General features: G+C 34.2%; 1 protein-coding gene across 10 annotated transcripts; it reads right to left on the bottom strand.

Moving 5' to 3' along the window:
* Positions 1-25,122: 25,122 nt before the first annotated feature.
* On the bottom strand, positions 25,123-64,856 carry Odf2l (outer dense fiber of sperm tails 2 like). Of its 10 annotated transcripts, XM_076863622.1 has the most exons (18): positions 64,726-64,856; positions 62,438-62,489; positions 60,755-60,990; positions 58,760-58,895; positions 57,827-57,952; positions 55,314-55,376; positions 55,131-55,202; positions 54,440-54,556; positions 51,053-51,238; positions 47,798-47,907; positions 46,650-46,785; positions 36,346-36,456; positions 34,487-34,591; positions 32,205-32,363; positions 30,710-30,792; positions 30,462-30,624; positions 28,059-28,184; positions 25,123-25,550 (listed from the first exon to the last, which is right to left on the bottom strand). In XM_076863622.1, the coding sequence occupies exons 3-18, from the start codon at positions 60,931-60,933 to the stop codon at positions 25,422-25,424; spliced, it is 2,001 nt and encodes a 666-aa protein (XP_076719737.1). In that variant the 5' UTR covers positions 60,934-60,990; positions 62,438-62,489; positions 64,726-64,856; the 3' UTR covers positions 25,123-25,421. The 10 variants fall into 10 exon arrangements, with proteins under 10 accessions (XP_076719737.1, XP_076719740.1, XP_076719739.1 ...); XM_076863625.1 differs by having other exon boundaries at positions 60,821-62,489; XM_076863624.1 differs by lacking the exon at positions 62,438-62,489.
* Between the last annotated feature and the right edge of the window lie 7,233 nt (positions 64,857-72,089).

Here is a 72,089-nt window from a genome sequence, read left to right as displayed (position 1 = left end):
ACTTTGGAACTATCACACTTATTAGACTTGTCATTAACTTGCACTTGATTACAGTCTTTCAGTGTTAGGTGCCTGTGCAGGGTAGCTGGCCAGCCATCCTCTAACCCTGCATATGTCAGTGATTAACCACCAGTCACTGAAATTACTTCTCAATTAGCAACTAACACATCTACACTGGCTTCCAGTAAGCAAATTGCTTTCACTGCTAGAATTTTGCAAAACTGGGTTACTTTCAAATGTGGATTCTTAAGTCTAAGTAAGAGCAAGCAACCTCATGTAACTCGGGTAAGCATAGGACCTGTGTGTAAACATGACAAGTTCAAGTTCATCTGATGTTCAGATCATTGCTAAAGTGCAAAGTAGCTCCTCATTGCTAACAGATACCGATCACAGTGCTCAAAGATCTGAGTAGCAGAATCCTTTGTTTTCCTCTCATCCCCCTTTTTTACACTGGTTATATTAAGCAGTAAAGGTATGCATACACCATTGTACAAGTGGTATCCCTATATCATTCTTCCATGAAATAACACATATTTTAAAAATAACTACAAGAAAACCAGCTGTAATTTCAGAAATGAGAACTGTTATTTCTAAGGAGATAAAGTCACATGACTCAAGCGCTGAGCCAAGGTGAATTTCTTTGGGGAAAAAAAACCACACACCTGAAATTTATTCAGAACTTTTCTAAAGTAACCTCTATTTTGATGGCATCCAAGTTAAAGAAAGCATCATTAAGAATATTGGCATTGAGTTGGGGTTGGGGTTCAGAGGTAGGACACTCATCTAACACATTTGAGGCCCTGGGTTTGATCCTCAGGACCACATAAAAATAAATAAAATAAAGGTATTGTGTCCAACTACAATTAAAAAATAAATATTAAAAAAATTGGCATGTGGAGCCCCATTAGCCTTCTTTCTTCAAGATCCAGCCTTCATTCAGTGCCATGATATAAAAAACATCTACACATTTTCATCTCAGTTATGATGGTCCCCCTCAGCTTGACAAGTCTTCCTGGACTATTATGTTGGGTTTTGAGAGTCTATAATAAACTATTCTGCACTATGAATCTGAGAAATTATTGATGGCTCCTGCATTTCTCCTGACCTAACTAACCCCTTATAAGCAAAGTAGTCAAATGTCCAGTTGAGTTCTCTGATTACAATCTTTATGTGAAAATATCATAGATATACCAAAACCAAAGGAGCTTTTGCCTCCCACGTATACTCCCCCCAACCCTTGCCCCCAGCTTATAAATGCATGTTCATCCACCGTTTCTTAAAACACAATGGTCAGAGCGGTTCTTTCTGGTTTTTTTTTTTTTGTTGTTGTTGTTTTTTTTAAAGAAAGAGAGAGAGAGAATTTTTTTTTAATATTTATTTTTTAGTATTTGGTGGACACAACATCTTTGTCTGTATGTGGTGCTGAGGATTAAACCCGGGCCGCACGCGTGCCAGGCGAGTGCGCTACCGCTTGAGCCACATCCCCAGCCCCAGAGCGGTTCTTTCTGGAGTCCTCTCTGTCCCTCACTGCCTTCTTAGATGTACGTGTCCAATCCCATGTCAAATTGTTTCTATTTCCAAAATATAGTGTGAGTCTGTCCATATGATATTTCCACTGCCAATGCACTACCCAAATGACAATCATTTTGACTGGCTCTGACACACTCACTCATGCACTTACCACGCACTCATATGGTTCCTACTGTGTGCCAAGCACAACTGCTCCCTGTTGTAGTCATCTGCTTATTGCCCTATTATCCCCCATGGCCCCAGGGATTGCTGTAAACACACAAATCATGATGCTGTGTTGCTGAAAACTTTCCAGTGGCTTCCAGTTGTACTTCTTAACCACACCCAAAAAGGCCTGCTCCCACCTGCTTTGTTTCTTCCAACAGGAAGCCACCTTCAAAGAACCAAGCCCTTCTTATTCTCACTATGTGTCAGACATGAAGGCCTGCCTCTATTGCTTAATCAAGCTAAGAGTTCCCACCTTGTGGCTCTTGTATTCCTCCTTCCTCTGCTTGGAAGGATCTTCACATGTCTGGCTTCTTTCAACTATTCAGATTTCAGTAAAGTGTCCCCTCCTTGGATAAGCCACTCTTAAAAATACAGCCACCCTCATCTCGAGTCTGACACTTAATGGTTTTATTTCCTTCATAATGATTAGAACTATCTGAAACTGTCTTGTTTGCTTGTGCAATTATTGGCCTTCCATATGGGAGTCACAGTTTCATGAAAGATGTTTGTTTTTTCCTGACTTGTATAATGAACTCCATTGAGTGAAAGTATTCAATGATCTGTAAGTTACACTTAAACATTAAGAAGGTCAAGAATTTCAATAGCAAACATATCAAGCTATGTATTTTATTATGAACAAAAGTATTTACTAGAATATACAGGCTATACTCATTTCCTGTGCTAAAAAACCACAGAATCAAAAAGCTTTAAAACAAATATTTATTAATTCAATATTTTTAAAGTACATCCTTTAAAACACTGTAATGAATCCATTTATTAGTTCTCTATTGCTACCTAATTAACCATTCCAAAATTCAGCAGCTTAAAATAATAAGACATTTATTATCCCACAGTAAGAGTCAGGAATCTGAGATATGACCCTGCTGGGTGCTTTGGCTAAGGGTCTCTCTTGAGGGGACCATAGAATAAGCTTCCAAGCTCATTCATGCTGCTGTTGGCTAGAGGATCCAGTTTCTCACCACGTGGGCCTCTCCATAACAGGATGTTCATATAACATGGCAGCTAGCTTCCCCAGAATAAACAATGGTGGGGGGAAGACCCAGTCAGAAACTATAGACTTTTATAACCTAATGTTGGAAGTGGCATACCTGCTGAGAGCCATTAGCCAAGTAGGTATGACAATTTCCTTGCCAGCGTACCCCATGTTGCTTAGAGGAAGGACTCGTGGTAAAATGGACTTGTCTTGGACATTTTGCAGTGACATTGCATGTAAGGTGACCTTGCTCAAGGACCAGGGCGGATCTGGGTTTAGGGCGGATCAGGGTTTAGGGCTCTCCTTGGGTTTAGGGCGGTTCCAGGTTTAAGGTGTACCCTGCTGGGAATAGGGCGTATCCTGCTGCCTCAGGCGTGCCCGCTCTAGTAGTTCCCGTTGAGTTCTCCCGGGATTCAGAGAGTATTTGGGCAGAGAACGTGAATTCCCCCAGAACGTGATTGTAGAGTGTCGGTGTGAGTTCGGGAATAAAGAATTGCTGTTTGAATCTACAAAGCTGTGAGTGGCTCGTGATTTTGTGCCCAGCCAGACTGCGGCACATACCCTCATTTCTGTCATATTCCACCGGTCACATAAACTGACCCTGGTAGAGGACTAGAGAGAAACAACATAGGGTGTGAAGGAAGTGGGGGTCATTTTGGGCCATTTTGAGACTGGTCATCACAATTTGGAATATAAAAGACCACTGTAATAACTGTTGACAAATTATTTTTTTTCTTCACTCAGTAATATGTGTGGCTAAAGGTAATAAAAACCCTAGGAAATGGTGGTTTAAAGAAGGAAGAGATTTATGTACTTCCTTCCATAAGCAGCCCCAGAGTGGGCAGTGCTCAGCTGGTCAAGGACCTTCATGGTCCCAAGCTTCTGCTGCTCACTCCAGGCGATGAGAACATCACTTCCAGACCATGGTGGAAAAAGACCATGAGGCACCAGCTGACTTCTTTTTACATCTCATTCATGCAACTTTAGTTTGTAAAGCAAACTGGGGAGTTGAATTCTTAGACAATCCAGCTTCTATAACAGATAAAGGCAAGGAAAAACAAGAGAATCAGGTATTGATTACACTCACAGAATCTGTTACATGTCCTAAGTTCAGATCTTGGATATTACATCTTCCTAGAATGGGATCATGATGCAATCATTTAATGGAGATATGTTACAAAATAAGAGAAGTCCAGGGTCTTGCACATAGCAGGTTCTTAGTCACTGTTTTCTGAATGAATATGTTATCTAGTATTAGGTGATTAGTACCTCGGAAGCATTATTCTTATACAAACATGTCCTAAAATGACTTTGAATTCTACATGTTTTTATTAATTGAGAAAAATAGATTTTTTTCTCCATTACTAAGAAGTGAAAAGACAAAGACAACATGATAATTCTATGTGGTTTGCTTTTCTCTTAATTTCTGGATTTGGATTCCAGGTTTTGATTTGTGCATCAAACACTGAGCTTACTTACTCTTCAACACTCTGCTTCCCCTATCAACCCCTGCACCCCCAAACCCTTTTCCTCTGCCCAACAGCCCTGCCTGACACACAATTTCTCATTGTACTTCTTGGTTCAGATTTGCTTTGTAAAAATAATATAAAAATAAAAATATATTTCCTTTCGGGGGAAAAAAAGGATGTTTTAAGAAGTGTAAAAGAGACAACCTCAAAAACAAACTGCATTCTGAAAATACCATGAAATGCCAACATAGCATTTTTGTACTTTGAAAAAAGTCTTCAACTTTTATGCCAAAATTGACTTCAAAATTGAAGCTGTTAAAAATACACGCTTTATTTAGTAGCTTTTAATTCACAGGGCTTTTTCATGGGTGGGGCTGCTAAGTGGTGAGTTGATTTTTGCCACAGAGGAGTGTACTGCCTCTGTAAAAGTCAGACTTTTTTCTAAGAATAGCCTTGTGGGCTACAGGATAATTAAAAAGTGCTTGGCATAATTGAAGTTCTGGTGAGGAAATGATTAAAGTCATGGCCTTGGATGCTGGGTGTATACAAGCTACTTTAAAACTTGCATTTTGGAATGTATGGCCTTAAAAGGATTTCATGAAGATGAAAAACACTTAAAATACCACTGATAAACCATACTTTTCATTTTTAAATAGAACTAGAATTGCTAAAATTATATATTGATTTGATATGAATAACAAAACTTGCTATACCCATTAGAAATAAAGAAAGTCTTTATTTTTATCTTTTAAAAAGTACAATTGATGGTTTTCCTCAAAAGAGACAATGGAAAATAAATTACAGGAAAGTGTGTACTTGGTCATTTTAGCATCAGACATTCTGTTTCTAGAGTTAATAGTTTCAAACATTTTAGTATTATTCAGTATCTCATGATTTGTGAGTTACTAAAAATATAAAGGTACTAAAACTGAGTTCCTGTCACTTGTGAGAAAACTAGATTCTGCCTCTTCTCTTGACTAAATGTTTTAAAGTTAAGGAACTAGGCTTTCTCTTGAAGGTTGGCAACCATGAACAGCGGTTAATTTGGGGAATAGAATCTGGGATGAGAAGAAGCTGAAGAAATAACTTTCCACATAGAATTCTTTGGTATTGCTTGAATTTATTTTTAATTAAAATATTATTACTTTTATAATTAAATTGTTAGTGACAAAATGAAGTTGAAAGCCTTGTGAGATCTAAAATCACTGAAAAAATAAAAACTAGTCACAAAAATACGAATTGCCTGTATTGAAACTTGAAAAGTAGCTTCACATATGCTATGAATAAACACATTTCAAAACAATAAAATTCAACCCTAGGATCTTATTAAGTGAAAACAGGAAAACTTTTTAAAATTGCATATTATTTTATGTTGTAGTTATTTTAAAAAATCCTTAAAATCAAGAACCCCAAAACTACTTCTCATTAAATACCAGTTGACTTGGCAATAACAAGAAAAACATCATTAACTCTCATAATAAATTCTCATTAATGTGCTTTCATTATCAGAATCAGAGTTTCAAGGACAGCATAGGCCCTTTTACAGTTTACAGGGAATGTGTTCAGTTTGTCAGAGCAATTTATGACAAAGAACATAAATTTCAAATTTGACTAATACCTTTTACAACTTCTTAGGTGATTTACATTATTTTGGAATTTTTTGTGTGATTAACTTAGAGCCTCACAGGCTCTTAATTTCAGGGCTTTGACTATCCTTTAATTAGATATTAGGTGGTGCAGTTGTTTAGAACTGTAAAAGCTGCTAATCTTCTCAGTCTGTCCTAAATATAGAACTCAAAAGAGTTCAAAATTAAATTGGTCTCAAAAGAGTTCAAAATTAAATTGGTCTCTTTCTCTCAATCCCAATTCTTCCTCTGTACTTTTCTTGATGGCACTGACAGGTACCTTATCAGCAATCATCCTCCCCCCCCCCCTTTTTTTTTAAAGATAGAGAGAGAGAGAGGAGAGAGAGAGACAGAATGAGAGAGAATTTTTTAATGTTTATTTTTTAGTTTTCGGAGGACACAACATCTTTGTTTGTATGTGGTGCTGAGGATCCAACCGGGCCGCACGCAGGCCAGGCGAGCATGCTACCGCTTGAGCCACATCCCCAGCCCTCATCCTTCCCCTTGACAAAAGCCAGTGAGTCACCAAATCATTGAATTTTACATTATAGTATTTCAGAGCTTCATCCCCTTTCCCTGTTCCTACCCTGTGCTCTAGCATCTACGAGGCTATGACAGAGTTTTTTTACCAGGTGTCCCGGCACCCAACATCCCTTCTTCCTCCTCACACTTTCTTACCTTTCCCCTCATTGTGGTCACCAGAATGACCTATAAAAACATAAAAATTGGACCACATTATACACCTACTTGAACAGAATCCTGGACAAAATAGTGCCAGGAGTGCAGGCATGACATTTCTTCCTTCTAAAATTCCACTCTAACAAGGAAAAAAAAAACATTTACAGTGAAACATTAGGATCTTCATTCAAAGGTGGGCACCATCTAGTCAGATGATTTAATGCTAGTGATCTGGAGATGACACTGAGTTAAAGGGACCCCCTCCCTGCAGTGGAGTCAGGGGAATCCATCAAAGATGCTTAGGTTACCCACAAAGACAGACATCTCCTCTATAAGCTAAATGTGAGAAGACAGAAAGCAGAATCTATAGAACTTTGGAGAAAATAGTTGTGACCCTGAGATTTTAACCCCCACTCAAGTTTCTGCTAGGGTTTCCATTTATGGATGATGTCTGGATATCAGAATGCTAAATACGTATCAAATAGATATAATTACCGAATAAAATGCTTAAAGCATGGCCTAGAAAAATTAATGATTAACCAAAAATGACAATTGGGTATTAATAATAGAAGAACAGGCGTTAAGCATAACATTAACTACCAATAAAAATATAAATTTAGTTATTTTACATATAGCCACAAAACTAACTTTTACAAAAACAAATGATAATTTACAATATCAGGTTGGGAAGAGAGGATAAGGAAAGCAACAAATTTCTCATCTCTGGAAAAGACAATGCAACAAAAAATGAAACAGGCAGAATTTACCGGGAAAATGAGAAAAATGTGGAAATGGAAAAATTTATACTATCAAATTATAACTCAAGGTAGAAAAGCATAAAATAAGGTAATAAAGGCTATTTTGAATAAGGTATCTTATTATTTGTAATAATGACATATATTGTTAAATTTGTGGTTACTCACTGTTAGGATGTAGATGTGAGGTGTCCCCTAAAAGCTCACGTGTGAGACAATGCAAGAGGGTTTAAAAGTGAAAGGACTGGGTTATGAGAGCCTTAACCAAATCAGCATGTTAATTCACTGATCCAGATTAACTTGGTGGTAACTGTAGACAGGTAAGGTGTGGCTAGAGGAGATGCGACCCTGAGGTATGTTTTGTCCTTGCTGAACAGAGCTCTCTTTCTGTTTCCTGGTGCCATGTTCCCAGCTGCTTTCCTCTGCCACACACTTCCACCATGATGTTCTCTCTCATTTCAGGTTCTGAGGAATGGAGTAATCTCGTTTTCATGTGGCATGAGACCTCTGAAACTGTGTGCCCCAAAATGAAATTTTTCTCCTCTTAATTGTTCTTGTCAGGTCTTTTTGGTCACAGCACACACACACACACACACACACACACACACACACACACAATCCACTAAAATACCCACAAAGGATTAAAAATTGAATGGCCCCAGACATCTCTTTGTCAAAGGTAGATAGTAACCAAATAAAAGTACCAAGTTATGTGAAATAAAAATATTAACTATAGACAGAAAAGTAGACAGAAATACTTTCAGTAGAAGGCACCAATGCACATCAGAATTAATTTTAATTATAAAATAATTATAAAAAAGTAGACAAAATAAGAAAGATGTAAATATAATAGATAATTAAAAATTCCCCAAAACAAAAATTAAGACCATATTTTTAGTACAGTAGAAAAAGAAAAGTCCTTAAATATAAAAAGTCCTTAAACATATAAAGTAAGAAAACTACAAGCCAAAACCTCAAAAAATATGCAAACCACACATACACATATAGCATTACGCATATACTCACTTAAGAGAACTAGCTAAAGCTGTATTTCAGATATAAATGAATTTATAGATATGAATTTTCAGATACAAAATAAATTTTAAAATTGCCATATTGAATTAAAATAGGTGAATAAGTGTGTGTATACACTTGTATATTTCCATGTTTTATAAAAATTCACAACAAAATGAAAACAAAATTCATGTCACATTAGAGGTTGCTAGACGTTCATTCATTATTCTGCAAATTAAGTCAAGCATGTATCCTACCTTTCCTTTACAGTTTGTATGTCAAAATAACTAATTGATAAGGAACATTCTAATAGAATAATCAAAATAAATAAGTGTATAACAAGATAATTGGAAAAATCACCATTTTAAAGTACCTTAAGGAAATAATGAATCTTGGCAATGATCATCAATGGCTGCTTAAAAATATTAGGTAAGAAAGTTTATCTTTTAACAAATTAATCAGTCTGACATCACCTGAATCCACAGATTTATTTTATCTTTAGTGCAAATGTGACAACCAGACATTACATTGCTCCTTATGTGATATGATTGAAAGTGTATAGTTCCACTGAAGTATTTTTTGCCAAGGGGAAAAAATATTAAACCTGAATTCATTCAAGAGTTTGAATCTAACTACTGGTTTACAAGAAACAGAGATGAAGAAACATGTTAAATAATACCATGAGGATACAATCAACAAAATTCAGAGTGTGGGAAATTCTATAGGGCAAATGATCCAACAGATGACTTGAAAGTAAACTAGGGGAACTATTATAGAATACAAGGAACATGTCCACCAATGCCATATGTGGATTTTGTTTGCAACCTTTTATGAACAAATCATTTGTAAAGACATTTTATCCATGACTGATACTTAATTACAGTACAATATTAACAATATTGCCAGTTATAACATTAAATCATTTATTTAGAAAAGGCAAGTGAATCAAATTGAAAATTGACAAAAATAAATTAGTAATGTACCTAAATTCAAGATAAAATAGCTTTCATATATAATAATAACTACTAGTTAGAAGATACAAATTTGTGTACAGTGGCACATGCCTTACACAAAACTCCAAAATAATTAGAAATAATTTTACAAAAAAACCCCAAAACTGTGTAAGCATTTGGAGGAAAATTGTAGAAAGTGTATTGACAGGTACAAATACTTAACACTGTTTTCATATTCTTTCCCCAATTGCCCTAAAAATTATTAAACATCATGATTTTACTCATTTCACAACACACCTAGTTCAATTACTTTCTTACCAATCTATTAATCAATAACATGTTATAGGAAACTTCATTATTTGTTTGTTTGGGTAAAAATCTCTTTTTACTTAGGAGGCTCAAACATACTATTTTGAAGTATGTGGTCATAGGATCACTGCATTATAAGAAGTTAGATAATCACAACTGGGTTCTTTTGTCTCTAATGATTTGGAGATTTGCTAATTCATTTCTGCCTATTTAGGTGAGGAAGTTGTTGGAGCCTCATAAAGTTTTATCATAGCCTCTACCATATCCTGTGGGCTTGCCCCATTAAATGCCATTCTGCTCAGCCGAACTCTGCTACTAACATGCTTACAGTGGCCCATCATCCAGAAGGCCCCTACCACCAGCAGCAATCTGATGACTGTAAACCAGACTAGGTAATCTTATTATCTTGGCCATTCCAATTACCCCAACTTGGGTATTTACATGATTATATTGGCCAGTGATATTTTAATCCTAGAAAGAATAAATTCTATGACCATAATCATACTTATTTATCTTACCATAAAAGGATGTCATGTCAAAGCAAGTTCTCATTATCATACTGATAATAATATCATACTGATAATCTTCCTTAGCTAGGTAACACAGTAATCCTCCCAACTTATTATTGGTTGAATATTTTACAAATTAAACAAATCATTTGTAAGTTAATAAAATTTACATTTTTAGAATCCTAGATTTTTTTCTGAGAACTGGACAGAGAATTTACATTCATCAACTATAAAGAACTAAAATGTAGCCTGGTACAGTGGCACATGCCTTATAAACCTGGCTACTTGGGAGGTCTAGGCAGGAGGAATGAAAGCATGAGGCAGGTGTGGTCAACTTAGCAAGATGCTGTGTCAAAACAAAATAAAATGTTTTGGTAGGGCACTTTTCTAGTATGTGTGAAGCCCTGGGTTCAAACTCTAGTACCACAAAGGAAAAAAACAAGCAAAACCTAAAAAGTTACCCAGACATAGATAAAAAATTTTAATAGTTTTCAATTAGCATAAATTTGACTATCACATAGGACTTTATGAAATGCTTACATAACATTTTGTTACAGTCATTTTCCCATTGTAAATAACTGTGTCTTACCTATTTCAAAGCCAAACTATTTTGCACTCCACATAATGGAAATCATGTGTTCCTCTGGATAAAGAAAATATGTAATGTGTAAAGAAACAACAGAGAGAGAGAGAGAGAGAGAGAGAGAGAGAGAGAGAGAACAGAAAAAGCCTAACAAGACACTAATTTCTGCTTGTTATGCACATGTTGTAGTCTAGAAGCACCATGGAATAGGAACTCTTAATGAAAAAGGATTTAGGAAATCTGGCTCATGTATATACCTGATGTATTGCAAAGCACCTGGACTGGTATCAGTTTTCCTCTAGGGACATGAAAAGACATTCACAGAGTCTTTTGCAAACGAAAGCCTGGAGCATAAGAGGAAAGCAATGGGTTTCTTAATGCACAAATGGATTACAAATCTGGGGAGATCCTGATCTCAACACACGCAGTGAAATGCCCTGGAGAATACCTATGTTGGCTAGAGTCTGAGCCAGAAATTTCTGGGCATAAGCAACCACCCCCGCCTTTTTTTTAAACCATAATTTTACCTAAACATGTTATTTTTTAAAATTTGTGTCATGGTTTTTGGAAGGCTAGGAAGCACGATTGTAAGAGATGAAAAAAGGTCTTTATGTGTTCGGTATCAAGCACAATATTTGGTACATAATGCATCCTTATAAATGCACTGAATGAGTTTTCTTAAGTCCTTATTCACATTCAAATTAATGGTACAGAAAAGAAAGAAGTCACAAGTTATAACTGTGGTCTATAGTCCACAGCTATAATTTAAAAATGTAATTTAAATAGCAACTCTTCCACATTACCTGCATTTGCCCTGTTTTTAAACCCAATCTACCATGTTGATTTCAATAGAATGTATGAATATAGACACAAAATATTTTATTTTGATTCATTATTCATTCTCACTAGAATGACTAAGATCTGAAGATTTTAACTAATATTTAAAACTAGGCACAAATTGATAAGAATTAAAAATTGTCATTCCTTCCTATTGCCTGAGACTATATACAGTAGGAACAATTCTTCACAATTTTGGAAAGATATTTATTTCATGCTAACTAAACTCTCAATTCTGAGTAGGAATAAGAAGCTTTGCAGTAGTCCAGCTTTACTGCAAATTTTTAGGCTTACTAATCATTCCTTATACTCCCATCCCCAAATTGTCTGTTTCAGCACTGGAAGCCCCATATCCCAGGAAGAAAGCCCCCTCAGTCGCAGGCAAACTTGATGGCTGGTTACTCCAAGAGCACAAAAAACCCAGATAAAATCTATCTATCTATCTATCTATCTATCTATCTATCTCTCTCTCTCTCTCTCTCTCTCTCTCTCTATATATATATATATATATAAATAACTTTTAAAAAAGCATCCGAAACTATGGAAGCAACAACGACTAAAGGCACTGAATTTCAGAGGTGAGCTGAGGATTTTTAGCTACACTTTCCCAGAAGAGGTTAGAGGCTAAGAATCTTGGCTTGGCCCAAGCATAGGGATGCAGCTGGGGCTCAATATATGGACAGAGGCCTTGGAGATCTCTTGTGGCTGGAGTGACAAATTTGGAGGCAGAGGAAAATCAAATGCATGATTGGTTTATCCCTCAACATATTTGACAAATTCTCATGCTAATGCTAAGCTGGAAACCTCTGAAAGCAAAGAATAATTTCATGCAGATTTAAACAGCAATGAAAGACAAAGACCCAGAAGTCCTTAAGCAAACAGGAGGCAAGAGCTGAAGCTCAGGAGGGAGTGGTGATGACCTGCAGCCACTGCTTTGCTTTTTCGGAGGAAAAAATTCTGGACACAACTAGAAGCTGAGAATTCAGGCTTGGCCCATGTCAGGAGGCCACTCCTCGGGGAGTCAAGAAAAGCTGGCAGAGGTTTTTGTGGTTGGTGGGTGATAGGAGTATTAGTAAAAATATATAAAATATATTGATTATAAGGTGATGTCATAATTATTGTGCAGTAGCTAGCTAGGAGAGACATATGCTGTTAGGTAGAGATAAGAAAGTGTGCTTGCAAAGAACCGATATGTTCACCCATTGGAATGATGTAATGTACTTGCAAAGAACTGATATGAATGATGCAATGTGCCTATGGATTAGTATAAATATCGGCACGGAGGGCTGGCATTTTCACCTTCAGACCTGCCTCGAGAGAGGACACCACCGGACGGTCTGTTGGTCCAACCAGTCTCTGCTCCGGAGCCGCTGTGTGAGGCGTGACCTGAATAAACGGAGCATTCGAGAAAGGCATCTGGTGTTCGCGTCTTGCAGTACGTCGTGGGGTTGCTGGACCGGAACGGATACCCGTGAGGGTGAGCGGACTCCTTGCCCATTGCGGGACCCCCGGGAGGTGATCCGGAGCTGAGTTCCAGACATCGGGACAGTGGGAAGTAGAGAAAAAATGAGGGTCTCAAACAGAGTATGTTTCCTCATCAAGTCATTTCCTGCACTCTGAACAATGTCTGGGACAATTAGCTAAAACTTTAACCTGAAGACCCCAGAATTACTTGTGGTTTGTCAGTGATAAAGAGGAAAAGATCCATCCGGCTTTCATCTTAAGTCCAAAGTAATAAACCATTGGAATAGAGCTGACCAGAGGTAGGCTGAGCTTTACTAAGACAATAATAACATGGCTTCAAATCAGCTGATTGAATATATTAGTTTGCTAGAGTAGTTTTAACAAAATATCACAGACTGGATGATTTAAATAACAGAAATTTATTTTCTCACAGTTCTGGAGGTCGAAGTCCAAAATCAATATTATAGCAAGTTTGGTTTCTCCTGAGGCCTCCCTCCTTACTTAAAGTCAGCCATTTTACTGATGGCTGCTTTTTCTGTGACTTTACATGACTGTTTTCTTTGCTATTTCCCAGTCTCTCTCCTTTTTCTTATTCAGACACTGTTCTCTTTCTTTTCCCCCTCTTTTTATTTTTTTTAAATTTATATATAACAGCGAATGTATTAAAATTCATATTACACATATCTCTGGTTGTATACAAAGTATATTCACACCAATTCGTGTTTTCATACTTGTACTTTGGATAATAACATCCATCAGACACTGTTTTCTTTCTCTGTTTCCCCTTTCCTTGTTTAGATACTAGATTAGATTAGGGTCCATACCCTGATAGCTCTAAGAGGCTCATTTAAACTTAACTACCTCTTTAAATGCCCTATTTCCAAATACAGTCATATTCTGAGATTCCAGGCTTCAGGGCTTCAGCATATACATTTTGGGGGTGACACAATTTAGTCCATAACATTGAATTAAGGTGATGAGCCCACCTTCACACAATTGCTTAAATAGTACAAGGTATTTTCTTCTCCAAAGACACATAATATCATCAGAAGTGTCTACAGCCTTTTTAAAGAAAAAAATGAAATAGAAAACATTTGACTGATTTGAAAGTGGAATCAAAAGAGAAAAAAAGGAGTATAAAAAGATGGGTTAAATGGGAAAAATAGTAAGATAATAGATAAAAACCCAACGATATTAAAAGTTACATTAGATGTAAATAGACTAACTATTCTAATTAAAAAGTAAGGATTGTCAAACTAAAAAAAAATAAACAAAGAAAAACAAAAAAGCCCAGACCAACCAACCAACCAACAAAACAAAACCAATTATATGAGGCATATAAGAGATATGCCTAAAACATACAGCCAACGGAAGGCTAAAATTAAAAGGTTGGAAAAAACTACACCATGCAAATACCAAACCAATAAAAGATGATGTAAGTATATTAATATCAGATAACAGATTTTTGCAGCAAGAAGCATTATTAGAGATTCTTAAACCTTTAATAATGATAAGGAACCAACAGAAAGACATCACAATTCTAGATCTATATGCACAAAATAACAGATCAAAACAGATATAGAACAACTGACAATTAAAATAAGGAAGAAAACAATACAACCATAGGAGGTTTTATACTTTTTATTATTCAGAAATTTGCTATTACTTGAGGGAGGTGCTAGAAATTGCTCTCCTACCATTGCTTAGCCAATGCCTGTCACCTAGTAAGAAGAATCCAATCTTTTCATTAAACAATCAAATGAATTAAGAATTTGCCCCTCTTTACAGATACACACAGAGACATGGCTGAATATGGTTGCTACAGGTATGGAGAAGGTAAACAGTGAGAAATCCCTAACTATATAAGGCATAAGCCAAAGGACTGCTGAAGACAGGCTGGACCAGCAAAACTGAGATAGCCCTTTGCCCCCATCAAAAACCTAGCACTACCAGCAAATAGTAGTCTACTGCTTGGGGAAGAATAAGAGTGAAGGAAGAGCCAGGCATGGTGGTATATTTCCTTAATCCTAGCTGTGAGGGAGGCTGAGGTAGGAGCATCACAAGTTCCAGGCAAACATGAGCAATTTAGCGAGACCCTGTTTCAAAACAAAATTTTTCAAAAGTAGCTGAGAATGTAGCTCTTTGGTAGCGTGTTTGCTTATGGTGCAGGTTTTCAGAGACCACTGAAAGCTGAGAGTAGAGTAGGAGTATTGAGAAAAACTGGTTGACATCCACAAACCTCACAATAAACCAAGGTAACTACTGGAGAGATCTGAAATTTGTAGGTACTGAAGGTAACTATAGTGATAATAAACCTTAAGCAAGCTCAGCTCTTGTTTAGATTGACTCTACCATGCCAGTGGCTTGACAGAAAATATGTGTATCTAATTTGGGGCACAAATATTGTATTGTGTATATATCCACAGTGTCCATCAAATAACCAAAAGCCATAAGATGCACAACAAAGGAAGATTCTAAATGCCCCATCATAAGAGAAAGCAACAGAACCAGACTTACATATATCACTCAGATGTTACATTACCACATATGGACAAAAAAATCTATGATTAATATGTTAACATAGTAAAAATGTACACAATGTGCATAAACATATTGTGGGAATATAAGCAATCAAGACAACTACAAAAAAGTTATCCGAAAGTGCTAAAATTAAAAGGCATCATTTCAGAGATAAAACCATCAGTGGGATTATCGATACAGATACAGATGAGGAAAGAATCACTGAACTTGAACATAAGTCAATAGAAATTATCAAGACTGAAACTTAAGTGAGGGAGAGGAAGAAAGGGAGGTAGGACAGGGAAGGGAGGGAGAGAGGGAGAATAGAGAGAAAACAGATCATCCCCCAAAATGCAGGGCAATATGAAAAGGTCTTTCATACATCAAATCAGAATCCCAGAAAGAGGGGAAAAAAGAGGGGACAGTAGAAATATCTGAAGAAATAATGGTTGACAATTTTCTGAAATTAGTGAAAAATTAGATTAAAAGATCTAGAAATCTAAACTCAGAAAAAGTGTACATATTTTTTCTAGGAAAGATAAAACCTAGACATATTCAAACTGCTGAAAACCAAAACTAATGGGAAAATATTTAAAGTAGTGAAGAGGTGTGTGTGGGGAAAAAGAAACTACACATACAGAGGACAAAGGATTCACATCTTACATCCTGACAGAAGCTGTGCAATCCTGAAGAAAGAGGAAAAAAAATCTATCAATCCAGAATTCAGTGCTTGATAAAAACATTCAAAAAAGAAATATCAAGTAGTTTTTCAGAAAAAGAAAAGATGAATTACATATATCACTCAGATGTTACATTATCACATATGGACAAAAAATCTATGATTAATATGTTAAAATAGTAAAAATGTATACAATGTCCATAAACATGTTGTGGGAATATAAGCCATCAAATGACAACTACAAAAAAGTTATCTGAAAGTGCTAAAATTAAAAGGCATCATGGTACAAAAGACTTGTACCATGAAAATATTAAAGGAAATTTTTTAAGGTAAAAGGAGTATGAGACAAAATGGAAATATGGGTCTCCAATAAAAAATAGAGTGCTGAAAATGGTAAAAATGAGGTAAATGTGACTTTTTAAATTTGTAATCACTGAAAAGTAAATTATTGAAGAAATAATAATAATGTTTTTGGAGGCTTATGGCATATATAGAAGTTAAATGTTATGACAACCGTAGGAAAAAAGGATAAGAAGGCAATAAAATTATAGCATTCTAACGTTTTTACACTATGTAAAATGGTATGAATCTTTCTGCAGTGAATGGCTTCATGAACAAATATACTTGTCTGCATCTAATTATTACTTAGGATAAGCGCCTAGATGTAAAATACTAGGTCAAATACCACAAAATATGTTGAGGCTCATGAAACACAAAGTATTCATGTCATTTGCTACAATAATTTCCAACTTAGGTATTTTATCTTAAAGGAATAATTAGATTCTGGTGGAACCACTTCCGTCAGGCCACTCCATTTCTTAGCCAATGCCTGTCACCTAGAAAGAAGAATCCAATCTTTTCATTAAACAATCAAATGAATTTTGATTTGGTCAAGTCATATCTCTCACTTTGAATTTTAACTGAAAAGTGGGAATGTGAACGTACTTCGAATGCTATAGAGTTCTGACCATGAACCTTTCATACTTGTTCCGATCAATATTTTTTATGACTTTAGAAGCAGAAGGGTGGATTTTCTTTATTTCACATTTAATTGAGAACATTTCAAGTAACACCTGAAAATAATGTTAATTCCTCTATACATCTACTTATTTGATCTACTTGTTACATCTACATACACACACATAAGGAGATACATAAATGTACATATACACACAAATATTTATATATATATATACACACACACAAGCATTTATATATTTCTACCCCTGTGGTTGTCACCTTCTTAATTATAATTTTCACTTATCAATTATCAGAACTTATAAATTTGCATATAATTCCTTCATAGATCACATCTTCTGTATCTTCTTTAAGTCTTTATCTACTCCACGCCATTGAAAATCGCCTCCTATGTTTTTTTCTAAAAGATTTAGTTTTACTTTTCATATTATACTCTGCAATCCATTTGGATAATTTTGTGTCTGATTTGAACTAGGAGTTAAGATTTTTTTCATATGGATATCTGACTAATGTAGTCCCATTTATTGAAAATACAATTCATTCTCAACCTACTAGTTTCATCTTTGCCATGACTGAGATAAATCAGATGTCATAAAGCAGAAGGGTAGATTTTCTTTTGAACTCTCTATTCTGTCCCACTATTCCATTTGTCTACCTTTGCACCAATACTACTGTCTTCATTGCAGCTTTATGACAAATCTTGATGTCTAAGTTTAAGTTCTTTGATTTTGTTCTTCAAGACTGCTTCAACCAGTAGTAGCATGCACAGGCCCTGGGTTCTACAGCACAGCGGGTGGAAAGGAGAGTAGTTTTTATTGTCACTATAATAATAAAATTTTTACTTTTTTCTTAAGATCATTTATATATGTCTTACTGGCTTGGATTTAGATGCCCTTTCTGTTTAGGTCTTTTTTAAAAAAATGTGCTTTTAAAATTTTTAATTACAGAAAATTTAACTTCATTACAAAGAACTTGCAAAGAGTAAATTTTAAGGCTATATAAAGTGGTCACCAGTGTATAATTACAATGTTTCTAATGAAATACAGTCATATGCCACATGACAAATCCATCAACAAGAAACCACATATGTGATGGTGATCTCATAAATTGTCACCCAGTGATGTCATAGTTGCCTTAATCTGTGTTAAGAATGCTATAATGTCTACAGAAAAACAAACTTCCCAATGATACAATTCTCAGAACAGATCCCTAATCATTAAGCAATGCATAACTATACTCATAGGCTTTAGTGTTAACAGTAATCTAACTGCTGTCATTATTACCTTCATCTAATAACAACAACTAGAAATAGAGAACTTCTTACAGTTCTGCATAACCTCAGCCCACACCCAAGGAATGCGAAAGTAAGGAGAAAACCAGCAAAATGCTTAAGGTTATTTTAAAAAATAAGTCTAAACTTTATAATTTTAAGCAAATCTTAAGTTATATTTTAAGGAAAAGTGTTAATTTTTTACTATTTATTTTTTCTTCTGTAGCAGTGTTACCTGAAGGTACCACATTAGTTATAATGTCAAATAAACCAAAACAGTCAGTTATACGTGTGATTTAAGTATCTTTCCAAAGTCAGTCATATAAGAAAATAAGGGAATTTTTATTCTTAGACAAAGAGCAAGAGGGGGAGGAAGTGTGTTCTGTTAGCCTATCTGAAGCAAGCAGCTATAAGGGATCTCTACCTCTGCCTGAAAGGAAATCCTACTCCTCTTGAAGAAAACTTACAGCTTTGGGAGGAAAAGCTAATCATTCCCCCAGATTCCACATAGTTCCCCATCTTTCTTTAGCAAACCCTCTGTAACTGTGCTAGGCAGCCAGGCACAGTGTTAGATAAAGGTCAAGAACAGTAAATCCTCCTAGAGGTCAAAGTCTAATGAGATAAATATGAAACAAATCACCACAAAATAAATCTCTTCCAAAAGAATAGAAAGTTTATGAGGGAATGAGCAGGATCTAGTAAAGCCATGAGTGGGGGAAAGGGCAGGTCACGAGGAGACCAGAAGAACAAACCTGGTTTTTGAAGAAACTAAGCACAACTGGACATTGTGTGTGGGAAGCATATGATATGGGGATGGAGGCCAGGCCTTGGTGACCATGCTGAAGACTTCAAAGTTTACTCTGAATGCAATTAGAAACCTGGGAAGGATTTTAAAGATTTCTTCCTTATCAGTCATCTACTCATCTGCTCACATTTAACCATGATACTTATTCTTCTGCTTCACCCTAGAGGACATGGTTCATGCTAGACGACTTCACCATCCAAAGCTTCTCAGCTAATCAACATCCTCAGTTGATGTTGATGGGTGAATGGTTCTGTTTTAGATATGAAAAGTATAAGCATAGAAGGTTTAACTACCATGGCTTCAGTATAAATCTTCAAACTTTTAAAGTTGGTATTTGAACTCAAAGTCTTCTTACCCCCAAATTGAGGTTCTGAATACAGTGTTCTCTTCCTGTTGTAGGAACAGCAGCAGCCCAGCAACAGCATTGCTGTTCTTTTTAAGCACTTGCTATGTTCTGAAGTTCTAAGTGTAATATACATATATCTATACATGTATATTATGTACAAATATATGTATACTAATATACATATATTTTATATATACATATATTTTATATATACATATATTTTATATATAATATATATTAACTCATTTATTTTTCAGGAAACAAAGACACTTAGAAGTAACTTGCCCCTGGCCACACAGATTGAATGTGGTAGGCATTCAATTCCACATCCAGAGTCTCTGCTCTTAACTATAACCATATTACCTTTGCATCCATTTTATAAATAAAGGTAGTGGTTTCTTTTAACAGTAATGCATTTGACATATTTATGAATGTTCTTTTTATATTTTTAATATCCTTAAAAATAATTTGTGTCTGTATGTCAACATCTGGTAATCCACTTAGTAGGCTTTTTTCTTGTTCAAAACTATTCTACCTCTGAAAATCAGATTCCAATATTGCACTATTGGAACATTATGTCTTACCAATCACACACTGACACTTATCGAAGATGCCCTGACCTTAATTTTTTAAATTTATCTGATGAGAAAAAAAATGACTACAAAAGTAATCAAATCTCACTACAATAAGTGAAACAAAATAAAAGCACACACAGGAAGTTATTACTGTTTTCCCCACCCCTACCAAGGCAAGTAGGATTCTATGCCTTCCTCCGTGCACATAACAACATATGTGAGCGTATATACACAGAGATGCTTTTTTAATTATGAAAATGAATGATACTCAACAATTTCATGACTTTTTTTAACCTAAATATAAAAACCACGAAGAAATCACGAGCCAGCAGAGAGATCAGGCTCATTCTTTAAAGTACTGTGCACTTTTTCCAACTGCAGACCATCATTGTTTTTCACCCCCAAAGAAAGACTCGCTGTTTGGTGCACCAGACCTGCTGACCTGAGAAAACCTTGCAGTGGTCTGATTCTCCAGTGAAGTGTTTCCCACCTTTGTAGTTGGGAAAAGAACTGCTGCTTGTTACTGAAGAAGTTTGGGAACAAAACAGTTCCTTAATGAAACTCAGTAGATGGAATAGGTCCAGGGGCCCATGAGAACAGAGGTCATCACGTCTTTCACCACTTGGTTTGCTACTGCCCAACAGATGTGCATGACAGGCTACTGGCAGGTGTTGAGGAAACCCAGGGCCATGACTAGACAAGGAAAACTGAAGCTCACTTATGGTGCTTGGAAGGAAAGATGGCAAGCAGAACATAAAAAAAAGGGGGCCTACTGAAGTAGAACCAATGGAAGAGACAGGAAGTCTTTTAATGAAAATATACTGGAATTATAGAACTTAAAAAAAAGAAAACTTTCAGGAACTAAAAACAAAAACCAACAGTTTTTAATTAAAAATTTAACATTTCAACAGAAAAAGAATGCTTGTCCTTAAAAACCACATTAGTGGTCAGAAAAAATCAAGTGGAAGAAATACCTCATAAGAAACCCAGTGACAGATCCCAAGTTGAGAAAGGCCAAGTTAAATGGAGATCAGATCCAAGAAATCAAGCGAGGAGGAAGAATGGATCACGGGAAGAAGTAATAACACAATGGAAGCAACTGTTACATAACAAAGTCCTGAGGCCCTGGATACCACAGGAAAACCATGCAAAACTGTTAGAACTATTGGGAAACAGGATTCCTGGGATGGTAGAAAGCTGAAAGCAGGGGCTGGGGATGTGGCTCAAGTGGTAGCGCACTCACCTAGCATGCATGAGGCATTGGGTTCGATTCTCAGCATCACATAAAAATAAAATAAAGATATTGTGTCCACCTAGAACTAAAAAATAAATATTAAAAAAAAAAGCTGGAAGCAGAATACTCCTCATGGACACTTGGGCACTAACTGGGGCACTGCTGATGCTGAAGCCTAAGGCTTCACAGAGGAGCATTAAGCACAGAGATTGCCAAAGTTCTTCCAGGATCTAGCAAACTTCTTTTGTTGTACCGCGTCAACAGTAGCTAAGTACCAACCTTAGGGACTCTACGATAATCTCTTCCTCCTCAGTCTACTTAAAACACTGCAGATACTGATATTTAAATACCACAGACACAGATTATTTTTAAGAATATTAAAAATATAAAAAAGAACATTCATAAATATGTCAAATGCATTACTGTTAAAAAAAACACTACCTTTATTTATGAAATGGATGCAAAGGTAATATGGTTATAGTTAAGAGCAGAGACTCTGGATGTGGAATTGAATGCCTACCACATTCAATCTGTGTGGCCAGGGGCAAGTTACTTAACTTTTAAGAGTCTTTGTTTCCTGAAAAATAAATGAGTTAATATGTATATTACACTTAGAACTTCAGAACATAGCAAGTGCTTAAAAAGAACAGCAATGCTGTTGCTAGGCTGCTGCTGCTGCTGTTCCTGCTGTTCCACTAATGTGGTCAGAAAAAGAGAGAACACTGTATTCAGAACCTAATTTGGGGGTAAGAAGACTTTGAGTTGAAATACCAACTTTAAAAGTTTTAAGTTTTATATTGTAGCCATGGTAGTTAAACCTCCTATGCTTACACTTTTCATATCTAAAACAGAAGTATGAATACTCTCTCTTTCAACATCCATCCATTCATCCATCAACATCAACTGAGGACCTAATATATATCCAAGTATTACATCGGGCCTGAGATACAAATATAAGATGCAGTTCTCCCTTGAACTGCAGATCACAGTCTAGTGAGCAATACTTAAGAGCCTTCCTTTTCTTTCATGTGGGCATTTCTTAAGGCTCCGTCTGCCTTAAGGAACCTTGAAGAATAAAGAGCCTCAAGGGTCAAGTATGTGTTTTAGTATCACAGGTTCTATGATTAAAGGGGTCCAGGAGCAATATTTAATCTTGGTAGAAATTGTTAGGCAAAAAAAATATATGACCAGCTTCTGACATTCTATATTTTGCTATTTTGAGAAAAATACTATGAAGCAGTGGAATCCCTAGGAAGTTGCCCCTGTGTATGAAATGACAGTCGTAGGAGTGAGGTGAGGATTGGAAAACACATCTCTGTTTCTGATCAGAGAAGAAATACCAGGACTTGGAGAGATGGCTCTGCTCATAGACTAGTACTCCCTTTTTACCCCTCACACCCCTTTTTGGGTGATCTTCAAGCACTGCTTTGAACAAATAGCTCTGAAGTCATTGTCCAAGAGGAGTTTCTATCATTTGATCCCTTATGAGCCACATCCATCAACTTTTAGAAGATCCCGCCTTGGCACAAAGGGTGTGAAATTACCAGGAGCAAGTTCTTGATTGCTATACTTCATCCCAATAATAAAGAGCTTCTCATAAAGCTATTTGGTATTAAAAATGCTTATTCTGATCATCCCATGTGGCTTGGCCACTGCAAGGGTGGGACTAGTGGTTCCCCTTTAATCTGACACTTAAAAATCAACTTTAGGATGGCTATAATAATATCTGATAATCACTAGCACAAAATGAATGAAGAAATTATGTAATCACAGGACAGACTGAACACCTATTCTTTATAAAGAAACAATGCATGCCAATTTGCTTTCATCTGTCATCATCAACTGGCATTTAACAACTATGACTTAAAATTTTATATTTAAAATCTAACAAATTATAATGGCAACTCAGCATATACTTAAAGCGATATTAAATTTATTGAAAATTTGGTATTTTAGGAAGTATATAATTATATAATCATTTTGAATTCTTTATATATTCTAGAGATTAGTGCTCTATCTGATGTGTGAGAGGTAAAAATTTGCTCCCAGGATGTGGGCTCTCTGTTCACCTCACAGATTGTTTCTTTTGCTGAGAAGAAACTTTTTAGTTTCATTCCATCCCATTTATTGATTCTTGTTTTTAATTCTTGTGCTGTAGGAGTTTATTAAGGAAGTTGGGGCCAAATCCCACATGATGAAGATTAGGGCCTACTTTTTCTTCTATTAGACGCAGAGTCTCTGGTTTAATTCCTTAATTCCTTGATCCACCTTGAATTAAGTTTTGTGCATGGTGAGAGATAGAGGTTTAATTTAATTTTGTTGCATATGGATTTCCAGTTTTCCCAGCACCATTTGTTCAAGATGCTATCCTTTCTCCAGTGCATGTTTTTGGCACCTTTGTCTAAGATAAGATAGTTGTAATTTTGTGGGTTAGTCTCTGTGTCCTCTATTCTGTACCATTGGTCTACCAGTCTGTTTTGGTGCCAATACCATGCTGTTTTTGTTACTACTGCTCTATAGTATAGTTTAAGGTCTGGTACAGCAATGCCACCTGCTTTACTCTTCCTGCTAAGGATTGCTTTAGCTATTCTGGGTCTCTTATGTTTCCAGACAAATTTCATGATTGTTTTTTCTATTTCTATGAGGAATGCCATTAGGATTTTTGATCAGAATTGCATTAAATCTGTATAGTGCTTTTGGTAGTACGGTCATTTTGACAATATTAATTCTACCTATCCAAGAGCAAGGTAGATCTTTCCATCTTCTAAGGTCTTCTTTGATTTCTCTCTTTAGGATTCTGTAGTTTTCATTGTCTAGATCTTTCATAACCCAATCAACAAATGGTCCAACAACCTGAACAGACACTTCTCAGATGAGGATATACAATCAATTAACAAATATATGAAAAAATGCTCATCATCTCTAGCAATCAGAGAAATGCAAATCAAAACTACTCTAAGATATCATCTCACTCCAGTCAGAATGGCAGTTATTAAGAACACAACAATAAGTGTTGGCGAGGATGTGGGGAAAAAGGTACACTCATACATTGCTGATGGGAATGCAAATTGGTGCAGTCAATATGGAAAGCAGTATTGAGATTCCTTGGAAATCTAGGAATGGAACCACCATTTGACCCAGCTGTCCTCTCCTCGGACTATACCCAAAGGACTTAAAAACAGCATACTATAGGGACACAGCCATGTCAATGTTTATAGCAGCACAATTCACAATAGCTAAACTGTGGAGCCAATCTAGATGCCTTCAGTGGATGAATGGATAAAAAAAATGTGGCATATATACACAATGGAATTTTACTCAGCAATAAAAGAGAATAAAATCATGGCATTTGAGGGTAAACGGATGGTGTTGAAGAAGATAAGGCTAAGTGAAGTTAGCCAATCCCCAAAAAACAAATGCCAATGTTTTCTCTGATATAAGGAGGCTGACTCATAGTGGGGTAGGGAGGGGGAACATGGGAGGAATAGATGAATTCTAGATAGGGAAGAGGGGTGAGAGGGAAAGGGAAGGGACAGGGGATTAGCAAGGATGGTGGAATGTGATGGACATCATTATCCAAAGTACATGTATGAAGACATGAACTGGGTATCAACATACTTTATATACAAACAGAGATATGAAAAATTGTGGTATATATGTGTAATACGAATTGTAATGCAAAAAAAGATTACATAAAAATAATTATATCATCCTCAAAAATTAAAATTCAGAATATTTTATTATATTTATATAACATTACAATATAAAACAACTATATACATTATTTGAAATCATGTATTTGGCTCATAATTGGCCAAGATTTATTACAAATTGTAGCTACAGACATCACAAAAAATGATTCTCGTATCTGTGTGTGTCAGGAAAATGTTCTAAAAACTAATATATTAGTTAAGTGAGAATTATCTATAAAAAAGGAAAACTAGTAGCTATCATGTCTTCAAGTTTCAATTAGATAATAAATTATATTTCAAATATCTATTTACAAATCATAACCATTAATATTTTTTTACCTAATCACATTTTAGATTCATAGTGAAAACCTAATGCTGAAAAGAAATTCAATGATTTATCCAAACATTGTTACATAAGAAGTTTTAAGAAACTGTAAATAATTCTTAATACTCTCATTCTGATTCTCTGACTTCTCAAGACTATGTTGCATTTCTTTCAAAGATACTTCTTGATGTTGTGCTTTCTAAATAAAAACAAGAGAGAAATACAAGTCAATAAAAATACCTATATACAATAACTGAATATTCTATTTTTAATTTTTTTAAAAAATTCGCATACCTGATGTATCCATTATTAAATTATCTTAAAAATTAATGATATGGGTTTGTTGTAATGTTCCCAGTATTTGACTAAAGTTACTAATAAGTAGGTTTACGATCTGCTAATTTTTATACCAATAAAAAAGTATAAAATTCTAAGCACAGATTTAGAAATAGCTGAGTTTTTTTCTGTGATTTTCAGGGACATTTGAGTGATCAGTCAAGTATTTATCTTACTTACATACTTTAGCCCCAGCTGGACTATCAACACCTCTCTCATTGGTAACTGTGTCCCAGAGTCTTCTGCAGTGCCCTGTTTACCCTACAGGCCTTTCTTATTTTCTACCCAAGTACTCTGGTGGGGGTGGTGGTGAACGCACAAGTTCCAGGATGGGCTCAGTTGCTTAACCCACTGTAACCCTCCTGAAGCCAGAAATGCCTCTCAAGTCTTATGTATGTCCTAAATCCATTGATAATTTTACATTCTACCCTACAATACAAGTGTGTTGTGTTGCTGTTTTTCTCTCCAAATTGTTGAGTCAAGTTGATGCTTCAAAAGGATTTGTTGCATTTTTTTGTGCAGCTCAGTCTATCAGGTTGCACTGTTGTGAAGGACACAGAAGGTCTCTTTAGAGAAATCTTGGAAACTAGATAGTATCTGTAACCTGTTTTATCTAGAGCATTTTTGGTAAACTGATCTAATTAAAGAATTTTTTTTAAACAACAAAGTTCATTCTGATGGGATAAAATATGAATGTTTAGGCAGAAAAATGGCAAAAATTAGTATGAAAATATGTTCAATGTAATGGAAATGTGTTATGATAGTTTTAAATAAAACTCATTTATTTTGGGGGGGGTTGGGGGGTGGATACTGGGTATTGAACTCAGGGACACTTGACTACCGAGCCACATTCCCAGCACTATTTTGTATTTTATTTAGAGACAGAATCTCACTGAGTTGTTTGGTGACTAGCTATTGCTGAGGCTAGATCTGAACTTTCCATCCTCCTGCCTCAGCCTCCTGATCTGCTGGGATTATAGGTGTGTACCACCATACCAGTCAAAACCTATTTATTAATCTGTTAAACATGCGGTTAAGTGAATGTGTATTACAACAACTAAATCACAGTAGAAATCAACCATATGTGCTTTAATTATTTTAATTTTTCATTTTATACCCTGCCACCCACCAGAGTACTTGGGTAGAAAATAAGAAAAGGCACTGCAGAAGACTTTGGGGACACAGTTACCAATGAGAGAGGTTTTCTGGGTGTCTATAGTCCAGCGGGGGCTAAAGTATGTATATAAGATAAATACTTGACTGATCACTCAACTGTTTCTGAAAATCATGGAACAAAACTCATTTTTCAGCTATTTCTAAATCTGTGCTTAGAATTTTATATTTTTTTACTGGTATAAAATTATCAGATAGTAAACCTACTTATTGGTAGCTTTAGTTAAATACTGGAACATTACAACAAAACCCATCTACCTTAGCTTTATTTTGTCAGAGGCTTTAATTACATAAAGAACATAAACATATTTTACAATATCAGAAACTTCTATGGTGAGTTTAAAAAAAATTTGGAAATAAAGGGAAGGACTGTGCTAAATTAAAAGTGATAAACATTTTATTCTGATTAAATTGTCTTAAAACTTGTGAAAGCAATGAAATTAAACAGGGTATGCCATAATCATTTAATTTTTTAACTTTTTAGGTTTTCTACTTTTTAGACACTTTTTAGACACTTGGAATAAAAAAAACAGTTTTCGTGAAGTCTCTTGCTTCTGGAAAAATAAAGTTGCATTATTCTCTACGTCATTATCAAGTAGTCGGTTAAGTAATTTAAACATGACTAATGCTGGCTTCAAGAGTACCTTATGCCAATTGAGTATTTCATAAATATTCAAGGAAAAACATAAGAAGACTAATTAAACACAGCAGATTGGTATTCTCATTTCATGGGTAAGTGGATCAAAGCATTCATTCATATGCAGATTTAACAATACTGAATATTTACTTAACACCAAATTATACATTTCTAAAATATAATATTCATAGACATAATTATTCAAGACAGATATAAAAATCTAACTTACACTCTAAATTGTGTTTATCTTTAAAAAATGAAAAATTCATATCATGAAGAAAATAAGTAAATGATAACTCTAAGTTTCATTAAGAGCACATGCAGGGGGAGGGCCTGATGAGACCTGGAGCAATGTAATACCTGCTGCCAGGAAGGCAGGACAAATTCTTTGGCATAATGCTGACATTTACATTTTATGTTTTATATTATTTATTTTTAATACTATCAGTAAGATAACAGCCTTGATACCCCTCAATTTGTACTTTAACAATTTAACTAAACTGCATGGTATGAATGTGCTAATTTAGTTTTTACAATATATTAAGTCATAATAATACTTACAGTGTTTATTTTGCAAACAAGTTGGTTTTGTTCTTCATTTTTCTTTCTAAGCTCAGTTTCCAGATCTAATATTTTAGTTTGTAAAGCCCTCTCTCTAGAAGACATTTTCTCTACTTCTTCAGAAACCTATAATTTTTATTAAGAAAGTAAAACAACTAAATGTGCTTTCTTTAAAATGAGATTTAAAGCTGTGACAAGGTTATACTGTACTTTTTTATTCCCAAATAGGTATTGGACAATTAGAAAGTGCTTAAAAACAGTCTATCTTGAAGAAGCACATATAAGTATCTATACTTTTTTCATAAGTATTTGAAAAGTTAGCTTGAGATACAAAAGATTTTTTTGTGTACATTTCTACTGCTTTGTAACTAAGGTAGGTGTTTTCTCCAACCACATATTTTTAATAATATAAGAGCAATTTCTATTTTTAATAGAATTTATATGCACCATGGTGTCTACAGCAGCAGTGGAATACATAAAGTTCTCATGAAATGCTGATTATATTTTTGGATGGATAGAATGGAGGGGAATGTCACACACACACACAGAAATATGCACGTTACACGACTGGCTTTTCATTCATTCACTTAAGTGGCCTGAATTTGAGTTTTCATATTTCTCTCATTGCTTATTTTATCAGAAGGTCTAGCTTAGCTCATCAAAAATTCAGATATATGAAAGGCTTTCTGTAGGAATGTTGAGTCGGAGCCACAAAAATGAGAATGAAAGTCAGGTCCAGTCCAGGAACAAGAAGCTAGTAGGAAGAAGTATCCTCTAACCTAAGGCTGTAGACATGGTTCTAAGTTTTGATGAAAGAAATTACAAACATTTCTTCTGTACAAATGCTAAGGAAGATTTTGACTGAGGGATGCTAGCAGGATCTGAAGCTATGGAGGTAAAGGCCCTACTCCTTGGAGTGGGCTATGGAGATAGGGCAGTGATGGCACTTCACAAGTGTACCGAAACTACAAACAGCCCCACATCCACTGCAGTGGGAGAGAAAGGAGAGGGCAGATACATCTCTAAGGACTTTAAACACTTTTGGGAAGGAATTTGAGAGTACCTATAATTTTCAAGGTTCACTAAGGCTGAATCCAAAATAAAGCTACCTCTTATTTTCATAACAAAGGTTGGTGGGGCTGAGAGATTTGTATTACACTTCTGCCATTGGCAGTACATTTTGATATCTAGCTTTTATTCAACAATGTGCTCCCAAAATCAATTTAAATTGGTTTCTCAGAGTTTAAAAAAATAGACTATATATGTGATACTTGGAAGAGTCACATTTCAAGAATATTAGATTTTATCTGACTTTTATGAAATGAACATTAATGGAATTGAGGAAGACCATGGGTAGAAGTAAGTTTAGAGGAAATGATTCAGAATTTGGGTTTAGACCTCTAAGCCTGAGATGTCCACATTCAACGGAGATGCCAAGTAAGTAGTAGAATATGTGAGTCTAGATTTCAGTGGGTGGACAAGTGCTAGCTGGAGATACACATCTAAGAATCATCAGGATACAGATAATCACTTTTTAGCCTTACTTATGAAGAAATGCATAACCCCATTTTACTGGTTAAGAAAACTAAAGTTCAGAGAAGTGAACATTGTCAGTGTACAATGTGTCAGAACCAGCATTTAAACCTAGTTCCTCTTGGAATCCAAAAATTACCATTGTTCTTTCAAGATTCAAACTATTGTTTAAGTGTGAAAAACTCACTTCTCCTTTTGAGACTTTCTGAATCATTCCCTCTCCTTCCAAACTGAGGTAAGCACACCTTCCAGTGTTCCCTGAACCTGCCTGTTATAGTACCTACACATAAAATGGCATTTGAGAGTCAAGTGTTAGTCTCTATAAGTCCTGAGGCTGAAGTGTGCTGAAGCAGAGTGTTCTGAGAACTGAGGTGGGGTTTTCCCACCTTTATCTCTCAAGGACCAGCAGACTGCCTGACACACAGGAAAGCATTAGTTTAGGCAGAATGCTAATCTAAATATAATTTAATTCTTGAATGTATTTATTTATTTATACAACAAATATTTGTCAAAAAGGACTTGAGCTTTACAGATCACCAGATCCTGATTGGAACAAAATTTTTAATTATTTGCCCATTTAACTTGATTTTATATTATTAAAAGAAAATGGGGGGCAGAGTTACACCTTCGAAGTACTTCCTATCTCAGCCTGTTACCCCGCCACACAGCCATTTAAGCTGGTGGAGTAACCCTGGACCAATGATATATGTTTTTCTTCAAAGGAAAAATGGGTAAAGAACAAAAATACAATTGTTCCCTTTACCCTGTCATCAGGATAAAGACAAGTCTGGCAACAGGAAATACTAACTATTTAAAAAGAGGACTCTTTGGAAAACTAATTAAAATGATTATAAATAAGGACATCTGTACCTTATGTCTTCCTTCTTCTAAAACAGCTTCCAGTTGCCTGGCCAGTGCTGTGTATTCTGCAGATTTCTCTTTCAACATCAGATTGCTGTGCTTAAGGCACTCTTCTTGGTTTGCCAGCTTCTTCTCAAGCTCTTTATTCTCTGCATCCATCTGTTCTAATTTTCTTTTTACAGAAAATATATATTTTTAAATTATAGAGTTCAGGAAAAAAAAATGCAACACCAATTTTAAGTCAATTTAATACCTACTGTTTAAGGTTTTCACACTTCAACTGAATTAGATAATTTTCCTCCTCCAGAGAAAGCTTTAGAAGACTGTGATTTTCATCAATCTAGAAGAAAAAAAAAAATGCTTTCTTGGTTATTTTCTTTATAATCAACTACCAAAGAAATCTAAATATTTTATTGTTAAAACAAAAAGCAAGATATATAAAATTATTATTACTTCTATACAGAAAGACACTAAGAAATGTTACATTACGAAAATACAAATTCTTAAATTCCTGAATAGGTTTAAAACAAACAAACAAACAAAAACAATATGTACATAATAGGGAAAAAAAATCAACTGAAAATTTTCTGGTTGATAGCAATTAAAATATGGGAAAATTACACAGTATTAATTTACTTAATTAATTGTTACTTAGTTTCTCTTATGTTTTATATTTCATTTAACGATGCTGATAATTTATTACCTGTAAATTTGTAACTGTAAGTAAAAACCATACTCTTCTGAGAAGCAAAATAAATCAAATATACACATGCCCATGCCGAGATAGAATATCTTCCAAGCTGTGGCTCAGTAGTATACAAGCTTGCCTAGCCACGGGTGAGGCCCTGAGTTCCATGCCCAATACCATAAAAATAAATAAATATTAAAAAATTTAAAAAAATTCTTCCCATTGTTTCAAAGGCGGATTTAAGTAGCTTAAAAAGCTTTGAAAATTAAAAAAAAAAATCTTTTCTCATAATTTCAACTAGTAATTTAGGTTAAATAAATATAATTTAACATTTTCCTAGAAAAATCTCTTCTCAGGAATTTAAGTTCACAAAATATTGTCTGCATGTTTTAATAAACAGGATGCATTTCATTTCAAAATGAAAATATACAGTTGGAAGACAGAATGAATTCTTCCTATAACTATATTGCAAGGGGAAAAAAAGACTTGCTACCATCCTTGGATGTGCTTCTTTGAAAAAAAAAAATAATCCATTCAAAAATACTTGAGAGCTTTTATGTGTGAGGCACTGAGCTAGGAAATGGCTGTGTGATTATAAAAAGGACACACTTGATCCCTGTTCTGATTGGTTAAAAAGTATGGAAAAAATAAAAGAATGAAAACAATGCCAATAAATGTAATGCACAATTCTACTCAAAAGCATGATAATTTAAAGGTAAATTACAATCATTTAAAGGTAAATTACAATAATTCACCTTATCCTGATACCAAGAAACATTTACATTAGCACAGCTTTGCTCTTGCCCTCATGTAATTACTATATCCGCCAATATCTAAATATAGATTTGCACTAATAGCCTAAGTTACTGATTTTTAATTACGAATTTGTTACCATAAAGCACTAAAAGTACAGCATATAACATAATATTATGGTATTTCATGAAAACATTTTATCATCAGAGGCAGATGGAAATGAAAAATCAGCCCCTGACATGAGTGCCCTCAACTGGTGAATTCACTCCAAGTGTTCCTTTAACACATCTTGCAAAACAAACGCTGGACACCTGGCCCTGAAGCTCCCTAAGGATGTGTGCCTGGTCTGCACATTTCGCCTTGCAGTGCTGCAGGCTCTCCTGAGACTCCTGAAGCCTCCGTTCAGCTGCCGTCAAGGAATCACGGATATGCTCTACCTCCTTCAGATGAGACTCCATCTGGCCTCTCATCTGAGTGCGGCATTAGGAGAAATAAGTGCAAGATCATACATTTAGCATTAATATTCTTATTATTTTAAATGCTAGATAAATGTTATATAATAAGTATTTTAGGTATAATGGTTTTAAACAACAATATTTAAACAAAATAAGTATGAACAAATATTAATTTAGATTCTGCTACATAAGAACATAAAATTAAAAAGTGGATTGGCCCTTTATTAATTTCCAAAAGGTTTGTTAAGAAAATAAATATGATATTAGCTTGAGAAGAGGGTGTTTAAACTACTTAGGAAAGCAAACTTTTTGACATCTGTCATTTTGTGCATAGATGTTAATATTAGTAAAATTGGTATACTACTTTTCTATTTTCTACCATCAGCCTATCAAGTAATTGTCATTTTCAGTCATTCAATCTTATAACTCAGATATTTAACTAAAAGAGAGCAACCCTGGTTCACTCATCATGGCTCAAATTGGTGGGTTTACTGTATGTTACTTCAAGACAATATGAGCTTCCACTTGACTTATTTGATCATGGTTACAATGAACATATTTCTCTGATTTCATCTGTGTTATATTAACCCCAATCTATATTAAAACCTGCATCCTATAGTTCTTCTCTGAAGCACTTTTGTGGACAGGTGACTCAAAACAATCTTTAAAATGCTCATACTGGGCTGGGGATGTGGCTCAAGCGGTAGCGTGCTCGCCTTGCATGCGTGCAGCCCAGGTTCGATCCTCAGCACCACATACAAACAAAGACGTTGTGTCCACCAAAAAATAAAAAATAAATATTAAAATTCTCTCTCCCTCTCTCTCTCTCTCTCTCGGAGGGAGAGGCTTTTAAAAATAAATAAATAAAATGCTCATATTGTTAATTATTTAAAAAAATAGCCAGATTTGCTATTTAGTGTGCTCATAAGGAGGAAAACCACGAGTACGACTCTTTCCCTGAGAAAGGGAACATCTATATCCTTTATGCAGCATCTGGCAGCCTTGATTACAAAAGATGAAAACATAAAAAAAAGCACACTCTATATCCCCAAAACACCTAAGATCCAAGAGGAAACTTAGTTGAAAAGGAAAAAGAATATTTAATTTAAAAACAAAATTACTTTTGTGGTTGCAGATCAGTAACTAAAAAAAAAAGAAAAAAGCAGTAGCTGAAAAAACACAAGCTTCTGCCCTCTGTGCCCTTGAACACAGATTTTTAAAATAGACTTCTTACAATGCTGCCTAGCTGAAGAGGAAACATTTTCATTGGAAATATCTCCTGAGAAGGAGACCAAAAGACATAAATGCTGTCTGCTAAAAATAGATGAAAAATAATTTTAAGAAACTGGTAAGTTGAGCATTGGATGGGTTACTATCCATTACCTCTGTTTAACACAGTTTGCCAGATCTGGCTTATTTCTTCTTTCCAGTCGTGTCTCATTTGATTGAGAAACCCAAATTTGGGAGCAACCCAGAGAGAAAAACCTTATTACACCCAGCTGGAAATGACCACTAACTCCACAACCTCTCCAACCAGGAGTTACCATCCGACAACTTTCACAGCTTCCTTACCAAAACAACATGAAACTCCAAAAAGGGATGCAGTTTCATTTAAAACTTAGAAATATTCACAAAAACATGTTCACTTGCCAACACTGGCCTTCCCCTATTCTGTTGCAATAGGGCAAATAAAAGGAAATGACGATTTTTTAAAAAAGGTATCATTTTTCTTCAAAAAATGCATTTAGCAGAGAGTATTTACTTTGTAATTTTTTAGACACCAAAAAAAATTATAACCAGAAAAAAAAGTGAGATTAGTTTGCATTTTGTGGGCTGATAAATCTCAATGGTAATCAGATTTTTAAGTTTAAGTCTGATTCTGTATCAGAAAATAATAAACATCTATGCTATTTCTTAAATCTCAAGGAAAAAAGTGAAAAAACATTCACATAAACAAACAACATTTCAAGTCTGGAAGAAACATTACTTCCTCAGGAAAAAAAAACTCCTACAGAGACTGAGAACAGACCATTCCTAGGTAAAAACCACAGAAAACGACCAAAATGAAAGAATTTATATAACATTCACAGAGAAAAAAATATATAAATATTATTTTATAATTCAAATTTTCAAAGTACCTCATCTAATTTTTTATTTTTGTTTTTTGTCATTAGATTATTTTCTTGTAGCAAACTTTCACACCTGCTTTTCACCATTTCAGCCGATTCTTGCAACTTTTGTACCTAAAAATAAAATGCATTATTAGAGTACCATCTGTTATTTAATTATTAGGACTATGGCATGAATAAAAACTAAAAATCTGGATTTTCATATTAAATAAATCATAATTTTCTTACCAATACCCTCAGTATGTTTATCTATCTAATGTTATACCTTCTTTAAATATGAAATTGCCCAATGCTCTACTCTAATCCACAATTCTTTTATGGATTTACCTGTCTTCTTCCCTCAATACTTCTAGTCTCTTCATTTGAACTCTGAAAACTACAGAGATTTTCAGGTAAAAGTTACTTTAAGGTATTAGTCTCCAGTCCAAACCAGCTTTCAATCCAATAATCTCTCCTACCAAATGAAAATCTGCTGAAAAAATAGGTGAGCACTTCAGTAATTAAATTCTATGGTAACTCAGTTATAGTATTCTTGCTGAGGGATTAAATCTGAACAATCAAGTGGAAGACCCAGATGACATTCTCAATAACAGATCCACTGTCTTCATAGACTCCATTCTTTCCTCCTGCCTACAACATTCCAACTGGATGTCTCAACTCCGTTTTACCATCTAATCCATCCAGATGCATGGAACTCCTTTCCACTTACATATACTTTGTCCTACCTTAATCTTTTTTCCCTTTGATTCATTATCTTCTTTCTGTTCTTTTTATTATTATTTTTTAAGGAGGTACCGAGGACCAAACCTAGGACCTTGTATATGCTAGGCAAGTGTTCTACCAGTGACCTACACCCTCAGCCTGTCATTATTCTTTAACTCAAACTCTTTTTTCCAATAAATTCAAGATCTTTATTGAGTCATGAACAGTGGTACAAACCTGTAATCCCAGCAGCTCAGGAGGCTGAGGCAGGAGTATTGCAATTTCAAAGCTCTACTTGGGAACTTAGTGAGGCCCTACGTAATTTAGCAAGACTCTTGTCTCAAAATAAAAAATTAAAAGGATAGGGATGTGGCTCAGTGCGTAAGTGCCCCTGGATTTAATCTCTAATACCAAAAGAAAAAAAAAAAAAAAAAAAGAGAGAGAGAGAACGATCTTTATTGGACCAGTTTGTTATTCATCTTGGAAAAATCTACAAAAGTTTCATTTTTTCCATGAAGCAGAATACTATATTTCCAAAACATAAAGCTTTTCTACAAATTACTATTAAATATGTGCTTTATTTCACATACATTGTCATAAGCTCTTTTCAAGGTCTTTCACATGAATAAATCTGAATTATACTTTTATTAGGAAAGATGAAATGTTGGACATTAATGACCCTAGAAGGGCATCATTATTGTAAGTTGATAACATTAAATATATGAGAAACCAAATATAATCAAGATTAATAAGATTATACATTAAAATTCACATTATTGGGCTGGGTTGTGGCTCAGAGGTAGACGCTTGCCTAGCATGCATGAGGTACTGGGTTCAATCCTCAGTACTACATAAAGTAAAATAAAGACATTGTGTTCACTCATAACTAAAAAATAAAAAAAAAAAATTCACATTCTGCCTATGAATTAATTTTATATTTACTTTTAGGAATATCCAATATACCCACAGGCAGTGTTTGAATTAGGTATTAGCAAATCATCCATCTATAAAAGTATTTGGGACCTTAAGAAACATTTGGGGTATATAATATATCACAAAATAATAGCCCCACCTCTTCATTTCTGTTTATTTAGATCACAAATAAAATATAGTGTTCTAAATTGTCTACTAATTTTAACAAATTTGAAACTAGATGCAGTGGTCACCTGAGTTTTATACACTTCAATAAGGGTTTTCTGTTGGTTTTCTAGTTCTTGTAATTCTAAGAGCTCCTCTTCAACAGAAACAACCTTGTCCTCCAAAGCAGCAAGTGTACCCTAGAAGGAATATATAATAGACTTTATAAGCTATTAGAATACATTTATACTCCAGTGTTACAGAAAATTAAAAGTTATTAAAAAATACTTCATTTATCAACAAAATTAATAAAATAATTATTTTTATTATATAGATTGCCATCCAAAATTTAGGAATTTTGAAAAGTTAGTGACTAATATTTATGAAAAAATTTAATAAGACTTGCATGGGTCACATATTTTTTAAAACTTCTTAAAAATTTATTGACAAAAAGACAGGAATAATTTTGACAAGATAGTTCTTTTTAAATTAATGTAACACTTTATAATTTCAAAAGTATAACAGTTGGGGGGGATATGACAAAATTAATTAAAATTTACATGGAAGATAAATGGGAAATAACAGTACAATTTTTTAAAAGTTGTTCATAGACCTTTATTTCATTTATTTACTTATATGTGGTGCTGAGAATTGAACCCAGTGCCTCACACATGCTAAGCAAGTGCTGTATCACTGAGCCACAATTCCAGCCCACCAGTACAATTTCGACGGGAATACTAAGTGGATAATGTCAATGCTTATTAAATATTAAAATGTGTAAAGAACTAAAATTATTGATATATTATTAATATAAGAATACAGAGGACAGTGAAAAAGAAAAATATACAAAAATTACACTAATTTTGATATGATAAATAAAGTTGAATTTTTAAATCAATATGATAACATAGGTCCGTAAATAAATGAGATGATTATTAGGAACAAAACATGTTAACTACCTGCCTCAGCCCAACACTAAAGAAGCATCAAGTGAGTTGAAGATTAAGCATATTTTTAAAAACCCCAATTTAAACATTTTCCTCAAGATTCAGGCAAAAATGTATTTGATTTTTAGAATGGTAACAACCCTACTGAGCATAAAATCAAAATAAGTTATGAAGAATTGTAAAGATCTGAGATTTTATTCTCCATGAAAGATTACCTACCATTAGCCTATCACAGTTTCATGGATGCTAGCAGAAGACACAAGACTCCTAATCACAGAGAGAGGACTTTATTATTCATAGCAATAAAAGTGGCAAGACTGTCAGCATTTTTATCAGTTTATTGAGCCCCAGATCCCACAGGGCAAAACAAAGATGGCCAGATAACAACTGCATATGCTGTGGAATGTATTACTGGACAACAAACCTGAGTTTGGAAAACCCAAATATCATAGTAGGCAGTAAGTACGCCTGCCCTTTGTTCCGAAGAGAAGCACTGCGATCTTTTAAGGATGTGAATTACACAATTATCTTTGAAAACATGAGAGTGGAAGGAGATGGGATTAGAGAGGTATTTGAAAGCCAGATGGTGATATCATGTAGTTGCTTGCTCTATAAACCGAGATACCATTAGGGAAAGTGTCTGAGCACAACAGTGGCATGGTCTGACAACTGCTACATTGAATGCTGCCTGCAGAGCCCAGGGCAGAAGCAGGGAGAATGGTCAGGATGTCATGGTAATGATGATAATGGTGGCTTGACTTAAGGTAAAGACACTGGTGCTAGTGAGAAGTGACCAAATACTGGATATATCTGAAGATTTGCTGATAGACTGGAAATATGGTATGAGAGAAAGATGAGATAAAGAAAGAAAGGATTGAGATAAGGAAAACCACAGAATGAATGATATGGGGAAATAGCAAAGATTTTCATTTTGGACATGATAACTTTGAGACATCTATGAAATATCCAAATGGAAATGACAAATAGGCAACAGAATTTATGTGTGGAATTCCAAGGCAAGTTCTAGGCTAGAGGTATAAATTGGAGAACTCCCAGCATTTGGATGGTATTTAAGGTTACAAGACTGACATTACCTAATAACTACTAAATGAGATTAACAAATTTGAAGAGATTCATTTTAAAATTAGTACTTTTAATTGCCTACAACTGGAAAAAGTATAGGGATTCTTTTGCCAATTGTAGATATATTTATGATGCAATTTGGAAACATATAACCAGAGTGGTCTTCTATTTTGACCATATAATTTCATTTCTCAAAATTTATTCTAAGAAAACAGGTGTGCAAAAAAGCCAAAGAAACTACATTTTTATTTATAATAGTGAAAAATTATATCACCAAAAGTTATATAAACAATATACAAAATGATATACGCCAAAATATTAACTTCAGTTGTTTTTCACTTGTGAAATCACAAGTGTTTTTAATTTTTTTCCTTTTGTGCCATTCTATTTTTCCAACTATATATAATGAACAAATAAAACTTTATAACCCCTGCAAATAAACTTTGGTTGTTTTTAACAGAGGAGATCGGTAGACCACTGCAGAAATATCAGTAAGCTTCTTGTTTAAAATTTTAAAATCTAAAACTATTCTCAAGTAATTAAGAATAACAATTAAACATCTTATAGATGTAATTAAGAATAACAATTAAACAAATAAAATTAAACATCTAGGCAATTTTCTATTATATGTCAAACATTCCTAGACATTCTCTCTAAACAAAAATCTCAAGAATAATACATTAAAAATACGTGTTTCTGAATTATTAACAGAATATGCCTAAATAAACTTGAACTCAATAACTACTAATTTAAAATTAATTTCATTATCATGTGATTAAAACAGATTTATAATTAACAAAATTTCCTCCTAGTCCTTTCCCTTGGAAGGATATAATAAACAATAATAAGGATAAAGCAACTTAAGTACATTCAACAAATATTGATTGAGCACTGAGGCTATGCTACACCTTCCTTGAGCACCTGTGCACACAAAAAATGGTAGTTTATAAGGACAGATTCATCCTCACTAGGAAGACTTCAGAAGGAAGTGGCATTTGATCTAAGCTTTAAAGGAAAGGGTCATGTATCTAAATAAGTTAAAAAGTCAAGTCATATAAGACTTTCAGAGGTAATTCTTTTTTTTTTTTTTTTTTTTTTTTTTAATCCTGTCCATCCTGCTGCTTGAAACTTGTCTACAAGTTGGAGTTGGTTGGAGTTCTAGAAGCCATTTGAATTATGAAGATAAAAGTCACAGTCCTGGGATGGCACAACAGAGTTAAAAAGAAGTTAAGATCTCCAATGACATATCAACTCTGAACTGTCAAGTATGGACTTCTTTACTTAACAAACATATACTCCCACTTTATTTAAACCACTTTATTTGGTTTTCTGTTAGAGACAGTGAAGTTGATTGAATCTTAGCAAATATAAGACTTGCTGAAATACAAAAGATTCTTTCCTAGAGGTGTTCATGTATTTTGTTTACTGAAGTTTCCATATATTCTAGCAAAGTTCATGTAATTTAGAAGATGAGAGAAATCAAGTTTGAAATTATAAAATATCAGCAAGGTTGTGTGCAGTATTTTTCTTCCTTCCTTCATCCAAATTCTAATCCCTACTATTCCACTAAACTAGCTATGTGATCTTACTGGGTAAAGATTATTAATGTGCTTTATCAGAGAGTACACCCTAGATTAAATAGAATTAAAGAGTCTTCTTTTAGAGACCACATTTGTTTATTTCCCTTCCTTCCCAAGAAAAAGCTAATATAGAAATAATAATGTTTACAAATCCACTTAAAAAGAATGGACCATGAGCCATGAAACAAAAAAATATTTTTGACACTTCTGGAAAACTGTTGACAGATTAATGAAGCAGGAAAGAATACAGCTAAGGAGGAAGCTCATGTACCTGTATAATCTAGAGAGGCACAGTGCTGAGGGCAAGAGTGGAATGTGTGTTAAAAGGATTAATTCAAAGTTTGGGAAGAGAATGATAACCACTACTACCACTAATACCTCTCTGCCATACTCAAGGAGGAATGCCTACAAGGAGGCCTTTACCTCTGAAGAAATAAAAACAATGAAGGTTCTTCTCTAAAGAAACTGAGTTACCTTTCTGAGGAGAACCAGAACAGAAGAATGGTGTTGGTGACCCAGAGTAAAGATGCCTATGGTTATAGCATTATTTTAGGGCTACCAGGGAAACCGCTAGTTCCTCAACAGTGAGAAAGTAAAGTAGTATACTGTCAAGGAACAAAGACTAACCACATATTCAGTTTGGCTTTTAATTGTCTATTTTCTCATTAGTTTTTCTATCGTCTCATTTATAAATTCTTAAGTGTCACCAGATATTTGAATAAAGAGAGCAATATGAAAAAAAAAGACCCCAATTAAAAAAAGTTTCATTTCTTTTTTTTTAAAGTTTCATTTCTTATCTCAATAATTTTTTAGTTAAAAAGAAAAATACATGATCCAGAAGAAAAAACAAATTGGGAAAGTGAAAAAAACTATTCTCATAAGTATTTTCAAATATTTGATGATAAGAACACTCAAAGAACACTAAAAAGACATTCTTGAGCGATGGTACTCACCTACAGTCCTAGATACTAGAAGCTGAGGCACAAGGCATGTTGCCAAAGCCTGGGCAACTCGAAAAGACTACCCCATTTGGAAAAAAAAAAAAGAAAACTTGGAAATTAAAATTTTGTAAGAAAGATAAAAATCAAGGAAATCTCCTAAAACATTAAACAAAAACCAGAGATGTAGAAACAGTACTGATCCAGTAGGAACAACAAATCATCAGTACTATCAGCAGTACATCTAGTAATAGAGACTCAAAAAGATGGAAAGGGGGAAGGGTATTACCAATCAAATAATACAAGAATTTTCCAAAGCAAAAGGATGTTAATCTTTGTATGTACAAGATCAATAAAGTACTTGGCAATGTGGACAAGAAGACAACATACCTAGAAAATGTGTTTGAAATTCCAAAACATCAAGGATAAAGGGATTTTTAAAAAAAACTTCAATTAAAAATGTCACTACCAAAGAAAGAATCAGACTGTCAACAGATTTTCTCCACCAGCAACTCTAGAAGATAAAAAAGCAAAGCCATCAAAGCTTTGAGTAAAAATTCATCTCCCTTTAGGATTCTATAGCTGAAATTATTGACCAAAATGAGGACAGAATAAAGGCATTTTTTAGACATGTAAAAACTTTATGTTTACTTCCCTTTTCTTAAAGGAAAGTTTTAAAAAGGTATATTTCTGAAAAAAATGAGGAATAACAAGAAAGACAACATCAGATCCAGGAAACAGCAGAACCATAATAGCAGCCAAAGTCCAGCACAGCTTCTGGGCAGCAGGCCTGGAGACCAACCCATGAGCATCAAAACAGGAAGACAGAGGGACTCAAGTAGAAGAGTCAAGGGAAAACAGGTTCTTCAGAGAACAGAAACATGATGAGAGTTTCAGGAAAAAACAAGGCTATGATAAGGGCAAAGAGCACAACAAGCAGACATTTGGAAATTCCAGGAAAAATTAAAAAGCCGGAAAAGAAAAAAACTGTAAAGATTATTTGACAGTGTAATTAAAGAACAATTACGTATTCATTGTTGTCTGTGTTTAGAATTAATCCATACAAAGAGAACTTAAGAATACAGGACAAATTGTCAAGATTAACAGTACTGGCAACATAAAAAGAAACTGGGAGGTGAAAAGAGAAAAAAGATGAAGGGAAAAGTAGACATCAGTACCCTTACTAAACAGGAAGTCAATGCATGTAATCTGTTTTGTGTTTCACATCTGTCCAGTGAAGCCCCCCTCCCCCCGCCCCACTGGAAAGCAGAGGAATGATGCCAGTGTGACAAAATAAGTCACTTTTGTTCTATTGCATTTTTTTCCAGCTTATAATAGTCTGCAACATCAAAAAAAAAAAAACATGTGCTGAATTAAAATGCACAAACGCAATTAAACATGCACACACACCTAGAGATGCACTGTACATAAAGCCAATATGCCCCAGGTTCTTCCTCTTCCTTCTGTGGTTATAAACCCTGTCCTGGAAGTGTTTATTGCATTTTGCCCTTATGTTAAGAATTTTGTGTCCCTAACAATCTTTTTTTAAACAATCTTTTTAAAAAATTCTTCTATCAACCCACCTTTATTAAAAAAATAATAATAATAAAGTAAAATAAGTCAATCCCCCCAAACTAAAGGTTAAATGTTCTGATACATGGATGCTAACATACAAAAAAGGGGTAGGAGAACAGAAGTTCTGTGGATTAGACAAAGGGGAATGACAGTAAGGGAGTGGGGATAGGAATAGGAAAGACAGTGGAATGAATCTAACCTGACTTTCCTAAGTAAGTATTTACTGTTTTTATATGAGGAATTTAACATGTCTTTTTTAAGTTGTCTGAGTATTTAGTCATTTTTGTTAGTGCCCTACTAATTAGAAAGTCAATATAAGTGACTAAATTTGATAAAACAAAATACTTATGGTGTATGGTTTAGAGATATACAGATAACCACCAGAAGAGCCCCAAATTGTAACTGTTTAGAGATTTAAAACTAGCTTCTCGAAGAACTGCAAATTAAAACCACTGATATCATTTTTATCTCTCAAATTAGTGAAAGTTATAAACAACAGGTTTTATTTCTAGTGCTGATAAAGTATAGAGAATTAATAACATTGTTAGTGATCTAATTTTTTGAGGAAAAAATGTGGCAAAGCTATCTTTACAAATGTTTATATCCCTTGACCCAGTAATCCCACATGTGGGAATATAAGCTAAAGAAAATACAACAACAACAAAACCTTTATATACAAAAAAAAGAATCAGAGCATTGTTTGTAAAAGTTAAAAAATTGAGAATAATGTAAATGTGATTTAGGGGAATACATATCACAAAGGGAATATATATCACAAAGCAATTACAAAGGATGCTTAGTATTAAGTTTATACTTAATATTAAGTGTAAATATATTACTCTTCTGTAATATATTTTCCATTTTAAATTGAACAAAGCAAGACATATTTAGTGACAACTATGGAATAAAAACAAATTTTACAAAATGTGATTATCTTCAGGATATATGGAATCAATAGTTATTTTGTTCTTTTCCTTCTGTATTTCCATAGTTTCCAAGTTTGCTATAATGAATATGCATTCTTCCCTCAAAAGATAATACTAAATAATGAAGAGTAGAGCTATGCACTAAATAACTGAATTTCTTTTATAAAGAAAATAAGAAATCCATACTACCTAAAACAATGAACTTACAGAATTTTCTGAGAGAAAAATTCTGTTTAGAGAACTTACTAATTCTGAATGTCACTGCTATTAAAAAAAAAGTTAAGTACTTATGTGAGTTATAACTCTGATTTTAAAAAATCTTTCTTTACCAAATGTAGCCAAAATAATGATATTACTAAATAAGCTAAAGATGAAAAAAGCAGAACCTTGCTACTTCCTGTCACATGTATCAGCTAGATTCCTAACACTTCCTCCATTCTTTCCCAAAAGACCACAGGCTGTTACACTGTCAAGCTCAAGTCTTCCTTCAAAAAAATTGAATCTCTCTACTTGGAACAAAATGGCCTTGAGCTTTATGAGCCTGACCTTGACCACTGACTTAAAGGAGACTGAAAATCAAGGTGAGGAAAGATCAATATTATAAACCAACATAGGGAAAGGATCTTTCTGGCCTGGGTACAGTCACCTTTCTGTCATACACAGTAAGTAACCTTTAATTACTATATACTACAGTACCTAAAAAATAGATTGGCCCTAGAAAAATATGCCAAAATCTACAATGGATTAAATTCTCTCTCCAGTACATGATGTTTTAGAGATATGAAGAAAGAAAATTTAGAAAGAGTAAAAGATATTTGATTTGTATCCAAATCCCTTCTGGAAATAATCTTTTAAAATAACAATTATGAAACTTAAAGCATGAAATACCATCATTTTATTAAAGCAATTTTCTTTGGTGATAATTTTTAAATCTTCTATATATTTTCTCATAAACAAATTCATAAAATCAGTCAATTGCATTTTTATGTAATATTTACATAATTCTAAACAGTCAATCATATATTTTTTTCTAAGAAAAAGAAATGAATACATTTATAATGAAAAAAAAATCACTTAGCTCTTTAAAAATGTAAGTTTGGAAGGCACCGTGGCACAAACCTGTAATTCCAGTGACTTGAGAGGCTGAGGCAGGAGGAACAAGTTCCAGAAAGACCTGCTCTCAAAATAAAAATAAAAAGGGCTGGTGGTAGAGTGCCCCTAGTTTCAATCCCTAGTACCACACACACAAAAAACGGTCTTAGTACTACTTCTCTTTTAACATTAAAAATCTTTTCCTCTCCAAGTACCACATAAATTATAATATACATCTTAATACACAAAATAAATCTATATTGCTATATCTATTAGGTAATCTTAAATGCTATAATAAAATTACACTGTTATAAACACAGAAAAACAAGTCTCTCTAGAATGTACTTGTGTTGGATATTATGCTAATATATTATTTATCCTATACACACAAACTTTATTTCATTGTTCAAAATGATTATTTTCTGTCCTCCAAAAGTAGTATTATGAAACTGAAATTCATAGTGCCAGCATCTGGTTACATGCATCTCTTGGTGACTGAGAACTCAACTTCTTATTTCTCAGGAAAGTACAAAAATTTCTTCCCCTTCTCTTCTCTGGTACAAATACAAACCAATTACCCCTTGGATTTGACTCAGTTGGAAAATTCTTTCTGATTATAAAGAAGCCAAGAACATACTTTCTGGTTTCAAACAGACCAGGCTTGAGATTATATTCTAATGTAACCATGACACTTAGCAATAGTCTTACACATTAACGTAATTTTGGATGATTCACTTTATTGCTAAAACTAGAGACTAAATAAATTTTCCTAAAGCTGAGGCAAAGAGATAGTTATTCAACTTCATAAGCTTTATGTTACACTGCTGAATACAATTTAAACATGTATCTGTGTATGTAACTATAAACAATTATATATAGATACATATACAAATGTGTGTGGATGTTGAGAGCCACAGCCGAAGGGGCCCCAGCAAACTTTCAGACTGCCAGCTGATGATTGGCTCACAGCGGCCCCAGCAACATCTAGCTGATTGGCTCCTCTGTGGTGATGCTCATTGGAGATGCTCATTGAGCTGTTTCCCTGCCCTTTCAGACTGCCAGCTGATGATTGGACCTCTTCCCAAAGGAACAGTAGGCTTATTATTGGGATGCAGCTCTTCTACTCTAAAAGGACTTATGATAAGTCCTGGGGTAATTGATTCCGATTATGAAGGTGAAATAAAAATTATAGCCAGTTCTCCAAAGGGTATATCAGTAATTTCACCAGGAGATAGAATAGCACAGTTACTAATAATACCAAGCCTACATGATAAATTTTCCAGTTGTGCTATAGAAAGAGGTTCCAAGGGATTAGGCTCCACAGGTGTAGATTGGCCTATGCTGTCTTTAAATTTAGATTCTCGCCCCATGCTAAAACTAAATATTCAAGGACATGAATTTAATGGGCTACTGGATACAGGTGCAGACCTTAGCATCATCTCTCGTCAAGAATGGCCAAAACACTGGCCATTACAACAAGACACTCAAACGCTTCGAGGCCTAGGAGTGGCGACTAATCCCCATAGAAGTGCAATGGTATTAGATTGGAAGGATCCTGAAGGATGTGAAGGAACTATACAGCCATATGTATTGGATCATCTTCCTATAAATTTATGGGGACGAGATGTCCTAAATCAATTAGGTTTGACATTAACAAATAACATCAACCAAAATGCACCCACTATTATGACTAGACAAGGTTTTAGGAAAGGAAAAAGATTAGAAAAACAAGAACAAGGTATAGCAGCACCAATACAAATAGATCAAGGAACAGACAGACATGGGTTGGATTTTCAGAAAGGGCCACTGAGACAATAAAAATTACTTGGAAATCAGGAAGACCAGTATGGGTTCCTCAGTGGCCCCTGACTAAAGAAAAGATAAAAGCAGCCCATGATCTGGTCAAACAACAATTAGCGGAAGGACATATACAACCTTCGGTATCTCCCCATAATACTCCCATTTTTGTCATCAAAAAGAAATCTGGTAAATGGAGATTATTGCAAGATTTAAGAGCCAATCATCAGCTGGCAGTCTGAAAGTTTGCTGGGGCCCCTTCGGCTGTGGATCTCAACATGTGGATATAGCATATGCATACACACACACACACACACACACACACGACAGATTTAGCAGTTGTCTACTGCAATACTCTAAGAGCCAGAGCAACAAACATGCAGAATCTTCAAGTTACTTCGACTAAGTGAAGTTGTCATTACATAATACACAACAGACAGACACACACTTAGTACCTTCAATTCCTTGTTTTCAAGACTCAGAGTTTCACTTTCATGTTCCATTGAGTGAAGTTTTCTAAGAATATCTTCACATGAATTTTTTCCATGGACTTCCATTTTCTTCAGGTCTTCCAAAAGATTAGTGATTTGCCTTTATAAAATCAATAATATATTTTATAAAAGTTATAAAAGTTTTCATTCAAGTAACATATCTTAAGTGTGTTTCTGAAATGTATATAAATATATGTGCATATATATTTATATACACATGTATATGCACACATACAGACACCCAGGATGCACTGTTTCAAACAGGAAATACACAAAAAAGTTAACAGAACTCAGCAAGGGAGGAAATCTGGAAGTTACTAGGTTACCAGAGTTACTTTGATTAGAATCAACTATCCATTGATGATGCCAATAAAAAATTATACAACAATCTCTCTGTTAGTCAATAAAATGTGTAAACTATCATTCACAGTTATACATATCTGTTTCTCTCATTTGTATATATGTACATAAGCACATACTCTTTTAGGGATAAGTTGAAAGAAAGGATCAAGAAAGACAATGACAACCCATCTTCAGAAGCAAATTATATGTGTTAGTTTTCAATGATAAAAATGAACAGAACACATAGAAAACAAAAATAGTAAAAAAAAAATTTAAGGGTTTGTTATTGTTAGTTTATCAGTAGTAAATTTCAAAGCATAAAATGTATGACTGTTTAGTCATCAATTTTCTGTTATGCATTTAAGTCACTTTAATTAAGGAATAATTTTAGGATTTTCAGAGCATTTGTGTGTTATAAAGTTTGTTATATATTTTTACACATTCTTATTTGAAAAATATTTCCTTTTAAGAAAAAATAGTATTAACATTTACTAAAAATAATATCACATACTCAAATATGAAGTACTAATTAATATGAAGTTAATAAATATGAAGTTCAAAATTATAAAACTGGGACACCAATGCACTTTTTATGATGAGTGATCATTTTTTTTTGTACAGTAAGAAAACTACAGAATTATAACAAAAATAAATCATGTTGCTAACACCTTTACTAAATGAAATACAGAAACATCAAAGAATCAACAACTCAAAAAGAAAGTAAAATGCTGCATACTAAACAGTAAAAAGATTCTAAATTCTTTTCTTACTTTTTCATTGTTTCGATCTGAACTTCCAATTCAGTTTTTTCTATTACAATTTTCTCATAATGATTTTTCCAGGCATTAGAAGCTGAAACCGTTTCAGACAACTTGGCTTCCTAAAAAAATACATAAAATACTCATCTCGTATTTTAAAAGTATTTTGTTAAGAGTCCTATATATATCTTCCAATAAAAGTGTGAAACAATCTTCCAATAAAGTGTGAAACTTTTATTGTTGAAAATTTTAGTGTATAATTTTGAATACCATAAAATTTTAAAGTAAACTTTTAAAAAAGTATCTATATTACTATCTTTTATTGATGGCAGTTCCAACTTAACTTTTTAAAGGATGTTAATGCAACTATTTTTAACCAATAATTTGTAATTACAAAGGTAATTTCCTTTTTACTTATTATACTTTTCATTTTGCATTCCATATGCATAAGATGCAAACAACTAAATAAGCATCTAGATGGTGTACATAGAAACTATTCCCAATTCTACAACTCCATAGCATTTAATAATACAGCTTATTTATCTTTGTTATAATAATGTCACACTGTTTTTAGACATCATCCCTCTTGGTCATGTTTTAAACCAGTGTTCTGCTACTGTCAGCAAAGGGATGCAAGTGGCAGTGGTGGCTAATCCATTTTGAATATGAGCTTCCTGAGGTAGGGATTTTTGTCTGTTTTGTTCATTGTGGTAGGCCTATGATTTTGAGAGTGCCTGGAAGAAAGCAAACACTAAATAAATAACTGTTGAACAGTTCTCACTAATTCACCCAAAGAGCTGTAGCCACTCTACCCTTGTCTACATTCCACAGAAAAACATCACTAGAGTACAAGTGTCAGTAATTATAAATCAGAAGACCCAGAAACAATGATGCCAACAGTTAAAATATGGATGCTTCCTTCTATTCTTTCCTCATTCATCTATTCACTGAAAAAGCATTATGAACATCTATTATGTGCAAGTTATTGTTTGTCCATATTTTTCATGGTAATATTTCTGGTATGTGGAAAAAAAACAGTATTCTATTTTCATATTTTGTGTAAAATGAAATTAAACATAAGTATAAGTTAGTTATAATATATATTATAAAGTGTGATACCATGTAATATTATAAATTAGATATTTAAAATTTTACTTATAAAAAGAAATTTATATATTACATACATAATTGAGACCTATAACTTGTGTGTGATATGATACTTAATTAGTGTGACATTCCTAAACCAGTTAATGATGAAGTTATCTTTTTAGAGAACTTTTTGAGATGGCCTACCTTTGTTCTTTGCTTTAAAGAAATGGCACATATCTCAACCACTAGAAACAAGTTAAGTCCTGTGTAATTTTCAAAAAAGGAAATGGGTAATTCTTCTGTATGCAGAGTTACAAGACTTTTAATATTCTAGTCTCTAAGTACTAAATGTAGGATCAGTTCTTCCCAGCACTTTCAAAATCCTCCTTTCTTCTTTCATCTGCTCTTATAAACACGCAGACACACAGCAAAAGCCCTTCCACTCCTCCTTCTACTGCATTGAAATTGCTTCTGAACTGGGTAACTAGTGACTTTCTATCAACCATAAACCACAAGCCCTTCCAAATCGTCACTCTCCTTGATTTCTCTGTGCTACCTGGTACATTTTAGGCACTGTATGAATGTGTGATGACATCTTATTAAATGATTATTTAGTTCCTGTTGCTAAACTCTTCATGTTTTGGACTTAAAGGGATACATTTTAAATAATGGTACTCTCAGGGCACTGTGATAAACAAGCTCATACTATCTGGGACTTATATTCTAATAGAGGAAAACAGAAAAAAGAAAGACGAGGTGGGAGAAGAGGAGACAACCACCAAAAAATGAGATGGCAATAAATGCAATGAAAAAAAAATATAAAGTAATATGAGTAATTATTGTAGGATAACTTATAATAGTCAGGGAAGGTATCTCTGAAGATATAGTAACCTGAATGATTAAAACAAGAACCAAATATAACGAGCTGGCAAAGAACATTAAAGCCTGAGGAAGCAGCAAACAAACAAACTCCAACAATTCCATGCATTAGAGGAAAAGAAAGGAGGACAGAAAGGCAAAATGTAGTCTCAACGTATACTGTATGCTGACCTATGTTTTCTCATGTATCCCTCCCTATCATGTAAGATAAACGGTATCATTATACAGATAGAGGAAATTGAAACTTGGAGAAGTTAAGTTCCTTATCTAATGTCACAGAGTTCACAAGTGGAGGAGCATTTCTACACTAAGACATGAGGCTATTTCAATAGAAAAACCTCAAGAATGTTAACGACTCAATTAGTTTTTGCCTCTTAAGAATACCTTCAAGCAATCAAATAGATCTACAGCCTTCTGGACTTTAAACCTTGTTTCTAATCCTTCTATCTAGATAAATTCCAATGAATATGTTTAAACATTAGACTTTAAAATGTTAACATGAACTTATAAAATATTGTTAATTTGAAGAAGCGTTTATATAGGTCTGTTTTCATTTCTAAAAGCCTCTAATAATTCTAACTTAAGTTCTTCAGAGGTGAGATACTAGTGGTGCATTAATAAGAAAAAAATTTAATTAGTTGGTAATTGAATAAATGTAACAATTTGTGAAAAACAACAAAGTGTTAAGGCCACTTTTCTACTCTGTACTATACACAAAGATATCTTTCACATGGTGTGTTTACGTCAGCATATGGTTTTAAATGCATTACAGAGATGAAATGAAGTAAATTACTGAATAAAATCATATGGTCTAATAACATAAATCAGCACTTCCCCAAACTGATATTTCTCAGAACCAGTTCCAAGAGTTGCTTTGTGGCAAAAGAAGAGTTCTGTGGTTATATAAATGTGGGAAACTCTTAGTTCAATAACCACAGTACACTGTGTTTCTGAACGCCTTCTCAAGGCCTTTAGTACAGTAATGTTCACTGTAACTTTCCAAAGGGAAACATGTGTGAAGCCTTACCCTGAGTGGGCTACAGAAGCTTTATGTGCATGTGTGTAGGATACACTTAACAATTCCTGTAAGTAAAGTCCCCAAAGAAATGCTGATATAATCCAATAGGCAAATTTGGATATTTTATGTAATCTTTCAGAATAAAAGATTAAAGCAAGTAGGATAAGTAAAGATTTTCCTATTTGTCAGTAGTGTTAAAAGAAGAATAAAACAATTGTACATCATGGCATTAACAACATAAATTAAGTACATAAATCTATGTAAAAAAAAAGTATGCTTACCTGATCTCTAATCTGAGAAGTAAGGTGTTCAATATCTCCTGTAAAATGATTAAGCCTTTGTTTGTAAATTTTAGAAGCCTTTTTTAGAGCTATAGTTTTTTGCCTACTTGCTTCTTTCACTGCTGTAGTCTCATCCTTATTTGTTTTGAGTTGCAAGTTCCATTTAGCTATCTTGATTTCTAAGTCCTAAAAAAAGTATTAGCAACAATTAAATTATTTCAGAACTCTAATGTTCATATGAACATTATAAAAACACATATATTATCTTCCACATATATTTTATCAAAACAACTAATCATAAGATTTACAAAACAGGAAAACAGTGTGAAGAAAGGAGACTGTACTAATGCTTCTTTATAACCAGTTAAGTAATGCAAATTTTGACTATTTAAGCCTATGGAAAATTAATAACATTATTAAAGAGACTAAACTATGATTAACTAGGACACTTTTTTAGTTCACATCTAGAACATGACACAAAGTACCAGTTTTAGAAACTAGTTTTAGAAAGCATAATTGAGCTGGAAATGATTTAAATAATAGGTATGCAAAGCTCAAAGGAAAGTGGTAGCTTCCCAAATATAATGATATTCTTCAGTTTGAAAGATAAAAGTGTAAAGAAGATATGATGGAAATCTATGAAGGGTACAGATGAGATAAACATAGACTTATTTACAAAATTTCAATTTGCTGGAATAAGGAGGCATGCCACTAGAAAGAGCTACATTAAGGACAATGAAATTACTGTTTTACTCAAAGAGTTGTAAATTTATGAAAGTAATGACTGATTTTAAGACCAGACATGTTTAGATAAATTACTGACTATCAGATCCATAATGTCAGTAAAGGTAAAAAGGTATTGGAAGGCTGGCTTCTCCCACTGAGTGTTAACAGGCTTGACCATCTCTTTGACATCTTTTGGTAAAATGAGACAGAATAATAGCCTAGGTGGAAGAAAGATCTTATCCAGAGTAACAACTTTTGTTTTTTTATTTCAAAAGTTTTAAGATATTGTATTTAAAGTTTTTGAGTGTTAAGTATATGAGAATGTAAACACTTAGGATTTTAATGCTTTTACAGTTTGAAAGCTAGGCAACATCAAAAACAATGTGGATTTATTAGATAACTTGGATTTTAATCTCTCCCATTTCTCAGACAATTATTCTAATTAAAAAAATTCAGAGGAGTCACAGTAAAAGATAGGGCTTTTCAACTTTATGATCAATAAAAACTATGCTTCTTAACTTTCACTTAAAATAGAAATTAAGAAGTACATCTTTAGATTTGACCCCTGTGGAGAGAGATTTGGGAAACTAAAAGATGCGGCAACATGTTGTTGAATTGTTTTCAAAAACATACCTAAAACAACAACAACAACAACAAATCCCGTGAAACATTGTAATAGCTGGGTAAAAACAAGGAAGAGCAGAACAGCAAGTCCATGGAAAGAGAAAGGAACATCCACAGAAAATACAATTGCCATTCCTCTAAAAAGCCACAGGGTGTCAGTCACACACCATGAAGAGTTGCTACACAAGGGAAAAAATGTTTACACATAAAAAGTGAAATTGAAGTGGCTGCAAGCATATTTTCTCACTAGTTTTGCCAAATCTCACACTTAAGCATTATAAAGGAGTATAATAAAACTATTATTTTTACAATTTCAAAAATAACAACTCAGTCATTTGCCAAATGAACACATAGTTCAAAAGCTATATACTGATGCCTATTATATAATTATTCTCTATATCTTCTAAAAATATAAAATATAAAAATATCTCAATGGTAGTTGCCAAATTACAAATATTTAGATGGAAAAAGTGGTTTAAAGTATCTTTGGGAGAGTTCTTGGAGAAATACAACAAACAGACTCAAGAAGAGTAAAAAACAAGGATTATTCCAACCTAAATTCATTGTATTCTCTTAAAAAGTAAAACAGAACAAAATGTTAAGCCTAAAATCAAAGAACTAAATTCTTGTCACTGATTACTTAATGCTTTAAATTCCAAAGAATAAGTATGATAAGCAAGTAGAAAAATCAATATCCTAAGGAAACTTCTTATAATCATTTCTTAACAGTAGTGTTTTTGAAAATGAATGTGAACTCAAAGTATTAGGAGAATGTTATGGCAAAATCTCTGGATTTTAGCCTTCTGTTCTTTTTCCAAATTATGGATATAAAAAATGTTTGTTAAGCTTAACTTTAAAAATAATTTAATATTTCATTTTTAAATGAAATATTTTTAAAAAAACTTTCCAACCACCATTTGAGCATATAATTAAAAGTTGTGTGACATAAATTGGCACAGATAACTACCTGACATACTAACTCACAATTATTCTCTTGTGTTTACCAAACAGAGCACTGCAATACCAAATCCACCTCATCTGCAGTGTCCTAGGATACCAATGCAAAGGACACAAGGATCTCTAGGGAGAAGGTGCTTAAAAAAGCAAGCAAGGGGAAACAAGCAACAAAATTTACATCTTCCATAAACATTCTCAATGTCCTCTTGAAGGGCAAAAGCTTTTTCTCATTAAAGAAAAAACTTTTAAAGGCCAGAGCACAGTTCTGAAATATGTGCTGCACAGTTGCAGACATCTGGTATGAGTCAGGAGCCTAAATGCAATCAGACTTCTAACTAGAAGTACTCATGTTCGGTGGAGTTTGGGTCTGTATACTTCTGCAGAGATGGGACCACTATTCCTTTCCTTTGTCAAAAACAATGACAATAGATCGAGTTAGGTTGTGATACATGATGACAACTTGAAATAATTATCTCAAAGTGATTGTGATTCAAACAGAACAATTAAAACAAAAATTCCCTTTAATTTTAATTTTACAAGGTTATATAACAAGAAAATTACCCAATTATCTGAATATTAAAGCTAGATTAACTAATTTTAAAATTATTATAATTAATAAAAAAAATGTAATGACTGCTTATTAAATATGTGTGAGAATATGTATGTACACATGTAGAGATATAAAAAAAGACTGGAATAATATACACCAAAAAATTAACATTGGTTTTGGTGGTTTAAAGTTGTTTATATTTTTTCCTTTATCTTTTCCACACTTTACATAATTTCTACAATAAACATAAGTTAACTGTATCTTGAGAAAGATTTTGAAAGTAGTTAAATTTCTACAAATCCTTCCTAGACAGGTATTAGAAAGAAACGGCATTTTCATATTGAGATTTGGATCCAAGTCAGAAGGTCTAGGAATCTTATGATCAGGATTTACCTTCAATATGGATTTCCCACGGCAACACTGAAATTGAATTCTTTTATAATCATTATGTTTCATAACTAAGGAATAGATTTTATAGTTTTTATTAATTTTATCTCTTAAATTTAAAAAATAGTTAAGTAATTTATAACCTTCATGTATTCTTTCAACTTATCATTCTCTGCTTCCCTTTTATGAATCTGGAGCTGTAGTCGTTCATGTACTAGTTTAACTGCCTGAGATAAACGGTTTGCTTTCAAAGTATTTTCCTATAACAGAGAAAAAAGAACAAACAAAAACATTATTTGCTATAATCCCCAATACCTTTAATTTTACCACAAATGAAAACACTCTAAAAAGCTGATAAAAAGCAAAGTCCTGCTTTACATAAACTGCTGCCTCATTATATTTCATGTAAAATCAGGAGTTTTCTTCCCACATTTAATTTGATGTCTCCTAATAATTATCTTTTTAAATATTTCCATCTGTCCTTATAAGTAAAATTATAGGTATATCTAAAATGCTACTATTCATACCAAAATTCCTTAATTTGAATTCCAAAATTCTAAATCATGAGTCCCTAATTTGTAGTGATTTATGCCAAGTAACCTTACTGAAATACAATAAAACCCTAACAAACAAACAAACAAACAAAAACTTAAAATGGTGTACTTGATACATAAATCTTGTAAAGTATATTAAATAATCTAATAATCTGAACTGTCAAAAAGCACTTCTTGCACAATTTCTGAGAATATGGAATCAGGATGGGAAGAAATAAAAAAATGCGACAATATTAAGAAAATATGATGAATTAAGATAAAAAGCTCAAAATTTGCTTACCTTTTCATTCTGAAACAAACAAGAAAGTTCTTGGATATAGGCCTCCTTTTCAAGTACCTTCTTCTTAAGATTCTTCAGCAAAAATAATGTAAGAGTTAGAAATTTCACAATTTACTATTGCTAATTTTATAAAGTCAAGTAGCAAACAAGCAAAACAAAAATACAAAATGAAAAAAAACTTACAATATTTTCACTTTCATTATCAGTCAGATTCTGTAATAACATGCTTGGTAAATTGTCTCCTGTCTGTAAAGAAAGCATTTTATCATAAATGCTCACAAAGTATAATTCTCGACATAAAAAAGTAGAAAGAATAAGCATAATTCAAAAAATTCATATGAGCAAATACTATGCACTGTGCATATTTCTAAAAGTTAGCCATGGGAAAGACCTTAAGTTTTCCAAATAATTTTTGTCCATAATTTATTAATTTACTAAAATTAATCCCCAAAGAATATCTCAGGAAGTATAGGTCAATGACATATTAAAAAAAAAAAAAACCCATACAGAAAAGCAGCTTAACATAATGCTATCTGTAAACAGGAATAAATTACACTTTAAATTCTAGCAATAAGAAATTTCTTAAGAAATGACAATAAATTAGTAATGGAATTGTACATAGCCATTTAAAATGAGACTAGAGAAAAATATTTACAGTCCCTAATTTGTAGTGATTTATACCAAGTAGCCTTACTGAAATATCATAAAACCCTAAAAAACAAATAAAACATATCACTCTTGAGGATAGGGCTCCTGCTTGAGAACGTGAAAAAGCTATGAATTTCTTTCATCCCAAAACACATAAACATGTATATATACAATGCAAAATTGTGCACACAATTTCAGAGGGTTCGGTGTTTCATGAAATCTGACCTTGGACTCTGTAAGAGTCCATGGAATTCATCTTTAGATTTCCTTTTATTCAACCAATATTTAATAAATACTGTTGAGAAAATAGTGGTTGTTATGATTTAGATGTGAGGTGCCTAGCAAAAGCTCATGTGTGAGACAATGCAAGTGGATATAGAGGTGAAGTGATTCGGTTTTGAGAGCCTTAACCTAATCAGTGCATAGGGATTAAGTAGGTGGTAAAAGTAGACAACTAGGATGACTGGGGAGCTGGGCCACAGGGGTATGCTTTTGGGGTTTATATTCTGTACGTGGTGAAGGGAAGTCTCTTTCTCCTTCTTGGTGTGATGTCCTGAGCAGCATTCTTCTGCCATGCCTTTCCACCAAGATGTTCTGCCACATCTTAGACCCAGAACAGAAGAGCCAGCCATCTGTGGTCTGAGACATCTTAATCTTTGAGCCCTAAAATAAACTTTTCCTCCTCTAAAATTGTTTAACAGATCTTTTGGTCACAGAAGTGAAAAAGCTAACTAAAACACTGATGATACAGTGTCAAGTGTAAAAATCAGGTTATAAAACAATGAAATAGTAGGTTCTCAGTTATCTAAAACACAAAAATAACACGTACATAGTAAAATAACAAAAAACTACATATAAAATTTATTATAAAATAGTTTTAGTAGTGACTTTTAAACAAAATAAAGGTATTGTGTCCATCCACAAATTTAAAAAAAAATATATTAAAAAAAGCAGTGACTTTTTACTGAGGAAATTATTAGTATTTCTTTGAGTATCTAAATTTTCTATAATGAAGCATGTAGCTTTTTTAGTTACAAAAACTGTTACCTAATATTAGGTAACAATATTCAATATATTTTACAATTCTGAGAAAATGTCACCACAGTAAAGAACAAAAGAAAGTCAAGAATTATTTGTTCTATTCATAATGGCCAGGAAATAAAAACCACCTCAGTGTCCATCAACCAGTGTGAATGGATAAAGAAAGTGGGTACACATACACAATATGTATGTGTACCTATACACATTGTGTGACTATTCAAACATAAAAAAGAATGAAAGCCTATCATTCATAATAGCATTGATGACACGGGAGATCAGAATGTTAAAATGAAAGAAGCCAGGCACAGAAAGACATATACCACGTGACCTCACTCATATGTGAAAGGTAAGGGTTGATATTTCATAGTAGTTGAGAGTAGAATGGTGGTTAACAAGACATGGTAGAGAGCAGCCAGGATGTAAGGATGGGGGAAAGTTGATCAATGGGTACTAAGTTACAGTTAGACAAGAGTAATAAGCTCTGGTATGCTACTGCACAGTAGGGTGACTATAGATAACAATATTGAACTGTACAATTCAAAAAGCTAAAAGAAAGGATTTTGAAAGTTTTCACCATAAAGAAATGGCAAATGTTTAAGGAAATGTATAGGTTTAAATGTTTCGCAAAGTATAAATATAACAAAACATTACACTGTCCCCCATTAATACATAAAATTTGTTATATGTATCTATATTTAAAAATTTTTTATTTTAAAAGAAAATACATAAATATAATGTATATGAGATTAAACTCCAAGAATGTATATTTTATTGTAATCAAATAAATTATAAGATTCTAAATATAGAAAAAAATATATTTTCTATAGAACATGCTATTTTCATGCTTATAAAACATTAAAATAGGAGTTAGTTTAATTATTGCTATTTCTAACAAAAATTCAAAGAATTTCTTTCACTTCAAATATATCAATATTTTAGTTTTTAGATAAATAACATTCACGAGAGGAATATCATTACTAAGTGGGTGTTTAGTGTTGATGCCTTACTTGTTTGTAGTTGGTCTTTCTAAGAAGATGCTCTAAGGCTAGTTTTACCCGTTTAAACGTATCTAATTCTTTTGTTAATATTTCCCTCTGTTTAGAAATCTTCAAACTGGAGACAGAAAGATTATCCTGATAAAATATAAGAACCAGACATATTATAAGTACCAGGTATACATTTTAAGATATGGCATTAAAGTAAAATATCCTAAAATATTAAGATTATTATCAAAGAACATTTTTCCTAGTAACAAGATCATTCTAATGCACATAATAATAGTAAAATTTGTTAACAGTAGGTAGGATCTGTTACAAAGTACATTACATTAAAATAAAAAGTAAAGGCTTAAACTCTAGAAGTATTTCAGTACTTATTCTAACAAAACTTACAGGATACACTCTATTTTTCTCCCTAACTCAAACTTCAGCATGTTGAAATTTTAAAATAGTTTTCTATTCCAAATAGCACTATAGAAATACAGATACATTTCATCTCTCTGAAGATTTTGGTTTTAAATTCAGTCTTTTTAGTTTTTTTTTAAAGGTAATGAGGATTAAATCTAAGGTCTTGCCCATGTTAGGCAAACATTCCAGTGCTGAGCTACATCTCAGCTCTATAAACTAACTTTTGAGAAAAAGCTGAATCTCTAGTTCAAGGCAAGGTAAGTCGAATACCAAGATATACAGTTCACAGCCTGGCCTCTTATCTAGCGTATTCCTGAGAGAGAGATAGAGATAGAGAGAGAGAGAGAGAGAGATTTTCTTTTTTAAAGAAAAGTACTTAATGACACCGGAATAAAGAACACCAATAAATCCCATAGTGGGTATTAAATACCCACAAATGACCATACGTATTCAAAATACATGAGAAATCAGTTAATGCATTGAATACTGCACTAATTTTTCATTTTGTTAAATGTTCATAAATCAAATACTCACATTTTCAAAACTCATCTCTTCAATGGCATTTTTAAATAATGGCAAAAGTAATTCTATAGAACAGGTTGCCAACTCAGCTTCTTTAAGTGTTGCCCCCAATTCAATCTTTTCATCATTTCGGATGTCCTGGTCCAGGCTAATTACAAATGCATAAATAAAATTTAAGTTAAATCTATCACATAAACTGGTTATACTTTTTATATAAACATAGCATGGACTAAATATGACAGTCCTATAAATTTTTCTACAATATGCAATATTAACTTGTCATTTAAAAACATGTGTATTTTTTCTATATATTTCTATACTTTTTCTACACGATGTATACACAGAAAAATAATTTTTAGAATATTTAGACATGTAAAACACAAAGACCACTAATAGCAGCATTTAACTGTGCTGTTTGATAATTATTCAAAATCCCCTTTCTGGTTTACAAAATGAAAAGTGTAAATATCTTTTTTTCTTCTCCAACTTCTTCCTTACTCCAAATCAAGAGACTTGTCTTTCTAGACCTTATTGCCAAATCTTTCCATGAAATTCATTGTCCTTCATAAAACTGTCCTTCATCAATGAATGAAAAAGCTAAACAAATGAAACACAAACTAAAGTTCTGCAAGTCTCCAAAAATCCTCCACATTTGGCTTTAGTATACATTTATTACCACTTGAAAGTGAAATATCTGATTGTTTTTGTAAGATTTTTTTTTTCTTTTGGCCATGCTGAATTCAGGATGCTTCTCACAACCTTCATCAGCCACAAGATAGCCTTGACCTGTTTTTATCTGTACACACACAAAATTTATAAAATGGGTATACACAACTTTGAAGAATAGCCCAGAGTTAAAGGATACAACACTTTTGGAACTCCTAGAAATAAAGGGTCATAAAGAGGGGTTAAGAGAATTGGTTAAGTACAAAATTTCCAAAACCATTCTATGAAATTTCGGCGTGTACAGATAAAGACAAATCAAGACTGTCTCCTGGCTACCAAGGATTTCATTTAAAGATGCTCCTAAGAAATGCTATATCACCACTACTCTTTAGCGGAAGGAAAATTTTGAGTCAAAAAGTCTAAAAGTTTGCCAATAAAATTTAAAAAGTGCTTTCATATCACCTGATTCAAATGTATGATATATCAATATCACTGTACTGTCATGTGTACCTAATTAAAACAAATAAAAAAATTTTTTTTAAAAATCAAAAAAAAAAAGAAACTTTGAGAAACTATTTCACTTACATTTTATTTTTATGTAACAGAATTTATTTGGATAAAAAAAACCTGTGTAACCGCATTTAAGGGAGTTTTTCAAAGATTTATATATAAAATTCCAGGTGATAGGAAAGCACTTTTTAAATTTTATTGATAACATTTTCTTTTCTTCACAGAACATAATATAGTGACTTGTTAAAAACTTATGGCAGCTTACAGGCTATGTCACAAGGTAGATTTTCTTCTTAAGGTTTCAAGGGCCTAAGAAAATCATGGCTATAAAAGATATCTGTCCCTTATTAAAATGACAAGAAAGTCAAGAATTATTATATATAACAAAACAATGTTATTTTCAAACAAGTTAAATTAGAAACTCAACTATCCTATCCATAATAAGAATAATGGTTATTTTAAGACTGCTGTTTTGGGGAATAATGATTCCTATAAATAACAAGTGCATTTCCCATTCTAAACCAGTGAAATATGATAAATATTTGTTACAGAGCAATATATTAAATGATAATGAATCAGTACTTATGAACTACATTTCCAGTCTCATCCTATTTACATTTTATATTTTCATTTGCTTTAGTTAAGATTTACTTTACAAATTTCTAATAGGTTAGATTTTCATTTTTAATTGTGTTGTAATTTTAAAAAGCATAGCTAAGTCCTGCTTAATGAATACATCTATATTCAGATTAAATATATATTAAACAATGAATAATAAATTTGAAGATAAATATTTTTGAAATAATATTGCATTTGGCTTAAATGATTTACATTGTGGACAAAAGATGAAACCCTGAAATCAGAATATTAGAGTTCCTCTCATAATGATGAGAATACCAGCTGAGACGACTTTCACTAGTATGTCGTGATAAATGTTCTTTCTCTGATGGACTTCTAAGATGGGAAAAGAATTCTTCTGAATGACTTCCATCATTTCTAGGCTTCTCCATAAATTCAGTAAGCAGATTTATAGATGGCTTCAATAACAACTTCACATAAGCTGAAAGCTAGGAAACATTTTAGTTATTGAACTTATTATTTAGTAGAGACTTTGTTATTACCCTATAAGATAAAGATTCTAATGATATATAAAAGAACATTTCTAAAGACAAATATCAAAATTATAACTGCTACTCGTGGTTAAATCAGTCCCAAATTGCACAGCACAATTACTCTTCTGTTGCCAATTTTCACAGACTGTTTTCAAAAGGCCTTCTATTTTCTACATAATTTTAAGAGTGTAGAAATCTTCATTAGTCTATTATTTGAAGTATTACAATAACACTTCATCTAACAGAACTAGAAAATGGATATACAAACGGGATTAATTATCATCCTCAGTTCCATTAGGCCCATCTAATAAGAAACTTGTTATGCCTAGGACTGTGAAAATCCGAAAGTATTTTCGATAGTAGTTGAGAAACAAACAAGCAAGAAAAAAGAGACAGGATATTCTTTTGACAGTAGACCTTTAAAAACTTAATTTATTTATTCTTATTCTCAGCTTAATCTAGGATATTCTTAGGTAATAATGAATACATAGATATCAGTAGTTGCAAACTTCACTAAGTTATCTAATTGTTTTCATTCAAAGTTGGAGATATCATTTAAAAAATGTAAATGTTGGGCTGGGGATGTGGCTCAAGCGGTAGGGCACTCGCCTGGCATGCGCAGGGTGCTGGGTTTGATCTTCAGCACCACATAAAAATAAAATAAAGATGTTGTGTCTGCCAAAAAAAATTAAAAAATAAATAATACAGAAAGTTGAAATTGACAGAAAGAATGGCTGATCTGTAAATACAAAGCCCAAGTTCTCTGCTCCTTCCCAAAGTATTGCCCTGATTCCTCTAACCCATCAAGATCCCTAAACAACTAATAATATTTTTAGTCACATAGTTTAGAATTTAATTGCTCCATAAGTGCTCATGTTTTTAAACTTTCTACTAACTCTCTGAGGGTAAATATCATACCCATCACCCTCTGCTCTGAAAAATTACTTAACACTGTGGGCAGCATAGGTTGAGGTCCTCAAATACAAGTTAGGGTAACCAGATCATAGGACCCTTTTGAAATGAAAACAGCTGACAAGAGCTAAATTACTCAAAAGAAGATGGGACCAAAGATGTTCAGAACATTGTCTAATCACAAATAAAGTCAGCATCCTATACCGGATAATCATTAAGCATTTTTCTTTCCTTCAAAGCAATTATAATTGCTGCCATTTACAGCACAGTGATTGACCTTATAAACATAATCTCTCAAAAAGCCTCACAAAGTTGCTATTAACATCCAAAGTCTACAGATTAAAAAAAAAAAAAATCAGTCTTAGAATGGTTAGCTTGATCCCCAAGACTACTAGCAAGAAATTGCTTGAATTCTGTTTTGAACGAAAAGCCTCAAAATGCTAACATATGAGTAAACATAAAAATCAACACAACAACAATACAAACTTGCCTTAATTCCGTCAGATTTTAATTCAATTTGTATCCAAAAGATGAAAAGCGTTCTGTACAGGGAAATAAGGGATAAGAATGAGCTACTTGAAGGTACACACTACAAATCTAAAGAGCGAACAGCAGTAACTAGACTACTAAAATCCAGTGTGCTAGAAGTTGTGAAATGGATTCATGGTGTACCACAAAAAGTCAAAGGACAGTGAATGTCAACTGGCAGAAATCTGGGAGACTTTCCAAAGGAGATGCAACCTCAGCTGAGTCCGACAAAACAAGTGTGAGTTGGCCAAACAGGAGCAGAAAAGGCATTCTGGGTGGGGGGGTCCAACACTGGAAAGAGCAAGAAAATACCACAAGTTCTCATTCTTTTGTGGAAACTAAAAAGTCAATCTCAGAAAAATGAAATGCTATAGTAGTTGCTAGAGACTAGGGAGGATAAGGAGGAATGGGCACAGAAAGGTTAGATAAGAGACACCAAAACACAGGAAGAACTGGTTGTTTTCTTATAGCACAGTAGGATAACTGTTATTTATAATGATTTATATTTCATAATAAGAATATAAAAGTTGTAACATATAGAAATGGTTGATGTTTGAGGAAATCAAAGTGCTTATTACCCAAATTTGGTCATTACACACTGTATACATATATCAGATTATAGTACTATATCCCACAAAAATGTACCGATATGTCTGTTATGGTTTGCATGTGAGGTATCTCCCAAAAGCTCATGTGTGAGGTAATGCAAGAAGGTTTAAAGGAGAAATGATTGGGTTATGAGAGCCTTAACCCAATCAGTGAATTAATAACCTGATGGGATTAACTCAGTGGTAGTTAAAGGCAGGAGGGTTGTGGCTGGAGGTAAGACATTGGGGGCATGGCTTTGTGGCACATATTTGTACTTGGCCAGTGGAGCATCTCTGCATCTCTTTCTCTCTCTCTCCTTCTCTCTTCTCTCTCTCTCTCTCTCCCTCTGCTTTCTGATCATCATGGGAGCTGCTTCCCTCCACCACACTCTTCTGCTGGAGCCCCAAGGAATGGAGCCTGCTGTCTGTGGATTGAGACCTCTGAAACTGTGAGCCCCCAAATAAACTTTTCCTCCTCTGAAATTGTTCTGGTCAGGTCTTTTAGTCACAGCAGCAGAAAAGCTAAAACAATGTCTAATAAAAATAGTAATAAAAAGAGCTAGAAACACCAGGGACCATGGCTTGTAAGAGGGAAAGGGAGAAGACACGAGGCTGGATACTAAATGGGGTGACTGCTAGCCAAGCTCAAGAGCTCAGATTTTTTTTTTCCTTAAAAGGTAACAGACTATGGGCTGGGATTGTGGCTCAGCAGCAGAGCACTTGCCTGGCACATATGAGGCACAGGCTTCTATCCTCAGCACCACATAAAAATAAATAAATAAAATAAAGGTATTGTGTCCATTTACAACTTAAAAAAAAATGGTAACACCATTAAATATATTTAAGACCCTTGTAACATTATGCATCAGATGAGAGATAAACTGCTTTGAAATGGCCTCTCCCCAACATTCAGTCACAGTCTGATAACTGTTATTTTCAGTAAATAACAGGCATCATTCACAAGCCACCTAAATTCAGAGCTACCCATGGAAGACCACGTTTACTTTAATTATAGCCACCCCCAAAATGATCATTATTGGCCCCACTTTACAGATAAGGAAAACCGAAGTCAAGAAAGTTCAGTGATCCGCCCAAGATCACTAGGCGGTTAAATGGTAGAGCTGGAACTGAAAGCAAGTCAGCCTCTAGCACTTGCCATAAGCGAAAAACCCACCAAGGGATGGGACCTAGAGGATCCTGAAGAAGGAATTATTTCCTGAGGCTACCAGAAATAAGTCTCACTTTTGGAGCTTCAGAGCTTTCCACGATCTCGCATAAAATTTGAAGGACACTTAAAATACAGCCAAATGGATTTCTGAAACAAACAGGGCTATTCCCGGGGACCCATTCTGCACCAGCCCGCCTCGCACTAAGATCTGCTACCCTTTCTAGGAGTAAAGTCTCGCCGCCCTTTCCCTGAGGAAAGGGGAGGGTAAATGCAAAAGCAGATTAAAATCCAGCCAGGGTGAGGGCGAGGATTTTCTCTTACAGGACCCCACTCGGCCCCTCAGACAGCCAAGAGACCAGTCAAGTTTCCCACACAGACCCCAAGGGCCCGCCTCAGCCGCCGCCGCTGCGTTAGCACGTCGCGATGACGTCATCCCGCCGCCGCGGTGAGAGGGTCCGCGGGGGCTGATGCAAGTGTAAAGCTCGGCCTACGTACCTATGCTCCTCAGCTCCGGATCAGCGAGGAGGGAGCAGGAGGCAGGGAATAGTGGAGTGGGTGGAAGGCTAAGGAGAGGGCGAATTCCTAAAACTGCTGGCGGCGGAAGAGTGCCGCCGGGTGCTAAGGCACCAAAGCCACTCTAGTAACCGGCCAGCGGCTTCTCTGGCAACGGCTGCACCGCCCCTTCCGTCGGGCCCCCAGCCGATTGGCCCGAGTTCGCGAGCGCCTTGCCTGCTGCTATTGGCGGGAATGAGGGGGCGGGCCCGGGGATGTGCTTTGTTCTGCCTTTGTTTCTCTGGGGAGCTTTTTATAACAAAAGCTTTTGTTTTCTGGAAAGGAAAGGACTTGTGTTTAATCACCTAAAATCTTAACAGCTCATCTGGGAAAGGAAATAAAGCCAATTTCGAACTTTCAGACACTAGGATGGACGTGCCAAGCTTTTGCTTAAAAGCGGAGATTTCAAAAAGCTAAGGCAACTGCTTTTGAAAGAAACCTTGTCTAAAATACATGGTATTGTTTAGCCAAAAAAACCTTCCCTGGGCCTAAAGTTTTTCTCTGTTAAATGAAGGAGCTGCATTGTGTTCTTCAAAATGCCTTCCAGCTCTCATTTTTTGTGTGTGTGTGTGAGCGCAATAGCCAGTTGGTATGATTTATAAACTCCTGAACAAACTGAACAAGGTTTTATTGAGAGAATAAAAATTTCACTCAGTGCCTCTATTTCATGTTCCAGTTATGAGATTTAGGCTTACATATTCATAAATAGAGCAACTATCAATTGGGCCGTTTAACCATTCTAATTATTGATTTTACTAAATAGTTCCTTTTGATGATGCCAACAATGCCTTCTTTTCCCCCAGCACTGTGATTGTCCAGCAAAAAGTTCATGAGAATTAAAATTTAATAATGTGTAATTTTTATATGTCTGCAAATGCTGAAAAATTTATAGGAATTGTGGTTTAAATGTCTACTCTTAGCAATAATGTCCTCTGACCCCTGGCTAACCAACTAATTTCTCTGGGCCAATTTTCTCAGTAAAAGAGGGGAGGAGCCCAGTGGACTTGGGATAAAGAAGGTGAACAATTCTACTTGGCTTTTCAGTGCTAACCTAGGATTCTAGCTACCTTGCTAACTTGAAAAAAACTGTAAACAAACTGCACTTGTGAAAAAATGCTTAATTAAATGGCATTGATTTTAGATGAACTAACTTTAAAAGACATCTGTGAGGAAATAGACACAAAAATCTAAAGTTAGACTTCTAATAAATAAGTTCCATGGAGGATCAAATTGACAGCTTTAGCTGAATTGTCCAGGCTAAATAAATCTGGCATCATTGGTCATCTAAATTTGTTCTTAAAAATCTGGATAGTGAATTTGGGGGAATGATTTCTTACTGTTATTACTTAAGTGGGAAAAAAAAGTAACCCATTCTAGCCCATTTTAAACACTCTTGACCACCTGTCAAAAAACGTTAAGGAAAAATATGGAAATGTTGGGCCAGCATACTTTTCTATGTAGAGTCAAATAGGAAATATTATGGGTTTGAAGATTATATAGTCCTTGTCATATATGTAACACTACATTGTTGCACAAAAAAGTCATAGAGAATACATGAGCTTAGTTGTGTTCCAGGAAATTTTAATTCCAAAAATAGTGGGCTACATTTGGCCCACAGGATATAGTGTATCAACTCCTGATATAAAGGATGAAAAACATCAAGTATTCAATAAACATTGAACTATTAGTCATGTTTGAGTGTAGTATGCAACAGTATATCCTATTGGATGGAAATTGTGATTTCGTTCCTAATGGTAACTGTTTTATCAGGTTTTTCACTGCTGTGACTGAAGACCTGACCAGAACAACTATATAGGAGGAAAAGTTTATTTGGGGGCTCAGGTTTTATAAGGTCTCAATTCAGACAGTCAGCTCCATTCCTCCTGCCTGGAAGTGAAGCAGGACATCATGGCAGAAGACAGTGGTGGAGGGAAGCATCTCAAATGATGATCAGAAAGTAGAGAGAGAATCCACTCACCAGATACAAAATATTTACCTCAAAGGCATATAACCCCAATGACCCACCTCCTCCAACTACACTCTGCTGGCCTTCAGAAACCACTCAGTGAATTCAGTTAGGGGATTAATTCACTGGGTTAAGGCTCATAACCCAATCATTTCTTATCTAAACCTTCTTACATTATCTCACACATGAGTGTTCGAGGGACACCTCACATCCAAACTATGACAAGCAACAAATATGAAAAAATAACAAATTTGTTAAGATATTTGGTGAATTCAAATAATACTTAAGCAAAATAAAAAAGCAATTTAAAAATGGTTTGGTAATGTTATAAATTTTCAAAAGATGGCTTCTGAACAATTCCAGTCATTCCTGTATATACATTTCTCCTTGCTTTGTAATTGCCAGTAGAATATGGTAAAAGTGATATTGGACCAATTACAGATGTAGGCATTAAGAGGCCTAGGAGGTTCTACTTTCTTCTCTTGGAAACCAGTTACTATGTAAAAAATCCAGTTACGATGGAGCAAAACCAATCAGATTCCACCTGAATGACCAGGTTTGTGAATCATAGACTTTCAGAGCACAGCCATATTCCCACCTGAATGAAGTAATATGAATGACCCTAGCCAACACCATAGTCTAAAGGCAAGCAAGCTGATACAACTTTCATTTTGAGAAAATAACCTAATACATCCCAGACCACTTAACCCTAGTAAATTCATTAAGCAGTGCCCTGGATTTTCATAAAGTTTATTTCTCATTATCTGAATTGCATATACTCTTTCCAAAATGTTTTTGGTTTTCTATTGTTGTTAAAACAACAACCATTTTATTGTTCATGATTCTGTGTTTTCAAAATCCAAGCAGGGCTCAACTAGATTTTTTCCCTCCTAGTACTGATAACTGGGTCTCATCATCAAATTGCAACCAGATTTCAGCTGAGGCCAAAATATCAATGATGAATTTACTCATGTCTGATGGCTTGATGGGATCAATCAGGAGTCAAGGACCACTCCCACCCTATCCATGTGAATCTACATGTGGCCAGCATGAGTTGCTTTTCATGGCAGCTACATCCCAAAAGTGAATACCCCAAGCAGATGAAAAAGAAGCTGCAGATCTACTAAAAGATTTCATATTTTGGTAGCTTGTTACTTTTTATTGCTAAGTATGAATATAATCTGTTTATCCTTCCTTTATCCTGATGATAACACATTTAGGTTTTTAGGTTGCTTGTAGTTTTGGGTGTGTGTGTGGGGGGGGTGCACATGTGCATGCACTTTGTTTTGATTTCTTTAATGAATTTTTTCTTATCTTTTTTCCCTCTACTAGAGATTGGACCTAGGGGTGCTCTGCCACTAAGCTACATCCCCAGTCTTTATTTTATTTTATTTATTTACTTTTTGAGACAGGGTCTTGCTAAGTTGCTGAGGGCCTAAGACTAATCTCAAACTTGTGATCTTCCTGCCCAACCTCCTGAATATCTGGCATTACAGGTGTGAGCCACTATACCAGACTGCAGTTTTTAGTTATTGTAAATAGGGCTACTATTCATAATGACATTCTTAGAAAATAATTTTATGAAGATAATAGTTTCAATTTTCTTATCCTGGAATGGAATTGCTCATCATGAAGTTAAACAAATATATTTAACTTTATAAGAAAATACAATATCTATCTTCAAAGTGCTTGTACTAGGGGCTGGGGATGTGGCTCAAGCGGTAACACGCTCGCTTGGCTTGCGCGGGGCACTGGGTTCCATACTCAGCACCACATAAAAATAAAATAAAGATGTTGTATCCACCAAAAACTGAAAAAATAAATATTAAAAAATTCTCTCTCTTTCTCGCTCTTTAAAAAAAGTGATTGTACTAGTATTGTACACAAAGCATTTTCACACCATGTGTGTCTTCATACATGTGTAATCTTGTCTATCTCATTCCACCATCATTCCTACCCCTTTACTCCCTCCTTCCCCCTCCCTCCCCTTTGCCCTATCAAAAGCTCCTCCATTCCTCCCATGCTCCCCCCATCATCATTATGAGTTAGCATCCTCATCTCAAAGGAAACATTTGGTTTTTGTAGATTGGCCAACTTCACTTAGCATTATATTCTCCAACTCCATCCATTTACCTGCAAATGCCATGATTTTATTCTCTTTTAATGCTGAGTAATGTTCCATTGTGTGTATATAGCAAAGTTTCCCTATCCATTCATCTATTGAAGGGCATTATCAGTTTTTAAGTCTCTGCTGAAAATAACTAGTAACCAACTAGAGATGCCCTAAGGAATACATGCTTTCATTGCCTCTCACAGGAAGAAGTTTGGAGTTAGGCATGCCTGAGGTGGCCCAGCAGTCACCTGGGACATAGGCTTTTCCTACCTTTGAGTTCTCCTATCCTTCACTGTTTGCTTACTCTGTTACGAGAGTCTGCAATGTCCCATGTAAAAGCTCATGTGTTGAAAACATGGTTTCCAGGGCAGCAAAGGCAGGGCTTATAGGAAATGATTGGATCATGAAGGCTATAACCTCATCAATTATTAATCCATTACTAATTTGAACGGACTACTGGGAGCTAAGTGTAGGCAGGGTAGAGTGTGTCTGAAGGAGGTAGATCACTGGAGGGGTGGCCTTGGGGATTATATCTATCCCTGGCCTCTTCCTCCTTTTCTGTCTGCTTCCCAGCTGCTTTGAACTGAGCAACTTTTCTCCTCCTTCTACCATGATGTTTCTGCAATGGACTTGTCCAACCAAAAACTGAGACCTTTGGAACTGTGACTCAAAATAAATCTTTCCATCTTTAAGTTGTTCTTATCAGGTATTTTTTATCACAGTGACAAAACCTCTTGGCTTCTTGCACCATTATAGGAAAGAAGGGTAGGGGTTTTCTGGGCTTTTCTTTTCTGGTAGAAAATACTTTTCTATAAATGATCCCAATACTAACACTTCCTCCTCTACGTTCCTAATGCTAGTGTGCTACTTCTTAGGTCCTGTTGTCTGAAGTCAGGTCATACATGCATGGCCCAACATCAGATACTTTGACCTTTGTTGTGGAAGACAGGTTCTGCCAGCAAGCAAGAAAGAAGGGGAATGTCTGCTGGGTAGACAACACCCAGTACCTATGTAGGTGTCATACATACTGAAGAAAGGCCATAAATTAAAATGGATCAGTATGTATTAAACTCTTCGTCTGACCTAAATATAGTTTAGGTCATTATGTGTACTGCTTAATTAGTATACCAAATTTACAAGTATAGACACTGAGGCACAGAGATTTTAATCACTTATCTAAGGACATTCATCAGGTAAGAGGCAGAGTTGGGATTTTAAACCAGGCAATCCATTTTCAAATCCGATCACTTAACCATTGAACTACTGCTTCTATACAGTTACTGCAATACAGGATTAGTAGGTGAATGCCAATAGAAGCTTGTGTAATTGGAAACAGTCATAGTAAAAATTTTAATATATTCCTAGACTCTGAAATTTTAATATTTTGACTTCAATCCCCTCTCTTTTAAACACAATGTGTGAATCATTGCTATAATCTGTTATACTAACTCATCCAAGAGGAGCTAAGGCATGAATGTTATAGAATGACATTTAGGATAAATTATGACACTAAAATTTTTATTTTATTCTTAGCTGAAAAAGACAAAATGGTCCTTGTAATTTTACTTTAAAAAATGTGTTAGTTGCCCATGACTGTTGCTTTTAAAACACTCAATATTTTTATGATATGAATTTTGGATTTTGGCTAAAATGTTTCACCTACTGTGCCTTTTTTGTTTTTCAAATATTGTAATTTTAATAACCACCAATAGCATTAAAGAATTCATTTATTTTGATTTTTTCCTAGTTATATAACTTAAGAATCCCTACTCAAAAAACATCCTGTTATTTTCTAATAGGGAAAAAATAAAAACAGCTATGTCATAAAAGAAATGTGCTAATAGTTTTCTTTCTTTTTTTTTCATAAGTTGTTCCCTGTCCCTTTTGGGAAATAGAAAAAGAGAAGAAAGTACTCATATGGTATACACAAAAAGAATTCCTGAATAATAAGAGAAAGAAGATCAGAAACAGTCTCTCTAAGCAGGACCTTAACTGGAATTTTGAAGCAACCTGAAGCCCAAATTCCTGAAATAATCACAGTGGGAGGTTACTCAAGAAAACTGGGACCAAAGTGGGGTGTTTGAACTCTGTAGGATATGGGAAGAACTCTGGGACCTTGCCTATGCCCAGCTAACTAAAGGGAAAACAGCAAATTTAGAGACTCAAACTTACATATCACAAAACGAATAGTAGAGGAATGATTCAATTGTGAATTCAGAGGAAGAGAGAGGAGCTGGAGGGCTTTGAAGAACCCAGAGGGACTAAGCCAATTTTAGAAGACTGGCTTCTAAAACTCTTGTTCCCCTTAATCTGCCTACAAGCCAAAGGGGTTTTTATTTCACCCACATAAGAGTTCTTCTTGGAGAGAACACTTAACAAATGTCTGTGGTAGGGTAGCCCCTCTACTCCCCCTCCTGTCTGGTTTTTGATTAGTGTCCAGGATTCAGAGTGATAGTAGCACTGACCCTCTCTGGGGCCAGGTAGAGATTTTGTGTTGTTTAGTTATTTGGTTTTGCTCTTCAAAGTAAGGAAAAGGGAGAAAGGGCAATAAATAGAGATTCCTCAAGACAGAGGCCAAGAAAAATTGGAGTCCAAAGGAGTTCATATTGATAGAGAATTATTTTTTAAATATTGATCTTTTCAGTAACTGTTAAATGTTATTTTTTTTTTCTGTGACATAGATACCTCTTTAGTCTCTACTATGAACTCCTCAATAAAGTCTGAATTGCTGATAAAAACATGCATATGTTTCTTTGGAAAACACAAAACACTATACTTCTGGCAAAGTAGTGAAGCAGAGAAGCAACTGGTGTGGATGCAAGAAGCAGCAATTTTGAGAAGACAAATTTCCGGGTAGTTGCAGAAATCTAGGAGGTGGCCTGGTCTTGCAAAAAGCCATAGAATCAACATCTATAACAGCTAATTATAACTGTGTCTCTGAGAAGCAGGAAGCCCCCAGCTGACAATACTAATAGATAAATTAATAATAATAACCATAGCTACCATTTATGGAGCCTTTGTGAGTGAAGCATGGAGAAGCACATCCTTATTTTGTGAGTTTAAATGTGGACTGAATTTTATGTCATTTGCCTATAAGTGACTATAGATCTCCAATTATTTTCATGTTATCATGTCTCATTGTATCTCTTCTGTTGTCAGCACTACATTAGGCACTTCCGGGCAAGCAAGGAAGATGACTTTATTCCTCCCCTTAATCTGCCTACAAGC

The sequence above is a fragment of the Callospermophilus lateralis genome, chromosome 7 (genome assembly GCF_048772815.1).
Source record: "Callospermophilus lateralis isolate mCalLat2 chromosome 7, mCalLat2.hap1, whole genome shotgun sequence".
Classification (NCBI taxonomy): Eukaryota; Metazoa; Chordata; class Mammalia; order Rodentia; family Sciuridae; genus Callospermophilus; species Callospermophilus lateralis.
Note: the sequence above shows the minus strand (reverse complement) of the source record. Positions and strands in the feature narration are given on the sequence as shown.

Bases quoted from the DNA above. Each gene is read 5' to 3' on its own strand.
- Odf2l (XM_076863622.1), bottom strand. From the start codon at position 60,933: ATGGAGAAGCCTAGAAATGATGGAAGTCATTCAGAAGAATTCTTTTCC. The intron at 51,239-54,439 runs GTTATAAATTAC...TACTTTTTTTAG, and splicing joins AGTTGAAAGAATACATGAAG to GACTTAGAAATCAAGATAGC. The intron at 25,551-28,058 runs GTAAGTATTATT...GTTTTTATTTAG, and splicing joins TTGTTTGCAAAATAAACACT to AAAGCACAACATCAAGAAGT.